Below are 62,289 nucleotides of genomic sequence, written 5' to 3'. Positions count from 1 at the left end.
AGAAATAGCTACAAAGTATCAATAATGTAACGATAATATTATAAAAAGTGTCAATAAAGTAACAGTAATAATGAAAGCTTCAATGGAGTACCAGTAATATTTAAATAGCGTCGATAAAAATAACAGTAATAGTGGAAAACATATCAATAAAGTACTATTGGAGGTAAAAGGTATCAAAAAAGTATCAATGAAGTACTCGTGATAGAGAAAATGCATCAATGAAGTTCCAGTAATAGAGGAAAAAGCATCAGTAAAGTACCAATAGTAGTTAAAAAGTATAAATGAAGTACCAGTAATAATAAAAAAAGTATCAATAAAGTACCATTAATAGTAAAAAGTATCTCAAACAGTATCAATGGAGTACCAGTAATAGTTAAACAGTATGAATCTGAGGTATATGTGTGGAAAAGAAAAGCAGTGGACTGCTGTAGGTCTTTGTTTTGAGAGCTTGTGGTTTGCGTAATGATCCTCCACCTCCTCCAACCCGGTGTTGTGAAAACAGCTTCTGCTGCGACCTCTGGGGATCCTCGGGCTTCGTCTCCGGGTTGTAATTATTTTCTGAAACACTCTTCAGCTGGAGACTCGGACAGAGAAACAACGTGCTCACAAGATGCTTGTGTGCGTCTGACATGTTTTTCTCACGGTCGACGAGGATGTGCGACATCTGGAAGTGCTCAGGAGGCGGCAGACACCACCTCCTCCTCCTCCTCCTCCTCCTCCTCCTCCTCCTCCTCCTCCTCCTTGTTCTTCTTCTCAAGGCACAAACATCAAAAAGGAGGTGAGGCAGTGTTTTGAGGTGGAGGAGGTGGATGTGGCTTTAAGGAGCCACTTTTATCTTCTGGTTTCTGTTTGTTCCGTCCTGTAATACACAGAAACATGTACTGACCTGGTCTGGAGGCGAGCCGGAGTCAAGACCACCTGACCTGAGACCGAGTCAAGACCAGGACCAGAGAATTCCAAGACGAGAGCATCCCGAGACCAGGACAAGACCAAGACTTCAAGGGGCTGAGACCAAGTTGAAACAAAGACCAGAGCATCCCAAGAACCACCTAGACCAGGACCAGAGAATCAGAAGACCATAACAAGACTAAGACTTTTGGGGACCAAGAGCAAGTCTAGACCAGGACCAGAGAATCAGAAGACCATAACAAGACTAAGACTTTGGGGGACCAAGAGCAAGTCTAGACCAGGACCAGAGAATCAGAGGACCATAACAAGACTAAGACTTTGGGGGACCAAGAGCAAGTCTAGACCAGGACCAGAGAATCAGAGGACCATAACAAGACTAAGACTTTAAGGGACCAAGAGCAAGTCTAGACCAGGACCAGAGAATCAGAGGACCATAACAAGACTAAGACTTTAAGGGACCAAGAGCAAGTCTAGACCAGGACCAGAGAATCAGAAGACCATAACAAGACTAAGACTTTGGGGGACCAAGAGCAAGTCTAGACCAGGACCAGAGAATCAGAGGACCATAACAAGACTAAGACTTTGGGGGACCAAGAGCAAGTCTAGACCAGGACCAGAGAATCAGAGGACCATAACAAGACTAAGACTTTAAGGGACCAAGAGCAAGTCTAGACCAGGACCAGAGAATCAGAGGACCATAACAAGACTAAGACTTTAAGGGACCAAGAGCAAGTCTAGACCAGGACCAGAGAATCAGAGGACCATAACAAGACTAAGACTTTGGGGGACCAAGAGCAAGTCTAGACCAGGACCAGAGAATCAGAGGACCATAACAAGACTAAGACTTTGGGGGACCAAGAGCAAGTCTAGACCAGGACCAGAGAATCAGAGGACCATAACAAGACTAAGACTTTGGGGGACCAAGAGCAAGTCTAGACCAGGACCAGAGAATCAGAGGACCATAACAAGACTAAGACTTTAAGGGACCAAGAGCAAGTCTAGACCAGGACCAGAGAATCAGAAGACCATAACAAGACTAAGACTTTGGGGGACCAAGAGCAAGTCTAGACCAGGACCAGAGAATCAGAGGACCATAACAAGACTAAGACTTTAAGGGACCAAGAACAAGTCTAGACCAAGACCAGAGAATCAGAAGACCATAACAAGACGGAATCAAGACCAGGACCAGAGCATCCCAAGACGAAGTTAAGATATTAATGGCCCGAGTCCTCAAAATCCATCAAACTCTGGTCTTGAGTACTACAACACCAGACACAGGCCAAAGCGTATCCGTCGTGTAGTTCCACCACTGGCCACAAGTTGGTGTCATGAGTCGTTCCGCCTCCAGACAAAGCAGCAGCAGATTGAAAAAGGCCGGACGCAGGACGAGGGGTCAAGTTTTTCGACCTCCAATACCACAGATCCACTGTGACGAGCGAGAAGCCTAAATATCCACGTACACAAGCCGTCGACAGTCCGAACCCACCGAGAAGAAAATGCCAGAAGTTATGAAATCTTTCACACCGACGCCTCCTCCCCCGCTGCTCGGAGACTTTCCCACCGGGCGAAATCTCAATGAAAGGGCAGAGACGGGACCCCTGCGGCTCGGCTCTTTTATTTAGGGTTAAGGTGTGTCGTCGCGTCCTGGGATTTTAAGTCTATTTAGTAATTAAAAAAAAAAAAAAAAGAAGTTTGCCTTTTAATCAACTTTAGGGCAAATAATGAGGTATTTCAACATTTCAAGATAAAGTATTTTCCATTGTGCCATTTCGACATGTTTAAAATCCGAAACATTTCCATATGCCTCTCACGACGTCTCACTTTGTGTTTCATAAAACAGTCTGGAAGTTTGGAATACTGGAACAGGAATAAATCAGATGTTTCACCCTCCCACGCGTTGAAAATCCCTGCCGTCAATTGTTTTTTCAGTAAAAAATAAAAGCAGCTGTTGGGCACATGTAGATTCGATTTCTAGTCATTTTTTGGAGGCATTTTTGGTTAAATTGTGTGCAAAGTTTTAATTTTTTTATATCACAAATTAAAGCAATGTGCAAATCCTTAAGTTTATTTCTTCCAAAATAAAATTTCTGAACGCACATGTGATCCAGATTGGACCGTAGTGAAGTAAAACAAACAAAAAAAAAAAAGTTTACAAATTGCTCCTGCATGAGTCAGTTTGGCTTTGGGTATAACGTTGCGCAAACATGAATCAGAATCGTGCACGCGACTCATGTTCTCCCTCTGAGGTTACAGTTTTGACGCACGGACGGATGACGCGGAGGCGCTCGCGCGCAGATCTTCGGGTCATTTACTAACTGTGCATCCACGTGATGTTTGCTGAAGATCGCTTGTTTTATTACGGGGGTGGGTGGGTGGGGGGGGGTTCACAGAGGAGAGGGCCCCACCTCCACGGAGCGTTTACAGCCTCCTCCCTCTTCGCTCCTTTGTCATCCTCCTCCTGCGCGCTCCAAACTCCTCTCTGGGAGATATCAAGCCTCCCAAGTCTCTGCGCCGACTTTCGCAGGATTTCTCCTCGCGCTCAATGGGACCGGGTGACTGAGACGAGCCCGTCGCGTCTGTGGAAGCCGCAGCCATGGTCTGTGGCGCGTTTGGACTTTTACGCATGGCGCTGCTGTGGGTCCCAGCATTGGCGCAACACGGTGAGTGGATTTTTTTTCTGAATGAACACTGAATCGATCTCGTTTTGCATTGCTTGCCACCTTTAGTTACCACATATGACCAACCCTAAAAGGAGTCTCGTGCGTCCTGCGCCTCATTCGCACTCGTATATTCCCAATTATTATCCAAAAGGGTAAAAAAACAAACTACTTAAAGCTCCAGAGCTGAACTGAATTAGATTCTGGAAAAGAAACATACCAGCTGGTTTCATTACAGAATATCACACACTTTTTTAATATAACCCACTGATCATGATGTTTTCTATTTTTCTCGCCAATTGAAGTCACTTTTACAATAAAAATGCAGCAAAGCGAGCAGATAGACAACAGTAGAGAAGAAAAATCCTCTTTCAGGTCAGAGATGGAGGCTTTCTGTGGCTCCAGGAAAGAAAATGAAAGAAAAACAAATAAACAAGCAAAAAAAAAAAAAAAAAAAGAAAGATATAGAGCTAATCCACACGGTGCAGACATGATGGGGGCAGAAGGCACGGATCACACACTTTCAGCTCCTCTGAGATCATGCAGGAATGTATAGTTAGTGAGAGAGAGAGAGAGAGAGAGAGAGAGAGAGAGCACAGACTACAGGAAAAGTTCCTTCTTTGGAGGGTGTCATCCCAGATAGACGACAGTATTTTTTTCCCCAGATAGACGATTCCCATTTAGACGACTTAGTTTAAAGTCGCAGCCGGGTTAAGTTAAAAAAAAGCATGTATGTTAAGTGACAATTCTATTGCTAACATTTCAGAGACGAGGATAGATATTTAATGTTTGTTACTACACAAAAAAACGAACAGTTTCTATACAACACAATTCAAACATTACTAATTAGACCTTACACTTTCTAACAAACTCAGTCCATACTCCACGTTATCAACAATCAAGACAGCCCATAATACACTCCCCTCACCTCAGCCGTGTTCGCACCACCTCTCCCCAAATTAATCTCCCCTCCTGAGAAACTGGAGAATTCCCTGCACATCTGGGCTACTGAGGAGGGCCCCCGTCCCAGTGGGACCTCCACCCATCCCCCTCCCCGGAGGCCGCATCATTAGCTCACCCGCCTCCCCGCCCCCCTCCCTCGTCCTCCCGCGCCTCCTCTCTGGCTCTGTAAACTCATTAAGACGCCGACGGCAAGAGTCTCAACCGGCGGCCCGAGTCTCGCCGATTGTTCCTGCCGCCTGACACCCGGGTTTGTTTGGACGACCTGTGACCTTGAGTGTTGTCAGACGAGGCGCGCTCGCAGACGGGCGACAGTGTAAAAAAAAACCATTTGGTTTGCAGCCACCTGTCAACACAAAAAAACCTGCCTGGAAGACGGTGTTTAGGGCTGGGGAATCGCCAGGCAGCAACTCGTCCTGTCAATGCCCGGCTTTCTTCTCAAAGACCCCGATTGTTTGTTCTGCCCGGCGGGACTCCACTCAGCCACCACCGCCGGACGCAAACAGGCGAGCCAACCGTTGTGTGTTCGAAAGGTCCTGACCCGTTTCTCTCCACAGGTGTAGAGTTGATGACGGGAAATACGGCTGCTCGCGCCGTTTGTCGGACGGTTTGGGCTTCCAGCTGGACTTCAGAGGCCCGTCACGCGCCGCTGGCCTGAGCGTACTGTCCTGGGGCGAGTTAAGAGGCTCCAAGGAATGTCTGCTATTCTTAGTGATTTGGACACCTAGTAGGGGTCCAACGGTCCGCCCTGCTGAGCACCTCGACACGCTCATCAGATCAGTCTGACGCCTTCTCGGCAACGCTCCGTCGCAGGTGTTTGGGAAGTATTTCCCGCAGATGTGGAGGTCTTTATTGCCCCTTCAAAGATCACAACTGAGATTTATGCTGGTTGGCTTTATTTACAGGTTTTGATCCACCTGCCCGATTCTTTTTTTTTTCTTCCAGTCTGTGCCTAGAGGGTCTGCCTCGTTGTCTCCACAGCTGCACAGAGTCAACTATTTTTTTTCTCTCGAAAATCTCCTTAATCTATCTTCTTCTTTTTTGGGTTTAACGGCAGTTTGTGTCCATAAAGTTGCACCACCGCCATCTGCTGGCTCCAGCTCGTCCATACCATTTCCCACCTTTCTCAAAGAAAGAAAGAAAAAGAACTCGACCGACGGGGTTTATTGCATGTGCCTCTCATGCCCATGACGCCATCATCATTTAGCATATTTAAATTTGTGTTCATGTGTAGCCGTTGGAGTGGCTCCCAGGACTTCATCGGCGTGACCCGTCCAATCGCAGACGAGATTCGCCAGCCTGTCACACATTCATATTAATGAACTGCCAGACAGAAACAGCCTTTCATTGCACATTCTCTTAATTAGAGACCTTACGGATCACAATAAATCCTTGCATTGTGAATATAATTATAGTAATGACAGAGTCAAAAATCTCCAAAATGCGGCTGGTTAATTTAGCTCCAGAAGAATTTAGAATTTAGAATTAAAAATGGGAAAAGCACATTCGTGCGTAAGGTTCGTTCACTTCTGGTCAACTTCTTCGTCTTCCAGTCAGTTCTCTGTAAAGCTCATTTTCAACCTACTGTTCCCAGTTAATGTTCATTCTTGTGGAGCTTTGCTTCCAAGTCAGGCTGAGGACAGAGCGATGGGACCGATTCCCACTACACCGCGAGCCGCTTTTGTTTTGTCTGCTCTTCCGAGTTCACGGCCAAACAGCGGGACTCCGATCTAAAGACAGTGATCTGCCGTTTTTCATTTCCTCTCCTTAAAGGAGGATTTGTTTTTCAAATTTCCAGGCAGAATAAAATGACCCAAAGCTGCAAAATTCAATCGCAACAGCATTCTAGTGTTTCTTAATCGGCAGCTTTTATGTTCCCGGCGATGAAAACGATGCGTTTTTTTAAACGTTGCGTAAACCAGGTCTGCGCTTGTCGTTCTGGCCCCTCAGCTCCAGAGTGTCACCCCGGAGGCCACCGGATTCTGCAGAACCCCTATCGCAGCATCGACTTCGACTCCACGGAGATCCAGAACAAGGCCATCCAGGACCTGATCTGCGACCACTCGCTGTCGCCGGGCTGGTACCGGTTCAGAATCAACAACAAGCCGGCGGAGATGCCCACTTCCTGCGTTGAGGTAGAACGTCAAAAGCGTGCCCAATTCCTCCCATTCTGATCGTTCTTAAAAAAAAACTAAAAAAAACGACATCAAACATCTTCCACGAGTGCAAACGGGCTAGAATCTGGGTTTAATGAGCAGCTTGGGTCCAGGTGCAGAGCGTAATCAACCCCTCGCTCCAAGGTAATGACTGTTTCTGTCGGCGTGCGTCCCCGCAGATGAACCGCTGCGGCACGCAGGCTCCGGTGTGGCTGTCGCTGAGGGACGCCTCCCTGCCGCGGCCCGGCGAGCTCCGCCAGCTCTCCGCCTGCGCCACCTGGCAGTTCTTCCACGGCAGCGCCAAAGACTGCTGCCTCTTCCGCATCCCCGTCACGGTGCGCCACTGCGGCGACTTCCTGGTGTACTACCTGCAGCCGACGCAGGGATGCATGGGCTATTGCGCCAGAGGTGACCGGAAACATCTACACTTCCTACACTTCCACGTTTTTTGACACCACAATTTATCATTAATATAGGATTCATGTTGAGATTGTAGCCATTATTATCATAATAAGGGCCAAATGATAAATATAAATTTCATGTTTCAGTTGCTCCAGATCTGGGACCCAGATTGTGTCCACCGGGGGAGGTGGAAGTGAACGGCCGGTGTAAAGGTATGAGACACTCACAGAAACCGCTCATGACACAAACCACAATGTTTGTTTTGCGACTGCGCACCTCCGTTTGCCTGCACGAGTCCCGACTCAACATGTAACCTGTTGAGGGGCGGTCCGGGGACGGAGACACCGTCTGCGCTGCCGCCGTGACGCCCAAACTTTTCCTTTGCAGTCGCCGTCCCGTCTCTGCCGTCCCGGCCGGTGATCGCCCCGGAGCTGATCGGCCACAGCGTCCACCTGAGGTGCTCCTTCATCCCGCCGCCGTGGAGCCAGCCGCTGGGCTTCCAGGTGGTTTGGGCCAGACACATCGGCCACAGCATGAAGGCCGAGATCCGGCAGGAATCCACGCTGAAGCCCTTCTCCGTGGCGGAGATGGATGGCGTCCACTTCAGGCTCGGGGAGAAGGTAATTCTTGCCAGACGGCGCCGAGAGTCGCACATGTGGAGGCTCTGACCCTCTCCAGCCGGCGGACATAAACCATGGATCACGCCGACCTCTCTTTGCCTCGGCGGAGAGGCAGTGTGCGCCGTATCCAGTCACGAGGAGACGAGTGGAGGGCGGGGAGGTAAATCAGTTGCAGGTTGGGAAAGCCTCGCGCCACATGTGTCCCATTTAAACCAATCACTCAGATCTTCACAGCGAGTTCCATGGGAAGTTGTTTCAAAAAACGGACAGACGCACAAATCCACAAGAAGGCTGCTTCTCATGTTTGGCAACTCTGAAGTCGCACAGTAGGTTCGGTGTTCTGAGTTGCAGAAAATGCATCCAGCGCGTGTGGACGCTTCAAACGCGGCAGAGATCCAGATTATGGGAATGTGGTGAGTGAACCTGACATGAGGAATTCCTCTCTGTGCACAAGATGAACGGTTCCTGGGCGGGACGGTTCGGTCTGCTTTTGTTTGAAAGGTGGACCAAGCACTGAGCTGTGCAAGGTTTGGTGTTATCTATTCCTTGCAGCTGCCGAGCGGTTGATGCATTTTATCCCGAGGGTTTGTTTTGTTTATCTTTACGCTTGGCGCAAATAAATCCAAATCCATCCTTATGCATTACTCTGGATTAACTTCACTGAACTTTCCGCCGGAGCTTCAATTTGTCACTATAGTAAGTTTTGCACTCTGTATTGGATTATCATAAATCGGTGTACGCTGATATTGATAGCAGAATCTGATACGGCGTCTGACACCTGAAATACTCGTGAAACGCCGACTCTCTGCGTGAGGTCGGTGTCATATTTTCACGACAGAAAGCTTACGTCTACGGGATCTCGGAATTTCGGGAGACGTTTCTTCTCACCAGGCGGAAATATCGAAGCAGGGGAATCCAGACGTGCGGAAGAAAACGACACCTGACGCTGAGCGGCGGCTCCCCGAGCATCCACAGCCTTGAAGGGGGATAATAACTGTTATGACTACCCCTCCCGACTGCGGCATGTCAACACCCCAAGCAGCTGGAGCGGGATGGCTCTAATTTCCTTGGAGGACTCGTCTTTTGTTGGGAAAACACCGAAGTTATAAGATCCATAGGGTGACGCTGTTTGAAAACCGAGCGGATGTCACTCGGCGCTGCCGTATTTGGGCACCGGGGGTCGAGTTTTGTCGAGTCTGGATCATGTCGGCTTTGTTCCTCGGGCCTGTGTTGATGTAGCAGCCGGGTGGCTTTAGATAGGAGGGGCTGCTAAATCTCCGACATCATCGCCTCTTTAAACGGTGTCGAAATGTCCGGCACGTATTGGCAGTAGCAGAAACAAGAGTCGCTGATAGCGACCTCGTTGATATCAAGCCTCAAAGCCATAAAAACACCCATAATGCAACAGCTATAGAAGGTTTTAGTGATATTTCACTGTATTAAATAGACATTCGCTTCACCACAACAAAGAAAATCACCAATGACATCAACGGGTTTCCTCCAGGACTCCGCCTCCATGCCACCCTGACACAGTGTTACCGAACAGGTCAGAATGACGACTTAAAGTACAGAGTGCCCTTTTTTTTTTCTTTTTTTTTACTTTCAGTATTCCTGCAGCGTGTCGACTTTCAGAGCCAACTTCACCCACAGCAGATCTACTCCGAAAGAAAGTGAAAGCTTCTACGCTGGACTGAGGGTCAGTAAGCATGATTTAGCGCCTTCCTGCTCCAAGACGCAGCAGCAGAAAACGACATTTTTCAAGAAAAAAAAACAAAAAAACTCAATCTTCTGATATTGCTTTGATTGTAGAAGTTTTACTTGTATTATGTGTCAAGTTTGGCAAAATGAGTTCAAAGAAATAGTTTTCCTTTTCCGTTTTGTCGCGTCATGTATTTGGTACTACTACTAACGTCGGACAGGTTATTTTTCTGGTTCATCTAGATACTTTGTCTTTCTTCAGTGTGATTTAAACTGTGAATTTGGAAGCAGTGGTCGTGTCATAATGGAACCAAATCACACGGAGCCGAACTCTCCTGGGTCAAACCGTTCCTCTCTCAGTTCTCTCTAGACTCGCTCCAGATAGCGGAGAACAGTGAGGAGCACGAGGTGACGGTCCACAGCACGGTGCCAATCCCCTGCTTCAGCTCCGACCTCGGACATCAGTGTGGCGTCCCGCTGGTGCTGGGCGTCCACGACCCAGGTCAGTCCCCCCCCCCCCCCCCCCCGGGGACAAGCGCCGGTCCGCTCACTGTCTGAGGATAACGCAAATTAGATGTCACATTAAGCCGTTTGGCAGACAGGAACCTCCACAGATGACCAAACATGAAACGCTTCAGGCCAATATGCTCTGATCAACAGTTCCGCCGTCGGTTTTAACAGGACCGCTGAGCCCAAACGATTCAAGGGTTAAAGTTGTCTTTTTCCGACGTCCACAGACGGTGTAGGACACGAGGCCTCGAACGTGGCGCTGTCCGTCTGCCAGGTGGAGCTGCGGCCCAGCGCCTGCGCCGGCCGCAGCTGCGGTCGGGCCAAGTTTTACGTCACCGCCGTGACCGATTTCACGCGAGACGGGAACCGACCGAGCCTGATCAGCGCCGTTCCCGGACCCGGCGCACCACGACTCTGGAGGAGCTACATCCCAATGTCTCTCAAAGTGAGTGGAGGGAGGGTGACGTTGGCGGATTGTCGGGGATGTGGAGAGTTTCCAGTGTTCAGGACACTGGCCAGCATGGGGCTTTCATTTCTTTGGCAAGTCATTCTTGAAGGGCTTATTGGGTTTTTTTAGTTATCCGTTTGGAATCTAGGAGGATTCGGTGCGTCTTAACAATCCAAAAACGGATTCAGGAAGGTTTTAAGATGTTTGAGAACTTGTCATTGAGCTCTTTAAAGAAGCTTAAGCAGATTCACTGATTTTTATTTTTGGACCCTTTCCATGTCAAAAGCTAAACGGAGCGTAGCGGCGGCGTGGCACAATAACCTAAGTATTACTTTAATTAGAGGGTATTAAAATGATGGCTCCAATTACAGGTTTCTCGGTCATACTGTTGACATGTACACACGGTTCTCCATAAAACTCGAGGGCTGCTTGGAGTTTAGGGCCAAAAGCGGAGCTGTGCGATGTTTGAAAAGCCCCTCGTGAAGTGGCCATCGGTGATTACATTACGTAAGGCATGAAGTCATGCTTCCAGACAGCGTGTCTCCGAGGGGCTCGGCTGCAGACATCTTTTCCCATCTGTGTTTAGTGCAAACATCAAAGCCCAAGGTCAAAGGGTCAGTGGGTGGAGCTCCATTAATCCTTGCCCTTCCGACCTCTGCCCTCAGGTCACAGTCCAGGATGTCCCCACCTCAATCTGCTACTCTCTGACTGACCCACACATCATTACGCTTGACGGCAGGTACTTTGCCTCCTCATCAGTTGTCAGCGGTCGCTGCAATTCCCAATCTATCGTTTACTTTGAATGGTCTTTCTGTTTTTTTTCCCACAAGGCGTTACGAGAACCATCAGACGGGCACTTTTGTCCTCTACCGGAGCCTCGTCAGAGAGTTTGAGGTCCACTCTCGCCAGTGGGACTGCGGCAGCCGACACTACTCCGTTGCCTGCAACTGCGGCGTGGCGGCGCGAGAAGGGAACGACGTGGCCATTTTTGACATGTGCAACGGCCGGCCGCAGGAAAGCCGCCCTCAGCTCACCCTGAAGAGGCTCGGTGGCAGCGAGGGCAGCCGGGTTCGCGTGCTGGAGTCCCACCAGGGGAAGAAGGTCACCGTAGGTATCCGAACATTTCCACTCTGGTGGATATTTGTTTGGAAAAATGTTTTTTTAAAAATCATTATTTGCTGTATAAACAGATAGAGGGCGATGAGTTAATGGTAACCAGCTGCTGGATGTGACTCTCCTCTTGTAGTTGATCTTTCCCTCCGGGGCCTTTGTTAGGGCCGATGTTGGCGACTGGGGGATGAGCCTCTCGGTTCGGGCACCCAGCGTTGACTACAGCAACACTCGAGGCCTTTGCGGCACCTTTGACCGCAACGGCAACAATGACTTCCAAAGTTCTGATGGAGACGACCTGCGTCACTTTATAGAGGAATGGAGGTGGGAGCAATTTAAAGCATCAGGAAGTTTTTGCGTGAAACTGATCTTTAAAGTATTTAAAAAGTGTCTGTGACTCTTGTTTGTTTAGGATAGCTCCTGGTGAGAGTTTATTCGACAAAACGCCTCCTGGGGCCACGCAGGAGGTAAGGAGGCCGTTCTGCCAGTGCCAGAAAGGATACAGCTCTTCTCCACATGCTGGCAGAGAGATGAGGACCTTGTACGATCCTTCCGCTCATGCCGACTGTGTATCGTATGATAACGTGGATTACACATCTGTCTTCCCCTCCATGGACACGACAGTGGAATACATCAAGAGCCCAGAGAGACCGGAAAGCATTCTCGATCTGTCGACATTCGGCAGTCGCCCCCTGGAGAGGAGACACCTTTGGTTCCACGGTGACACCGACACAGACGGCGATCTCGAACTGGCCGCTGAGTTCAGAGAGGATCTTCTGCTCTCCGTGCACAGGCCGAAGAGACAGGCGCCATTAGAGTTCCAGCCCGTCTTCATGACGCAGAGCCTCAGCCAAGCCGACCTGGAGAGCTTCGCCTATTTTTTCCCCGAGGATCACTTGGCCGAGGCTCGAACGGAAGCGCAGCCCCGGTGGCCCACGCCCAGCGGCCTGACCTCAGCCAAAGCCCTAGAGGTATGCCAGATGGCGTTGGCCAACTCCACAGTCGGCGCCGTGTGCCGAGGCCTGCTGGGACGCCGCCTGGATGAGGCGGTGGACCTCTGCATCCTGGACCTGCAACTCAAGGACGACCTGGGCTGGGAGGAGGCGTTGCTGCCGTACCTGGAGAACGAGTGCGAGAGGAGGCTCCTGGAGAATCGGACCCAGAGGGCCCTGGAGGTGGGCAGTCCGCCAGGATCGTCCGGAGAGGTGGTGATGGCTCTACGCTGCCCCAACTTTTGCAACGGGAATGGCGAGTGCACGGAGTGGGGCTGCCAGTGCTACCAAGGCTACAGCTTCCATGATTGTAGCCTGACCATCAGTGAGTACCGGCAGAGTGTTGGAACTGATCCTAGGATGTTTTGCTGAGTACTTTGAGATCAGGTTGCACTGTGGGTATACACAGTATCTGTTTTGATGAATTGCACTTCTTTGGACATCTCTGCGCTAAAAGGCCAGCCGGTGGAGATAACGGATCTGGAGAACAGCGGACTGTGTGACATCCGAACCGTCGACTGTCGCAACGTGAGGGTCTTCGGCCTCGGTTTCATCGACTCTCCAGACCTGAGCTGCCACGCCACCAGACTGAAGGTGAAGATGAAGCAGAGCCTTTAAAAAAAAAGTGTCCTTCCATTTTCCGTGTCCTGACTCCCTGTGAACTCCTTCCAACAGTACATGAACAAGGTTTGGGTTCCAGGGGAAAAGCAGAGAACAAAAGCCACCTTCCTCAGCTCCAGAGTTCTCGACTGCGCCGTCCCGTCCCTGAGCAACGCCGCCATCAGCACCGAAGACTTCATCATGGATGACACGCCGTACGCACGCTGGGAGATTAAGGCGAGCCTTCCTTTTCAGTCCGCAAGCTCCTACTATTAGAGAACCTTCAAAGAGCTGCCGACTCATTTACCGTACCTCCAGGTGACCAATGACGGCTCCCAGTACAGCCAGGCCAAGGTGCTGACGATCTACGACGGCGTGTGTCAGGTCTGCGAGGCGTCCCGATCAGGACCCTGTAAGTTAAAGGTAACTCTCAGGCACAGAGGACACCGGACATATTCAGAAAACAAATAAAAAGATTAGACATGGGGAGTATAAACGACATTAAGAGACGAGTAAAAAGTTATTCTGAAGGCCGAAGAGAACAGGTGGGTTTTAAGACGAATGACAAAACCAGAGACAATTTCCCTAACCTACAAGAGGTCGTGTCGTTACTGGAAATGCTTTTTATGGGACGGGTAAACGGCCCTCAGACACCAGGATGTTACCCTGCCAAAGCTGAAGCAAACTGAATTAACTGGAGTGAGAGAGGGAGCAGATGTTTCATACCTGCCGTCTTCTGGGGAAAGGTTCCCCAACAGTAAAAAATGTTGAGCAAATACAACAAAATATTGCTGTCTTACCTTTTTTCTTTCTTTTTTTTTTCCCCGCCGTCTGCCAGGAGCAAACCTGCAGCATCGACGGCATGTGTTTTGCAGCCGGAGCCTCCAATCCCAGCAGCCCCTGCCTCCTCTGTGACCCCGACACGTCCAGATTCACCTGGTCCGTGAACCAAGGTACCCGGCAAGTCTCGGGATATTTTCTGGCAAATGCATTCAAGCACCGTCTGGAGGTGGATGTAGTCAGAGCTGGTTTTTCTCACTAATGACGGAGGGTGGTGGTGGTGGTGGGGGTGGGGGGGTTTATCTGAGCACAGTCTCTCTCCGCTCGCCGTCCAACTGTGGTCCGGTTTGTCTCCGTCAGTAGATCAAAGCGGCGGAGGTTTGAGTTTCCCAGCGTGTCTTGACCTGTCGCTTAACCACTCGGAGAGAGAAGGGGGGTGGGGGGTGGGGGGGACACGGTTGATTAACACAGGGAACAACCTGGAAACAGCAAAACCTTTTAAGACTCCTCAAAAACTAAATAGTCACTTTATACCAATATTTTATCGTAAAGGCTTGTTTAAAAATTATTTCGTTCCATATCAAAACATACATAATATACAGATACCTACAAAATACATAAATCTATATTATTTAAAAAAAATACATTTACATAAAATAATCTACATCCAAGCATATTCACACTATTTGACACCGACACTTTGATTCATACATTCATTACCTTGTTTGTTTTCCCCCGCGCACACACACACACCACTTGTGTACTTTAATTTTTATTATTATAATTAACATTGTGCGCTTTAGATTTGTATTACTTTATTATTACTCAAATTATTTTAATGTGGAGCACATTATATTGTGTATATTTGACCAATAAAGGACTTGACCTATATATACTTATAGACACACACACACACACACATCTGGTTCAACATGTGCGAAAAAGGGTAAGAAGAAGAATTTAATCCGACTCCAATATTCAATAATCACAGTTTATAATCGCGCTTGAGTCGCCACCGCACGTCTCAACTCACGGCAATGGTTCATGTGTGTTGGCTGCTGGCGAAATGATCTCATCCCGCCGAGCAGCTTAATCAGATTAGGCGTCCTCACGCGGACTCCCACACTGGTGAGCGCGACGCTAAGCAGGTGTTTCCTGGCGTTAGCGTCACATTCCTCCGGAGACCCCCTCCGCGTGTGTCGGTGATGACTTTCCCATGCGAGGAGCTCATTTCAGGACAGGAAGTTTCTGTCATCGTGCTCTTCGGCGCTTTTCTGTTTTGCAGTCAACGAGCCGCCGGCGTTCCACCGGCCGCCGGGCGACTTGCGGACGTTCGCCGGGGAGAATTTTGTTTTCCAGTTTGCGGCGTCGGACCCCGAGGGCTCGGCGCTCCTCTTTCAGCTGGAGGAGGGCCCGCCCGGGGCCGCCCTCTCCCCCGCCGGCCTCCTCATCTGGAGAGTCCCTACCGAGGAAGAGGAGGAGGAGGAGGAGGAGGAGGAGGAGGAGGAGGAGGAGGGGAGCCGGCGTCACGGACAGCGGTGGTTCGGCTTCACGCTGTCCGACGAGTGCAACGCTCAGAGCAGCGTCACTGTGGAGGTACATCAACACCACATCGTCTCATACTCAGAATGAAAAACTTTAAAGTTTGAATATAAATGTGATTACTTCAGTATTTTACCGGTTCGGCCCACTCAAGATGAAGAAGGACGAGTTTGTACACCCCTGATCTATACATGATCATGACCACGACGCTTTTCCACAGAATCACAGCCGTCGTCATGGTTACTAAGTACGTTTTTTTTCCTCACGCAGATCGACGTGGTGCCTTGCGGCTGTCAGAACGGAGGAACCTGCGTGACGGACGTCCACTTCCCCGCCGGCAGTGGGAAGTACCTGTGCGTGTGTCCCGAGGGGACGCGGGGGGAACTCTGCGACGAGGACGTGGACTTGTGCCTGTCGGCGCCGTGCGCCGCCGGCGAGTGCGTCGGCACGGCCGGCGGCTACAGATGCGAGTGTCCCGCAGGGCTGAGAGGTGAGAGTGGAGAATGAAGCGTCTTTACTGAAATACAACTTTTAAGATTATACTGAATATATGCGTTCATTTATTAGTCTGTTTATGTGATGAAGCCAGACACGCATGCATGCAGAGAACAATACGTGCTGGACACTAACAATGGGAGAACACGGACTCTAGTGGACAGTTGGATTGTTATTACGATGACCGTCAAAATAAAAGTACCAAGTCCAAGAGAATGTGGACTGGGAGTCATGACATTGTTCTGATTGTCCTTCTACTGAGCGTGTGCAAGAACTACTCTTTTACTATAACCATGGTATCAATACGGAGTACCAGCGTTTCAGAAAGGGTGCTCCCCCCCCCCCCCCATTCCACACATTTTCAAAAAGTTGCACCTCCCCTCCGTTTCTACAGAAACAAAGTCTAAACATTTTCAAAAAGTTGCGTTTCCCCGCGTTCCATGGAGACGGAGTCTAAGCATTTTCAAAAAGTTGCATTTTCACCCATTTCCACTGAGACATAGTCTAAGCAATTCCAAAAAATTTGCATTTTCCTCTCGTTTCCACACTTTTTCAAAAAGTTTATTTTCCCCCCAGTTTCCACGGAGATGGAGTCTGTGCATTTTCAAAAAGTTGCATTTCCCCACATTCCATGGAGACGGAGTCTAAGCATTTTCAAAAAGTCGCATTTTCACCCATTTCTACAGAGACATAGTCTAAGCAATTCCAAAAAGTTGCATTTTCAGTGTCTCCAAGCACCAATGTCTTGTGAGCGGAGTATGTTTATACGAGTGTATAATATATAGTAAAAGAGAGTCATGACAAGTCCGTAGAACTTTGGTTTCCATCCTTTCATTTCTCTTAAGAACTTCCTTCTCTGGTTTTCTCTGGCAGGCCTGACGTGCCTGGAAGACGTCGACGAATGTGAGGCAAAGCCCTGCTTTCCGGGAGTCCAGTGCTTCAACGGCTACGGCTCCTACGGCTGCGGCCCGTGCCCCCGGGGCATGCTGGGAAATGGGACGTCTTGTACAGGTAAAGTGCGGATTATCCTCCTCCCCTCTTGCTGAAATCTGGCGTCCAGTCGGGAGGCCCGACGGCCAAATAACATAAAAATCCAATCGTTTCATCATGTGAGAAGAATGAAAACCTTTGCTCACCGAACAGATTGTGGACATTATCTAGTAAACGTCTGTCCCACTGCGAGTTTGACGGGTTTTACAAGGTCACAGGAGGTTGTTTCAATAAGGAAATCCAGTGATTGGGCAGATTTATATGGGAACTGTACAGGATTTCGTCACCTGGATCCCGTTAACAGGACTGAGGTTATCACATCGCAGCCGCTCTGCAGAGAAAAACCTCCTCATCGTATGTTAGAGGGCGGTTCCAACGTTATCCGGGATTATTCGCTCATTGCCAAGATACTTAGATCCTACGCTGGTGTTCCAGGTGAAATTCATTCGTTTGCCTTGCAGGGAAGGGATAGGATTCGGTTCTCTACTGATTCTTACAAAGGGACACGTTTCCTCTTTATATTTATCAAGTAAGGTCCAATCTGCTGAGGAAGGTACTTCAAGCAAGTCTTCAGATTGTTCAAGGGTACTCTTCTTTCCTCCATCCTCTCGGTTCCCCTGGTTCTCGATTGGCCACTGTTGTGTTTAAAAGGGCAACGATCCAGGATCTTTGTTTCTTAGTTGTGCCTCAGTAGGTCACAAGTCTGATTGGTCGGTTACTTTTTGAACAAACTCTTTCCGAAGACTGGCTCGGTTGGCAGAGCGGTCGTCTCCCAATCACAAGGTTGCCGTTTAGATTCCCCACCTCCACCTGACCGACTGACAAAGTTTGCTTTGGGCAAGTCACCGAACACCAAACTGCTCCCGCTGGACGGCCAGAGCGTCTTGCGTGGCAGCTGCCTCCATCGTTTAAGGAATTCACCCAATGGGATTATCAAAGTACGATCTGTTTAGTCAGTCAGATTAAAGTCGAAGAGGCAACCCAACAAATGATCTGTCTTCTGTCGCGTAGCGGTCGTCGAGCCGGCTGTCGTCGCGACCACATCCGCTGCCCGTCCCACCGTCGACAAGGCACCAGATGTTCCACAAACAAAGGCAGACGTCTCACAGAGGACATCGGGTACGACATACCCGCAGATTAAGACCGCTCTCTGGAGAGAGACTCCGGGACAGGCGGGAAGTAGCACGGTGAGGACACCGGCGGCGTCCCAAACGAAGACCGAGCAATCAGGGAGAACTCACCCGGGAAGCAGGAGCTCCTCCAGGACTGTGTCGGACGGAGGGAAGACGTTCACGGACCCCGGAGACAGACCTGGAGCTCCTGGGGAAACCCAACCTTCAGACAGAGCGACTCCAGGTAGGGCCGAGTCCGACTGGCATTTCCTGTGTGATTCTATTGAACCCAAAATGTCTGTGGACGTTTTCCAGGATCGGCTCGTTCCCCCATCATCAACGTCTCGGCGACCTGCGCGAGCCGGCCCTGCTTCCCCGGCGTCCAGTGCATCAACCGGAGGCTGCCACACGTCGGGTACGTGTGCGGACGCTGCCCACCGGGGCTGTACGGCAACGGTCGAGTCTGTATGAAGAACTACAAGGAAGGTAATCCGGGACATTTCGATTGGTTTCTCCTCGTATTCCCCTCAGTCTGGACTTCTCGCGTCAAGACGACGACAAAAAGACACAAAATAATTTTTTTCAAATTTGTAAACTATGTAAATTGGACATTATCTCTCACATCCTGGAAGTAGACCACGGATCCTGGAGGTGGTTTGGATTCTAAAGACGAAGTTAAATGGAGAAAAAAAAGATAAATCCTAAATCAAACAACAAAAATAAATGATGACAGAAAGACACAAAATTATGAGAAAGCAACGCAAACTGATCAGAAAATAAAAAACTGATGAGAAAACGACACAAAGTGACAAGAAAATGACAAAATAATGACACAAAATGAGAAAAATGACACAAAATGTTCACAAAAAGACCGAATGGAAACAAAGAAAGACAACAATGAAACAAAATAACGGGAAGATACAAACTGACACAAAATATCCAGAGAAAGACAAACGGTTGGGAAAATCACACAAAATAACGACGGAGAAAGAAATCGATTGAACACAGAATGACAGAAAGACAAGCCGGGGACAAAAGATACCCCCCCGATGTTTTTACGTCTGTCCCGATTGAAAAGGAATGTTGTTTACTGGCGCTGATAAATCAGCAGCTGTGGCGATGGGCCCGCCTGCGTCCAGTAACCACCTTCTTGTTTTGGGGCCGGAGGCTCGACGGAGGACGGCCTCTCATGCTCCTTCTCATAACTCAAGAGGACGCGGTTTTCCCTCCGACGGAAATCCCTTTGCTGGGGATTGTGTTTGGACGAGGAGAACAAGACTTGCGTCACTCTCTTCTCTTGGATTTAGTTGATTTAGATCCAGATGTCAGCGTACCTTTTTTTTTTTTACATACTCATTAGTGAATAAAACCAGACCTGCTTGGTCATTCATCAGATTTACTACCCGGATGATTGAGATTATTTTCCATGTTTAAGCTTATTTCCGACTGTTCATGGAGTGTCAGTTGTTTTTCTGGCCTCCGACTGGTTTTGGCCGGATTGTCTTGGATCCTGTTTAGTTTCCGTCTGTTTTTGACCTCAGCATCAGCTTTTATCGTGCGTTTACTCCTGGTATTTGGTGCAAGTTACAAAACATTAACAACGAGAGGAGCGCGGACCTTCTAGTGGACAGACGACCCAAGTTGGATTGTTATTACGGTGACTGTCAAAATAAAAGCACCAAGTTCCAGAATATGGACTGGGAGTCGTGACACTGTGGAGGAAACGTTGTTCTGATTGTTCACAAAGGCACAATTTCCCCCGTTTCTACGGAGACAGTGTTTTCAAAAAGTTGCATTTATCCCATGTTTCCATGAAAATGGGGAGTTATCAAAAAGTGGCATTTTCATCCGTTTTCATAAAGATGGACTGTTTTCAAAAAGTTCCGTTTTCCCTAGTTTTACAAAAGTTGTGTTTATCCCATAATTCCATGAAAATGGGGTGTTCCGAATAAAGTGGCATTTTCATCCGTTTCCACGGAGATGGATTGTTTTCCAAAAAGTTGCATATTCATTCATTTCCATTAAGACGGATTGTTTTCAAAAAGTTAAGTTTTCACCTGTTTTCGTGGAGATGGAGTGCTTTCAAAAAGTTGGATTTTCCGTCGTTAACGCGGACACAGAGGCTGAGCATCCCCCCCCTCGTTTCCATGGAAACTGAGTCGGAGCATTTTTAAAAACGTACCACCATGGGAGCCATTTTCAAAAAGTTGCGTTTTCAATGCCTCCGAGCACCGTTGTGTAAACGGACGCCCAAAACTCAAAGGAAGTTTAGCATTTTCACCCTTTTTAAATTTCTACATTTTCAGGTATTATCTTGTAATTAATACCAAAGATCATTTGAAGATGATTCCAGACGGCGCCGCTGATGTCACCGCCCATCTTTCCGCAGCAACCAATCACCTCCCTCAGCAGCAGACACTCGGCAAACCCAGTCGGACCCCACAGGGAAGCAAAGTCTCCCAGCTGCACCTCCCGAACCGGCCGAGCAGGCACAGCTTCAAACACCTGTCCTCGTCCTCGTCCGTCATCAGAGCTCAGCCGGAGAACGTCCCGCCGCGGCAGGCAGCCGTTTACGGGAGGGCAGGCGGGACGGGGCGGAGGGAGGCGGTCACGGTGAGTTTTTATTGCGTTTACAGCGACGCGCCATGAAAGAAGGTACGTCAAAAGACTGTCCCGACGTTCTTCCAGATGTCTCGTCAGTCGGGAGTCTCGTCTCCGAGGGCGACCCCCGCGGCTCCTCGGCCCTCCTCGCAGTCCGGCAGGGTAACGCAGGCCGGACAGACGACCCAGCCCCGGCTTCACCACCTGACCTCCTCCCAGGCCGGGCCCCGGACCCCGCCCCGGCCCGCCCTCCCCCTCACTGCCTCCCTCAGCGCTCTGTCCTACTCCCTGGCCGAGTCGGAATTCTCCGCGGACGGCGATGAAGACGATCCCGGACCGGAAATGCCACGGACGGCTCCGGTGGCGACGCTGACGCCCACGAGCAAGACGGCCTCCGTCCAGGCGAGGCTCCAGAGCGGCGCCACGGCCGACAGACGGCCGAGGACCTGCGCCGACCGGCCGTGTTTCCCTGGGGTCCAGTGTGGACCGACGGCGGACGCAGGGTTTCGCTGTGGGAGGTGTCCTGTGGGATACGTCGGCGACGGACGAGCCTGCCAAGGTAAGACCGTCAAGCCGTGCGGAGGCGTTACACCAACCAGATGGACGCCGGACTAACGTACATACGGTGGGTTTTTTTTGTCTTCAAGCCGTTTGCAGGCACACGTGCGGGAGGAATATGGAGTGTGCCGCGCCAAACACATGTCGCTGCAAGCCGGGGTACACCGGATCCAACTGCGAGACAGGTCCGAGACGCTGGCGTCCCTCCGTTCATTCATTAATCGGAGTAGTCCAGGGTTCAGCCTGCAGTGATGAGAAAACGTCTGGTTATGAGATTGTTCCCAAAAGCGCAAACTACCCAGACCGTCATGATAACCAACACAGACTGTCCCATGGCAGAAAGACGAAACGACGACAAAAACAGAAAGACGACAAATGATGAGAAAATTACGGGAAAAAACAGAATGAGAATAGAAAGACAGTGATGAGAAAATGATGAAATGAAACACAAATGACAAATCGACCTAAAATTATGACCAAAAGACAAAATGACGACAAAAACATAATTATGACAAACAGAAGGACAGCGATGAGAACATGACAAAATGATGACAAATAGATACAAAATGAGAAAAAAAAATTACATTTTGACAAATCGACAAAAGGATGACAGAAAGACACAAAATGAGAAGAAAATGACACAAAATGACAACATTTTGACTAATGGACACAAACTGATGGTAAAAAGACACAATTCTGACAAATCGACAAAAGGATGAGAAAATGACACAATGTAGACAGAAAGACAAAATGAGAAGTATCCTTACGTTTGATTTTCGTCCATGTGCTCCTCAGCGCTGTGTTCCCCGCGGTGCGTGAACGGGGGGGTTTGCGTCGCTCCGGAGGTGTGCCAGTGTCCCGGGGGTTTCCACGGCGAGACGTGTCAGGAAGGTATCGCCCGCGTCCAGCTCCCGCCGCACATCCGACCGCGGGTCCGTTTGCCAGGCGTCACTCACGTGTCACTCGTTGCAGCCCTGTGCAGAACCCGGTGTGAGAACGGCGGAACCTGCGTGGGACCGCAGACCTGCTCCTGTCCGTATGGGTTCGTTGGCCCTCGCTGCGAGACCAGTCAGTCCCCGTCCTCGACCCGTCCTCACTTCTTGATTCGACCTTCCCCGGGCTCGCTGTTGATTGTTTGTCGTTGGTCACAGTGGTGTGCAGCCGTCACTGCCACAACGGAGGTCGGTGTGCGTCTCCGGACGAGTGCGCGTGTCCTGCGGGCTGGACGGGGCCGTCCTGCCAGACCGGTGAGTTTGGAGAAAGGAGACGTGTTGAGGGGGATTTCCCTGACGTGAGCTGATGGAGACTCTCCCGCTCTTCCAGCTCTCTGCTCTCCCGTCTGTCTGAACGGAGGCGTGTGCGTCCGGCCCGACGCCTGCGAGTGTCCCCACGGGTTCTACGGCGCTCAGTGTCAGAACGGTAAACTGTCCTCTCATGAACCCAAAGGTCTGTGGACGCGTTGGACCAACATCCGTCCTCATGCGGTTTATGTCCTTTTCTTGATGTTTTCCCCGCAGCCGTCTGCAGCCCCCCCTGTAAGAACGGCGGCGTGTGCATGAGGGACAGCGTGTGCTCGTGTCTGCAGGGATACACCGGGTGGCGCTGTGAGAGAAGTCAGTGTCTCGTCTTCCTGCTTCTTCCCCGTTGCCGCTCCTCCGTCACTCTGCCGCCCTCCTCTTCCTCCCCAGGCGTGTGCGAGCCCGGGTGCGTGAACGGCGGCCGGTGCGTCGGCCCGGACGTGTGCGACTGTCCGTCCGGTTGGCGGGGGACAAGATGCGACAAACGTGAGCAAAAAGACGGTGGAGGCATTCAGAGTTACGGACTCGCCGTCTCCGTGGTGACGTGGTTTTGTCTCCTTCCCCTCAGCGAGCTGTCTGCAGAAGTGCCTGAACGGAGGAGAGTGTGTCGGTCCAAACACCTGCCACTGCAGCCCGGGGTGGCAAGGCACGCTCTGCCAGAACCGTGAGCAACGACACACTGCCGGATTATAGAGCATCTGACTCCCATTAACATCCAGATTATAGAGGCTCTTTCTCTCACATCCAGATTATAGAGCATCTTCCTCCCATTATATCCAGATTAAAAGGCATCTTCCTTCCACATCCAGATTATAGAGCATCTCCCGCCAATAACTTCCAGATTATAGAGCATCTCTCGCCAATAACTTCCAGATTATAGAGCATCTCCCTCCTCTAACATCCAGATTATAAAGCATCTTCCTCCTCTGACATCCAGATTACAGAGCATCTTCCTCCTCTGACATCCAGATTACAGAGCATCTTCCTCCTCTGACTTCCAGGATATAGAGCATCTTGCTCCTCTAACATCCAGATTAGAGAGCATCTTTCTCCTCTAACATCCACATTATAGAGCACCTTTCTTTAATAGCAGACAGATTATAGAGCATCTTCCTCATCTAACATCCGGATTATAGAGCATCTTCCTCCTCTAACATCCAGATTATAGAGCGTCTTCCTCTCACTACCCTGACAGTTTTCCAGAGTGATGACACTGACCTCTGACCGTTTCGTCTCGCAGCTCTGTGTGAACCGAAGTGTCTGTACGGCAGCCGCTGCATCCAGCCGAGCGTCTGCGCCTGCAGGAGCGGCTACTCGGGGTCGCTCTGCTCCAAACGGGTAAGACGAGCGGAGCCGCGCGCCCCTCCCCTTGCAAACTGGAAACACGTGAAAATGCGCGGACTCGGCGGCGGCCGATCAAAGCGGCGCGCGGCTCTGTGCAGCCTCACCCCGCGTCCGCAGAGCCGGAATGTCTCAGAAGAAACTATAAAATCAGTATTGCAGCAGAGCCGCGGACGAGTCGCTCGTAAAACATCCAACATCCGTCAACACGCGGATCCATTACTGACCAGAGCCCATGTGTGGAGGAAGCTCTGTGAAGCCGCCACAAAGAAACTCAAAAACAACCCCGAAGAGGTGTTAAACACACACAAAGTAGGAATTTAAACTTTTAAACATTCAAAAAGTATGAGAACGGAGATTAAACAACCACAAACAAACAAAAAAACACTTCAAAAACACGAAAGAACCGCAAAATGATCAAATGAAGACAAACCAATCCCAAAGACATGGTGAAAACACACAAAAAGAAAGAAAAAGACAGTAAATTATCCAATAAAGCAACTTTTAAAAACACAAAATGAACATAAACCGTAAGAGAAAAAGATCTATAAAAATGATCCATGGGGCCCGAAATGAAAGAGAGGAAATAAAACAAACATGTCGGATTTGACAGAACATTAAGTCAAAAGAAGGAATCAGACCCATAAAACAACCAAGATGAGTCATAGAAATTCTTAAAAACACATAAAAAGGTGTGGAAAAATAACTGCATTTCTAAAAAAAATTGAAATAAAAAAAGGATAGAAAGGAACACAAAGATGTGTGAATAAAAACAACTTGGAAAACACATTATTTAAAAAAATGGATAGAAAGAAAGAAGAATACCAGTGAGACAAAAGAATGCCTCAAAAAGACACAAACACCAAAATAAAATACGAAAATAATGATTAAAATGAGGCTAAAACAACCTCAAAGAGACACAAATACAAACCATCAAAAATCATAAACATTAAAAAAATGTCACGAATTAAATAAGATAAGAGGAATAATAGTGTCAAAGTAAATAAAAACAATGAAACAGAAGAGAAATCAAGGAACCACAAAGGAACTCAAAACAAACAAACATGGACGAAATGACTCGAATCAGAAAATGATAGAACTCAAACATAAAAGTAAAAAAAAAAAAAAAAAGAAAGAAGAAGAGACATGAAAGAAAGAGAAGAATAAGAAGGGTTGAAAAGATCAAAGAGGGATGACGACTGACCGGCTGCTTCTGTGCTTCAAGCTTCCCGCCGCCGGACGCTGACGCCGCGCCACGCCGGAGGAGGAAGGCGAGGAAGACGAGGAGCCGCGGTTCCACAGGCTCAATCTGCAATATTTTTGAACCAAAAGTCCTGGATTATTTTTTTTGGATCGTTCAGTCGCCTATTTATTTATTTGGTTGTTTCATATTGTCGCGTGTCGCCCGCTGTATATAGGAACGTGTCACTGCGTCACGGCGTAATCTCATTTTCCTCCGCTTCCCGGAGCTTTTGTAAGAAAATAAAAGTCCTCAGAGGAACGTTTCGCCTCCTTTTTTTCTTCCTACAAATTCACCGGCTCAATTTCAAACTCAAAGATTTAAAAGAAAAGAAAAAAAAGGAAAACACAAAAAAATGTGATGGAGAAAAAGACAAATAAACAAAACGATGAACAATTTCCACGGAGATACACAAAATGAAGGGGAAGAAGGGGGGGAAAAAGGACAGGAAATGAAAAGAAAAAACAAAATGGAGAAAAAAAATAAAGAAAAAAAAGGAACAAACGAGAGAAAAATGTTGAAAAGACAAAAGGACAAAGGAAGAAAAAAGAAACGAGATTAACACAAACACGACGAGACAAACACACAGCGATGACAAAAAGACATAAAATGGACAAAAGAGCACGGGCATAATTAAAACAACAAAATAAAACAAAGATAAAGAAAAAGACAGAAAGTTAGTGATTAGTCAGTAAAGTTGTGAGGAAAAGAATTAAAAAGGGGAGGGGGTGGGGGTCACGACCATCCGCGGGGGGGGGAAATGAGGATTAAGAGATTAATAAGGCCTCCTGGGCTCGACACCAATTAGGATTCCAGTGCTGCAGCAGACTGAGCCAAACATTTCCGTATGCGTTTCTGCTTCCAACGTGACCTCTGACCTCCAGGGGGAGTTTGCTGCGGATCTGCCGCCCTCTAGTGGTCAAAACACGACAAGTTCCTCGTGGAAGCGCGTCAACAAGTGAAGCTTTTTTTTTTCATGGAGAAAAAAAAATCCTCCAAAGGAATGTCGTGTTAGGAATATTTCTGATTGTTGTGTTGGATTCAGAAGGAAAGTGACGGCTTGTGACGCTTTAAAGTGACGCGCACGAGGCAAAGAGAGTGCAAAGATATTTTTATCCACCCCCCCAAAGATGGCACTGAGGAAGAGGAGGAGGAGGAGGAGGAGGAGGAGGAGGAGGAGGAGGGGACATGTTCATCACGGTGGGCAAAGACAGGACGAGGCGGGCACACCTGGACTGTTCACTCACACACACACACACACACACACGCACACACACGCACACACACACGCGCACACACACACACACACACACACACACACACACACACACACACACACACACACACACACACACACACACACACACACACACACACACACAGCAGCTGTTGTTGTTTGATCCTGAGGCACAAACGTGTGCATCAAGTTCATGTTAAACTTCCTCTTCCTCCATCTTCATCAATACGAGACAAAATGTGTCCAAAACAGAACGTGATAAAATACACAGCGAATATGAAATTATGTCAAACAAAGTATTGTGGCATGATATCAAAAGAGACTTAAAGTTACATGTCTCACTTTCTAAAATCAAAGAAATCAAATTATTAAATTAGAGACAAATTTTTTTTTATTAAATTGTCAAAATTATATAAAATTATTAAAGAGAAAATAACCAATTTTGGTCAAATTCCCATAAAAACACAAAATATCCACACGAAGATAAAAAAAAAGAATAAAACCTTCACAGTTTTAAAGAAATTGATCCGGTGGTGTCAAATTAAGAAAAGCAAAGGTGAAAGTAGTCAAAGGGACTATTCAGGTAAAGGAAATGATCGGAAAAGTCTGATTTTGGCCCGTGGAAGAGATAAATGTCATGTTTTTGGCCCTTGGAGATGAGTGATGTTATGTTTCATACCATTTTTTTTTTGGGGGGGGGGGGGGTGGGCATTGGGAGGAGAGAAATCAAACTGTTTGGCCCTTGAAGACATCAATGTCATGTTTTATGTCAGTTTCTGGCCCTCAGAGGGGGGAAATGTTTTTGGCCCCTGACGGAGCCTCAGATCGGTGGAGCCTAATTTAAACCGGTATCCTCCGCACCACAACAGGTGCCCCTCCACCCTCCTCCCCTCCGTTAGGCTCCACCTGTCTTCCCTTCTCCGCGGCGCACTGGCGACCCAGAAAGCAGCCCGTCATTCATTAGAAATGGTATGCCGATTCGCCGGGGGGCCGCGCGGCGCAAACCCACCCTTCGGTCACCGGATCGGCGGCAGCTGCTCGCCTCCTCGGTGCTATTTTCACCCTCAGGATAAAGTGCTCCGTGCAGCCGCGCGGGCCGCGGCAGCCCTCCCTCGCAGCTCCAGTCAGAACCCGAGCAGAGCCAGGATGAAGTCCACCGGCAGCGGAGCGCAGCGCGCAAACCCGACGCGTCCGCGTCCGACCTGGACGAACCTGGACAGCGGCAAGCGGACAGCTCCACCCGGCCGGGCTGCAGCCCTCGCGCAGAGACCCGGGGGACGAGGAGGAGGAGGAGGAGGAGGAGGAAGAGGAGGATGAGGTGGCGGTGGTGTCCCCGCCGGCGGAGGAGGAGGCGGAGGCCGAGCAGCGACGGCAGGGTACGCCGCGTCTCTCCGGCGTGAGCAAGCAGCGAGGCAGGCGGCAAACGCTCGGGAGCGCGCGACCGGACGCACAGCGTCAACACGGCCTTCACGGCGCTCCGCACGCTCATTCCCCACCGAGCCCGCCGACAGGAAGCTCTCCAAGATCGAGACGCTGCGGCCTGGCCTCCAGCTACATCTCGCACCTGGCCAACGTGCTGCTGCTGGGGGGAGCAGTGCCCGGACGGACAGCCGTGCCTCCGCTACCAGGGCATCCTGCACGGCCCCCGGCCGCCATCAGCGCCTCCTCCCTGCGCCCCAATCTGCACTTTTCTGGCCTCGGCAACCAGAGGAAACCTGGTGAGTACCCGGCTTTGACCTCACAAAGTCCGCAAAACAGGCCCCCCCAAAAAGTCCCGCCGTTAGAGTGCCGCGCTCTTTTACGCACGAGGCGGACGGATCGAGTTCTTCCCACCCCCTCCCCCTGCAAGGCGGCGTGACCTTCCTGTCACGGCGGAGGCAGACGAGGCACCTGTGCACTGTGCAATCCTCCCCCGTGATGGAAATAGAACCTACAGGTGCCGGGTTTGCGCCGTGACTTGTGCACCTGTTTTGTCCCGTTGCGCATTCCAGGACTCGAAATACGCGCAGAAAGTTTCAGGTTCGTGGACACAGTAGCAATGGCTGAAGGTTAGAAAAGCACATATTTAATTAATATTAGGCAGGTGCCATAACTAAAGGTTTGAAAGGGGCACATGTTTTGTTAGAATGAGATGATTGTTTTACAGTGTGTGAGAAGTTTGGATCATAGAAACGGGCAGAGTATCAAAAAACAAAAAGTGGTGTCACCTTCACGTTTGAGCGCATTCAGGATCAATATCACGTGAAAACCATCAAACTCAGAGGCGTAATGCCAAACGAAATTCAGTTAAGACGTCTGCAACAGCAACATTTAAATTAGATTATGCTCTTAAAAAAAAAAAAAATCTGCATTTTGGTGAAAAATCGGACGCGAAAAATGTCGTTGTGGGTGCATTCACTGCCTGTGGTAAAACCCAGCATTTCTTTCCCCCCCCCCCCCCCACCACAGATCAGAGATGGAGGGAAACACTTCTCAGCTGCCCTGTGAAATCCTTCGGACACCCCCCCCCCCCTGATGTTTACATGTCGGGAAGACGCACTTTTGCGTTCATGCGCCGGTGAAGCTGGTTGTGTTTTGGTTTTCGAGCTGTAACCTGAGCCGATGTGTGAAGTTGCACCTGACGTGGGGCTATTTCAGTCCCAGGCATATAAACTACCCCCCCCACCCCCCCCCCCCCCCCCCCCCCCACTGCCTCCTAAAAAGAAAAAGACGCCTTGTCTCCCCCACCCCGCAGTGCTTTGAAGGGGAAATCTTTGCAGTGTGGTGAAATGTTTACTTTTGCATTGATGCACTTTAAAAAAAGAAAAAAAAAAAAAAAAAGAATCCTGGATATCTGAACACCACAAGAAGCTGCACACTACCTCAGACCTGAAATATGAAATATACCTCTAAATCTAAAGAGTAACGAGTACTTGAATACTTACAGCTTTGCACATCGAATTACAGAGAATGTATTTTTGTACAATAAAAAATTACAACAGATTACTGTGGGTTGGTTTGTTGTTTTTTAAAAAATTAATCAAAGACAATCTGAATCATTTCATAATCTTTATTCCATAAATAAAGTCAATCGGTTTATATCAGATTAAAGAAAGTAGAAACCAGTAATTCAGCTGGCGAGGCATCTTACGAGGGGGGGGGCGTGTCTTCTGACTGACCAGAGCGGCCGAGAGGGGCAGTACAGCTTTACCCCAAAAAAAAACTCCAGAGAAGACGACGGCAGCCAAATAGAAAGAAAAAAATATATATAAGAAATCCTGGTTCAGGTCGTCCAGATCACATGGAATGTTTTTGTTTTGTTTGTTTTTTTTAATCCAGATTACAGAAGGCATTACAACAAGAATACCAAAAAAAAAAAAAAAGTAGAGAGGGAGAATTGATTTTTCCTGCTTCCACGGGGTGACGGACCGAGCCCTTTGTCCTGCGCTGGAGTGGTGGAAGGCGTTTCCGGGGAGAAATGAGTAACAGGAGGTAGAAGAAAGAGGAGGGCGAACGCTCTACTGCTCCTGCTGCTTACTTGGAAAAACTAAAAGAAAGAGAAAAAAAAAAAAGAGCCTGTTGCGATGGATGGAGGTCTTAATCCGCCTCCTCTTCCTCCGATTCGGACTCTGCGGAGATTAAATCAGATTACTGAGCGATCCCGCCACCTGCTGGGAATTGAACACGGGTGTCGGTTCCGTACCTTCCTCGGCGTTCTTCAGCCACTCCACGAACTTCTTCATCTGCTCGAGGAAGACGCTCTTCCCCTTGGCGACGTGGGCTTCGGTGTACCACTTGAGTATGGCCTCCTCGCTCAGGACGTCGGCTGCGGCGGCGAGCGGGGAGGAAGAGGAGCGTCACAACGATTCAGTCAAACACAGGAGAGGCGGCGGCGGGTTTCGAACACGCACCTTTGTAGAGCAGCACCACGATCTTCTGGAAGGCCTTCATGAAGTGGATGTTGTCGTAGCAGTACTCCTGGATCTTCAGCAGCAGGCTGAGCTCAGACAGGCCCTGTGAGGTGAAGGCCTTCAGCAGTGGGCTGTATTGCTGCGGGGGGGGGGGAACGACACACGGAGGGTTACCCATCGGAATGGAACCGCCCCCACATTCAGGCCCCGTTTCCACCACGTCAAAACGCAAACGGCGCCACAGTTTGGAAAACTAAACAAACTTTAAATAACCAACAGCGACTACTTTTTAATCAATCTATTGTTTGAAAAGTGACATTTTAAGAAAACCAACTTCACTTTCCCACATTCAAAGCGTTTGCTGAAAGTTTTTACATTGAACTAATGCACTTTATTATTATTATCTGTTGCATTTCATCTTTATAAACTTGTTTACAGTATTCTGCATTTTATCATGTTCACTACTGCACTTTTAAATGTGTTGAATCCGGTCACCGAGTGATAAATGGTTTAATTACCACTGTTGCACTGCGAATATTACTACTGAATACTCCTGTATGTCCATGTGTGTAAATAAACAGTCTATTCTCTATGTGTGCAAATATCCTCGCCCATCTTTATTAATCCCACATGATGAAATTCAGTCGATACTTAAAGTCTGAATTTATCTTGGAGGAAAAAAAAAAAAAAAACCTCAACTGGTTTTCTTCTGGTTAAATTAAATAAAATTGACATTAAGGTCCATCCGGAGCAAAGAGGACAAGCAAGTAATTAAGTGAATAAATAAAAAAGTGCCCCTCTCCTTCCGTTTCCGCGGCAACGAACAGTTTTCACAACTTCTCTGTAGAGGAAAAACGGCCACGGAGCCAGAGTGAAGCCACAAAGCAAAAGGTTCCGTTTCCACGGCAACGCCGGACCCGGCTCACCTTCAAGAGTTTGATGGCTTGTTCGGTCACCAGCTCCTCCTTCTTGTTCCACTCCACGGAGCTCATGACGCTGGTCCAGATGATGCCGATCATGGTCTGCTCAGAGATGTTGGACTTCTTCATCTCCTCCCGGACGAAGGCAATGATCTGCAGCGAGGAGGAGAGTTAAACCTCCGATGGTCTACGAGACGGGGGGGGGGGGGGGGGGGGGGGGGGGGGGGGGTGAGAAGGTGTGAACGGCCCACCTCCTTCTGGGGGTCACCGTGGGACATCTGCTCCTGGAGCTCCTTCTGCAGCTCCTTGCGGGCGCCGATGGATTGCTGGTTGCGGGCGAAGTCGGACAGCTCCTTCAGCCCAGCGTCGGTGAAGTACTTAGAAAAATGCTCGCAGCTCCGCTTGTTGGCAGGAAAGAGCTCCTGTGAAGTCGACAATGGACGAGTCAAGACCAGCCCCGCTGACCGCCTCGCCGAGAGAAACCCGGCACACTCACCATCAGGCGGTTGTCCATGCCCACTTTACGGAGACTGCCGGCGACCGAGTTGATGTCCTTCTCATTGATCCAGGACTTGAACAGCTTGACAGCGAAGGCTGCGGACACTCCTGCACACACGGAACAACAATCAACAACCACGAGAGAAACGCATGGCGGCGTTAGTTTATTTGTGTATGGTCAACTTCTTCATTGTTCCCATGAAGGACCTGCCTCAAGTTGTTCACTTGATTTTCTCAGAAACTTTGAGATTAGTCTAAACCAGGATGGTCAAGTACATTCCAGCTCATCTCATCATTTAAACTTTTTCCTTCTTGCGGCACAGAAAATATATTTTCTTACAATTACTACAGAAAATTACTGCAATCTAAAGCCAATGTTATTTACATTTTCCGGTGCAAAATACAGTGAAATTTCCAAAAAAACATCTACAGCTGCTGCATTATAGATGTTTATATTTGATCGGTGCCTCTTTGTGGGCCAGTTTTGACCTTTATGTTTGACACCCTAATCTTGAGTATGGAGGGAAAAAAAACTGGAACTTTGTATGTTAACGTGGGGAGGAAGTGGCCAAAAGTCATCTGAAATGTAAAAACTTAAGTCTATTCCTGAATGACTCTTAAAAAAAAAAAGAAAAAAAAAAAGGAGCCATTAGTGTTTGCAGTTCATTCTGCACCATGAAAAAAAGCACCAACACCTGACGTATAGTCTTCACAGACATTTGCTCACCCTCCTTGACGAGGTTCTCGTTGTACAGGCTGTTCAGGATGGAGGCCGATATGTTGCCGTTGGCCAGCAGGATGCCGGTCAGCATGGCGAGCTTGTTGCGCTCCGACTCGGTGAAACCCTTGAGAAACAGCAGCAGCTACGGAGGAGGGGAAAGACAAACGCAGGCGCAACTGTGGGAATCTGCACCGTCAAACAACACACAACCAACCGGTCGGGCAAGATGGGATTTCAGTTGACAAATCACTCACCTTCTTGATCTCCTCTTCGAACCCTTTCTCCAGGTACTTGTAGCGCCTGATCAGCTTGTTAAAAACCTGTTGAGGGGGGTAAACAAAAACAGATTGAAGACGTCTGAACATGCCAGAGGACTTAAAAGCACCAGCGGGACGTTGAGCGTTCACCTGAGCATATGCTTGCATCGTCTCTAGGTCTTCTTGTGCCGTGAAGAGGCAGAACTCGGTGCGGGTCATGTCGTCAGACAGAGTCCCGCCTGGGGCTGCAGGACGGACCACAAAATCATTACAAAAATAAATAGGGACTTACAAACTCAAGTAGCGGTTGCGTTGAGATTCCACCAACTCACCCAGCATGCCGCCGGCCACCAGGATGTCAAAGAGTGTCTCTGCATAGCGGCGGTAGTCGAGCTTGGCGCCAGAGGCATCAAGAAACTTGGCGACCGCTTCCAAGTCAGAGCCAGTTTGATTCAAGCCTTGTACGATACTTTCTTGAAACTGAGTAGGGTCAAATTTCTCCTTTTCATCTGCGGGGAGGAAGACACACTTGCTGGGACTCAGAAGGAAGCGACACCCGCCACAACACAAGATGTGGTCAACTCACCTCTTTTCCTCGTTTTGAAACGCTGGCCCGTAAGCGTTGGCTTCTGCTGCTTTTGATTATTCATAAAAGACACCCTGAAAATAGAGAAGAGAACCTGTTTACTCAAGCTGCACGGACCTTACATAAACACAAAGTGGATCGTGTAATTACAGAGCCATTTGTTGTAACCGGAGAGCTCTGCGTCACCGTTCACACCGAGAAATCGCTCTCTCGGAACTGCGTGGCGGCGCCGACACCTGCTTCTGCTTAAATCCTGACATTGGAATAGGAACCTGCAGTACTTTACAGACCTGATCGGCTCCAACTGAGCTGTGGTTTTAATGTGAAACTGTTAATTCGTCACCAAGTTGCACACAAACACCAGGCGGGACATCAGAAATAAGCCGCTTCCTACTACAGGCGTGTACTTTTATCAGTTTATAGACTAGGGTGGCTGTCGCGTCCACAAAGTAGTTTCACAATGAGGTGTGGCAAGACCTGACCATTTCTAACATGTTGATCCATATTAACAAAATGTGCATGGCTCAATCAGTGGGCTGTGGCTTCTTCAAGTGCACACCAGTAGTGTGCTGTAGTGAAATCCAAGGTGTGTTGTAGTGAAATGGGATTTGGAATCAGTGACCGAATACCGGGGAGTAGCTCAACAGCACAAACACAAACAAAAGGCAACACGATTTGTTTCAATCGTGTTGAAAATCGCCAAGACTCCGGTTTGATTTAATCATCGATCACATTAAACGAGTTATTTCCCGCACACTGGAGGATATCTTTACTTCTCAGGCTGGTTGTTGGAAGCAGGTCAGCCTATGGGCTCCAGCCGGCTAACAGTGGATTAGCTCCGGCTAACTCCGGGCCTCACCATGCGCCGGGCCCGCCTGCAGGCGCCCCGGTCTGGATTAAGGGCTAAATCCAGCCATTAACCATTTCAGAGACAACACCCGGAGGTAATCTGGCATTACGTGGAAATGTCACCTCAGAACTCGGCGTTCACGCCGAGGCGAGCCGTGTGAAGTCGGGCAGCGTCCATGAAGCTAATGCTAACTTAGCCGGCCAAACTGGAGAAAACCAGAATTCGCCCTCAAGCGGCGCCAGTAAAAGCTTCAACTCCGCGTTAAAAGCGGCATTTTTCGGCTTTTGGACCGTGCGTGACGGGAAGACGGCGCGCGAGAAGACACGGGGCGCGAAAGCGTGATACTCACCGAAAATAATGCAGATAAAAAACGGTAGTGAACCAGCAAGAATTGAAGCGAGCGTCGAATGCGAGGGTGGCCCAAACAAAAAGACCTTCCCGACGCAGGCTCCGCCCACCGATACGCAGGCTCCCGTCAACGCGCAGGCGCAGGGTACGGTCACCGCGCAGGCGCAGTCTGCATTAAGAGCGACGCAGGGTCCGGTCACCGCTTTACGCACGAGTAATATATCACATTTTGTCAGATACATATTGTATTTTGCATTGTGTGTGTTTCTGGTTTGTTTTGTTTTTTCAGGGGAAAACAATGATACAAATGAAAACAAAACAGAAAAGAAATTGCTCATTTGTCTTTCCTTTTGTACTGTTTTCTTGCCACTTCATGTTTAATTACCTATGTTTTTAGATTTTATTATGAAAACATTGACTATTGATTGTCCAGTCTCTGCATACAAAGGAGGATATGTCATGATATAGGTCGATATTCTTCAAAAGATCTACCAGCCAGAGTAAAGATTTGATCCTTTTTTGTTTGTTTTTTTAAGGTTATCAGTCCAGTCCTGAGAGGGTGAGAGATCAATGATCTCTTCTGCCAAGTTTGGTCTAACATTGACGAAAAAGTTTCAAGAACTATTACCTATGTCGTCCAAAGTATGGACGATAAATATGTTGACAGACATTTCTAATAGATCACATGCATCGATGCATTAATGTTGTTTATGCTTTGTTAATATTGAAAATTAACATTTGTTCTTAAAAAAACAACAAAAAACAACCTTTGAGGTATACTTTCCTGTATGTACCACTAGAGGGAGCTCTCGCACCACAGAATGAATGTAATTTATTACATTATCATTACAGTTAACGATAATAAACATAAGTATTCATGCATTGCTATAAATTATTAAGCCTGTATAGATGAGTTTGAAAGGGCATCTTAAATGACATGTGTGAGATGCTGAAGTAGAACCACCTCCCTCTTCCTCTTTCTCCTCCTCCTCCTCCTCCTCCCCCTCCTCCTCCTCCTCCAGCAGCAGCAATGTTTCACTCTCCTACTTTCATCCCTTTCTGGTCACATCTCAGCAGACTCGCAGGGGAATCAGAGCCGGTGAGTTTGAATTCAACCCATTCATCTTTTATGTCAGATCTCATGTTAGAATTATTAATGTAGTTCAAATAATTAAACAGGATTAAATCTGAGAAAAAAAGCTTTAATATATAACTTACTATATTACAAGTATTAGGTTGAATTAAACACTTCCCTGGAATGTGTTTGCGGTTTACATTTCTAGTTTACATACATCATCACTGTATGGATTTCATAGTTTTGTGAGAATAGTCTGTCTTTGGTCTACGCATTCAGTGTCAGTCAAACGTGTGCACTTTGGTATGTCGGCACTGTTTTGGATTATTTTCCACTCCTACTGCATCTCAGTAAACAGCAGCTGGACTGCGGTGATTTGGTTCAAATCAAATCCAGAAAAACTAATCTACTTGTGAATATAGGAGAAGAAATATCCCATGTGGGGTTCCTCAAGGCTCGGTCCTCGGGCCACTTTTATTGAACATTTACATGCTTTTTGCCCAGACTATGAAATACTGCGACATTGATTACTATTTCTATGTGAATGCTAACTGGAAGTGGCCCGGGGACAGAACCTTGAGGTGTCCCATGAGTGATGTTTTTTTCACTTGCATTCCCCCAAATGAGCATTTACATGCTTTTTTGCTCAGATTATGAAATACTGTCGCTTTCTTTACTATTTCGGTGCAAAATACAGAATGCTATGCTAATTTCATTAAGTGGACGTGGCAGAAAATGTATTTTCATTCACTGCAGACGAGACAGAATTATTTGCTTCAGGCCTGAAAAGGGAAAATTACTGACTCAGATAGGAATTTTAACATCCAAATACAAACAAATCATTTAATGTCTGTTTTAATTAATTCACTCGTGTCTTTGTATTTGTAAATCACATTGTGTGTGAATGGTGTTGCACATTTAAACCTGTCTCATGGTAAATGTGGTCGATAAACAGGAAGAGAAGTGACCATATATGGCTAAAAGTAAGTGCAGTATTTTATGAGGTACTTCAGCTGTAAGCTTGTAAAACTCCTACAGACTCAGTAAACCAGCCGGGGATGAACTCAGGCTTTGACCTCAAAACTGCATTCTCTCGTACATTTTTCACCCACTTTCAGGAAAAATGTGAGTCCAGATCACCGAGCGAGATAGTGAACTTTCAACACAATCATTAAACCGGCATTGTCGGGGCAGATTTAAAAAAAAAAAAAAAAAACACCCTCCTCCAGATTCTTTCAGCCTTTACGTGGCTTTCAGGAGCCATTGTGGCTAATCCCGGGCAGCGCCTCCAAAATCTGGGCGCAGAATGAAGCGTTTCACTCGGCGCCATACAGTAGGACCAGAGAGTCCTCAGACGTCCACAACTCGACTTCTATCGCAGGTCGCGGTCTTTCCCCCCATCTTTTCTTTGTGCCAGTTTCTCACAGTGCTGAAAGGACATGCAAATCTGGAGTGGATGCTTCAATTAATCTGATGCAGGGGTTGACACACTCGGGGGGGGTTTGAGGGGGTCTGAGGGGGCATCGGGATCGAGTTCGAGCTGGAATTTGATTAATAAAAGTGTCCAATGGTCAGGGACTTTTTTTTTTTTTTTTTTAATCCTCGGAGGTACTTTTCAAAGATAATACTGGTGTCTGTGGTGTTTAATTACTCACCGGGCAACTACGTTGATTATTTAATATTTCCCCCTTTCTTTCCTTTATTCCCTTTTTTAGGTAGACCGATAATTATTGAATATTTCCGCTTTTTTCTTTTCTTTTCTCTAAAATTTTATTCTTTCTTTTCCCATTTTTTCTCCTCTTTTGTTCCTTTTGTAAATAGATCAATGATTTTAGAATATTTCCTCTTTTTTTTTTCTTCCTTTTTCTAGTTTTTTTTTTCCTTCTTCTCTTGTTCTTCCTTTCTTTTAAAAATAAAAATGACATGACGGATAAACACGCCACAACCTTCAGATACCTATTTTCCCCATCAGTCCGTCCAAATGTCTTCCAATCCACTTTTTAAGCCCCCGGAAATGTTGTTTTAGTGAATCAACTCGCCGATGACCATAGAATTCTCATAGGGATGAAAAGGACGGCTGCACTGCCACGACAAAAGGAAACTGACCCGTCCTGATTATCTTTCATATTCACCGTGAGCACACTGGATCTCTGCTTTACTGGGGCGTGCATAACGCAAAGAAAACAAGCATTTAGAGGCGCACTAACCCCCCCCCCCCCCCCTCCGCCAACCCCACCCGGGGGGCGGCGGTAACATGAAGGAGTGTCAGCAGCAGCTGAACTCGGGAGACGATCCCGCACAAACCCGAGGCAGAACCAGGTCATCTGGTGTGTAATTCACTGAGTGACGTCCGGGGGAATGCAGGAGGAGGATCTGGTGAAGAGCAGCTGAGAGTGTGAGGAGTGGTTTTTTTAGTTCCTTTGCCTTGCCGGTAGGGATCCTCTGACATTTTAATTAATGAAGGCAAACACACAGCATGAAGCAGCAGACACATGAAGCTTCTTTATCCTCCCCCCCCCCCCCTTCCTCTCCTGGCATCACCACCCAGTGGATGAAGACGCCCGGGGTTCGGAGATGGAGGCCTGGCCGACGCTGGCCTGGATCCTGCTGCTGACCGCTGAGCGGCCGGGGACGGTCCAACCGCGGGACTTCACCGTGAAGGACATCGTCCTGCTGCACCCTTCAAGTACAAATCCGTGACGTTTGTGAAGGCGTGAGGTGGAGGACGTTGTTGTTGTTGTTGTTGTTGTTGTTGTTTAGACTTGTGACGTGTTCCAACCGATTCGTTTCAAACAGCAGGAGCAGGACCACTCGTACAACAACTCGGGACAGTTTACAATCGGGGCGTCAAACATGAGGCCCGTCGGCTCGATCCGGCCAGGCCCCCCAAGAAAACTGTCACAATTTGAATTATCGTTTTATTCTTAAAGGAGACATATCATGCTTTTAAATCCTTCCTTTTTACATATAAATCATACAGTTGTGGTCTATACAACGCGAAACTGCAATGCTTGGGTCTGAATTCCTCATTATTATAGCTCCACAGGCCCCTTTTCAACCCCTTTTCTGATGCGCTTCTGAGAGCAACTCGTTTTGGGGCGGTCTCTTCAAATGCAAATGACACACTTCATACCCTGCCTCCTCTCCAGGTTGCAGAGGTGACACTCGGTTCAACGTCACCCTGTTCGGCCATCTTTGTAGTTTGATAGAACAGATACAATTATCTAGCGGCGCAGAAACTTTATATTCACACATTATTTACAAAATGTCAACAACGGAAGATTTGTCCATCCAGCCATACATGTTGGAGCCAGAGTCGGACCCGGCGGAGCGAGATGAAAATGACGATGATGCACCTGAAGAACAACGTCTTCATATGGATGTAACGCAATGGTGTGTTACTATATTTACACTAACTTCTCCATCCATGCCCACTACTACAATACTGCCTGTATTACAACGACTATTTAACACAGAAGTTACATTATAATCTAAAACGAGCACACAGCGCTAACATATGAAGACGGTGCAACTGCTAATGCTAACAAAACAATGACAGGGACGTCTTATCATCACACTTTTTAGCGTTATATACAGCTTACCGAAGTGCTCTGTTCGTCGTCTCCATAGATAGAAGGAACTGACCGCTCAATCAGACCAAGTCTTTCGGCAAATCCTTCTTTATACTGGCGGAGGTTGTTGAAGCAGTCGTCCTTAAAGTGATTCGCGCACACAAAAATGACCTTACCCACAGATGTGGGTACATTTCTGTGAAAAATAAAACTCAACCAGGCACTTCGAAAAGGTTCTGATGCTGGGAGACGGTGTAACGAAGCTTGTGGGTTACTACATCCAACAACCGAACATTTCGACTTATCCTCTCGTAACTTCGGTTGGACTACAAAATCGCAGCGAGAAACAAAAATGGCGGATTGCTCGAAATGTCGATGTCCTAATTTGGCAGTTCCGCTGAGAATACTGTGACGTCATTGTTCAAAAAACGTAATAGAGAATAGAAAAATCGAAACCGATCGCAAAATATGACCAAAACAGAATATAAAGATATCAACGGAGCACCTGAAGAGACTACTTTGAACTTTTCTGTACTTCTAAACACTCTAAATATACAACAAAATGCATTTAAGGGCTAAAAAAGTGGATTTAGCATGATATGTCCCCTTTAACACATTTCTTGAGACCTGAGCTGAGATATCAAGGATGCTGCCATGAAAGATCGCAAACTCGTAAACAACACCCACAATGCAACAGCTACAACATCTTTTGGGACATTTTTACTGGATTTGCCTCAATAAATTTGGCTTTATTTTGAGATTAAATTATTTTTTGGCGATAAACCCTAATCCTACTTCATGAAAATATAGATATTTTTACTTTAATGTTATTATGGCACTATTTGCCTTGTCCGAGCCACTCCAGATGATATGTGGCCCCTGAACCAAATTGTGACATAAATAGAAGAATATGACTAGAACTGTTTTGACGCCATTTTTATAGGATACGTTCGTTAATAAATGGCACATTTACGACAAAATAAATACTATAAAAATGCCCAGCTTATTGTGTCTGCGCTCCCAATGGAGGCTTGATCTCCTTTGACTCTCCTCCTTGAGGTGCCTCTCCCATCCGCTCGACGTGGGACATTTTCCCCGCAGTATTTTGTGGATTTATTCGGAAACAGTTTGGCGAATTCTGAAGGCAAGCACAAGAATGATTGATGGGAAGGACACAAAATGAGCCTAGTCTTTAAAATAACATTAAAAAAAAAACTCATAAAAGAACATAAAATATACTAACTACACATTAACGACCATAAGAAAACGATATAATTCCATATACAGGCTTGAGAAAGTACAAAAACCCGGATAATTTCATCATTTATAAAGAAACCTAATGATACTCGGATACACGAGGCCTCTGAACTGTTTGACCCCCCCCCCCCGATCTCTTTTTGAGGATCTGAAAGAGTTTCGCTTTTCTCCACCGTAGCCACGCCTCACCCCGGAGCCTTCAAGTGTTTCACCTGCCAGGACGCCCCCGACAACTACGACTGCAACCGCTGGGCCCCCGACCTGTACTGCCCGCAGAGTACGCTCCCCCCCCATCCCTCTCCCACTTTCCCCTCCACCCCTCCGCGCCTCCGCCCTCACCGGTTCACCTGTCTTGCAGGCGCGAGGTACTGCTCGGCGCTCCACACGATGGACGACGGCGGGGCCAGCGTGTCGGTGACCAAGCGGTGCGCCACGCCGCACGACTGCCGCCACACCGGCTGCGCCGTGATCGCGGGCGGCGGCTATAAGGCGTGCTCGTCCTGCTGCGAGGGGAACATCTGCAACCTGCCGGTGCCCAGGAACGAGAGCGCTGCCGTTTTCTCCCCCGCGGCTCCTCGGGCGGGGTCGGCCTCCGGGCTCCGGGCTGCCACGCTCCCCTCCCTCGTCTTCATATCGGCCATCTTCACCGCCGTTTGAAGGAAACTCTTAATTTAAAATGATGAAATACTTTCTATTTTTTCCCCAAGTGTTTGTTGAATAATGGAATTTTTGTGGTTGTTCATTTCTTAGTCTATATTTCCATGTCTCTCTTAAATATACATATTTTGTGTCTTTCTCATCAATAATGTCTCTTTGTTGGGTTTGTCTCTGTTTTGTATTATTTAAAAAGGTCAATTTTGCTCCATTCTGGTCATTTTAATTGTCTTATTTCTTCCCATTTTCTCCAAAATGTGATGTCTGTTAATTAAAAGTGTTTGTCCACTTAAGATAGTTGTATTTAAGTCACATTTTAGCTCAGGAGCCACATATAGCTCAACATCATCTCAAGTGGGTTGGATTGGTCAAATAGTGGCATAATAACCTTCAACTTTTTCTTAGAGAGTATACTTGATTAAAACGTCTACATTTTCCTAAAAAACAAACGATCTTGACCAAAAACAACTAAAGTCTCAACGTGAAGCCAAGTTTAATGACGCAAAATACAGTGAAATATCAAAAACCTTCAGCATAGCTGTTGCATTATGGGCGTTTTTACAAAAAGACCCAAAAATAAATCGATGTTTTCTTTGAATTTTAGTTGCAATTTGCTTGGTTTGGCCAGATTGGAGCCGGTTTTGGCCGGTAAGCCTTATGATGGATTTATGTGAACTGCCGCCACCTTCAGGAAATCCAGTGTCACTGCAGGCTGACAAAAAAAAACACGCCACTTTTATTTCTGCTCCACAAGAACATGATCTTTTGTTCTCCACTTTGTGAGAGACTAGAGAATAAAAACACACTTTCTCTCTCTCTCTCTCTCTCTCACACACACACACACACGCACACACACTACTGTACATATTGGTTAGAGATGTGCTGGACCCCCGGACGACCCCGGGGGGAGGGGGGAGCACAAGCCAGCCAGAGCACATGTGAAAAGGTCCGTTTCATAAATAAACACGTCTCCCCGGATGTAGTACAGGATATTTGAGGTAGGTCTGCACGACGATCTGCACTCCTCGGTGCGCCACAACCTACTTTCAAAACCATAAATAGAAGGGTTTCCCAATCGGCCGCTCTATTCCTCCTCGCCGCGTGCGTTTGAGAGTCCTTGTAGCCGGGCCACGGCGGCGCTGTGGGGCGGCGCGTTGGTGAAGACGGTCCCCACGAACTGAGGCGTCCCCTTCGGGATGTGGCGGATCACCGTGCAGGAGCCCGACGCCTCGATGTGGAAGCCCAGGTCCTGCAGGGGCTCGCCGGTCCTCAGCGAGATCTGGCTCGGAGACGCGAAAAACTGCGGCGAGAAACGAAGGTCGTGAATCCTCAAGCTGTGTTTTGTACCATTAAAATTGGCTTTACGTCGACGTTGCTGTTTTAAACCATTGAGGTTTATTTTTAAAGGTTACTATGGGAATTTATTACCGGTCCAACATGAGGCTGAACTAAAACGTGTTTGGCAGCTATATAAGATATAAACACTAAATTTAAGAAGAAAACTAGTGAAAGCATCTGTCCATGCAGCAAGCGCATTTTGCTGGATAATAATACTGTAAAATTAAGGAAACAACCTTTTTTAAGCAAGCCAAATATAAGATTTGAAATCTTGGTAAGCGCCAAATAATTTGCAGCGTGTACTGTCCCTGCCCCTAGTGGACACATCAGGAATAACAGCTCAGGTTTTATTTGTAATGTGTTTACACTTTTCATTACATTTCTTCTTCCTGCGCGAGTTGTCTGTTTACTCAAGTCTTTAAAGTTGAATTTACTCAATTACGAAAAAAACTCACAGCTGCTCCCGTCGCCGGGTCGATGAAGTCCGCCCAGTAACCGGCCGTCCACAGAGCGAAACACATCTCCTTCGCGCCGCTGACAAACTGCACGTGGGGGGGGGGGGGGAAACGGTGGTCAGTCGCTGTGTGGAGATCGACGTTTAAAAAGGGGAACTAGAAGCAGGGACCGACTTTCTGGAGCAGCTGGTTCGTCCCCTCGTCCTCCTGCTGACTCTGAGTGACCGTCACCACTGTGATGGAGGAGGTCGGCGCGGACGGGAACAGCTCCTCCAGATCTGACGCCAACGCACACTTTATTACAACCAGCCCTTACGGACTCATTCGAGACGCGAGAGGCTGGGAAATACCTTTCTTTAGCAGCTCGGGACAAGAAGAGACGGAGCAATCCGCTTCCGTCTGGCTGAAGTACTGCTCCGCTTTGTGGACCCGGGTGGACATGGGACCAAGTTTACCCTGATGACACAAAGAGAGGAGAATATAAACTTCAGAGAAATGTGGGATTTTACTCTCTCATGCAGCAAAACGAACCAAAACACACGAATGGTAAAACTCGAAATCAGATTGATCTTCTCCAAACGACAAAAGTACCTGATCTTTCCCATTCCTACTAGATCGGGGGTGGTCAAGCACCATTTTAGTTCACTCCAAAATAAAAAATGAAACAAAATAAACAAAAAAACTAACAAAAAACACGAGACTTATTACTCCAAAAAGGCAAAAAATGACAATAAAGAGACTTAATATCACTCTAAAATGTAAAAGAAATGACAATAATAGACTTTATATAAGTTCAAAAACACAAAAAACAACAATAGAGAATATCACTTTAAAAACAATACGAACTGACAAGAAATCTAAAATCACTCCAAAATATCAAAAAATGACAAGAAACTTAATATCACTCTAAGAAGACGAAAAACTACAATAAAGAGACTTAACATCACTCCGAAATGTCAAAACAAAACAATAAGAGACTCAATATCAGTCCAAAATGCCACAAAAAACGACAATTAAGAGACTTAATATCACTTTAAAGTGTCAAAAAACTACAATATACTATATATATATATATATATATATATATATATCAGTCCAAAATGTCAAAAACTAAGAAAGAGGCAGAGGAATCCCTCCTGAGTAACTAAAAAACAAAACTCGTGATAAGAAACAGGCTCTTGTGCTCGGTGGCAGGTTGCGATGATCCAGCGAGTAAGAACTTATTTCAAGTTGCCCCATTTGACTCGTCCCACCTGAAACTCGTTGACGAACTGCGTCAGAATGAACTGGTGTCTCTCGGCGCCGCTCGGCGCCGTCAGCACGTCGGGCACCGTCCTGTGGACCGGCGCCTTCTTCCGCTCCTCCACGCCTTCCAGGTGGCAGTCGAACCCGACGTTACCCGGCAGCTGGAAGCGGCGGTCCTGCGGTCCGAACGGTCCCATGCTCTCGTCCGGCCACACGGTGCGAGGACCTGGGGGGGGACACGATGACGCTCATCGCACTGTCGACACACACCGAGAGCCTTGCCACGGGCGAACGAGCTCTCACCTGAGTCTGCGTGTGACACCGATACATACGGCTCGTCTGAACTCGCCGCAGAGAAAGTTCTGGTTCTCCCGACCCGGAGACAAGATAGAGCTTGACGTCCAGCGGTCGGACTGAGGACCAACCGGCCTCGACTGCACAGCACCTAAGAGAGAGAGACAGTTATGACTTCCATGAAATCTTTCTGTATGTTTTAGTTGGAAATCTAATCTTTTATCAACAATGGTTTATATATAAACCCACTAAATTATCCAGCGATCAAGTATACACAGTTATTTAGAAATAAACACACACACATAGAAATTCAACATGTCTGAAAAAAGCAAGTAAAATATCAACTTCTAGGAGACATATTGATCGATTGCATGATATTAAGCGAAACCAGAAGCAGAAATCACACTATACAGAAGAGGAACAGACAGCAAAGTTCAATTAAAGTTCATTTTTATGGGTTTTAGCTGAACTTCAGATGCAGTTATGTCGCTTACAGTGCTGGACATGGTCTCCTTCCTCTTCAACAGCTCCTCTTCCTCCTTGATTAGTTGTATTCTGATGATAAACAAAGAAATATTACAAAAAGAAGTCATAAGTTGAAGCAGCATAACATGCAAACAGTTAGCATCGTGAGCTTAGCAACACAGAGGTTAAACATGATGCAACAGCAGCGTGGTTTACAACTTGAACCGAACCGGGTCGAAACTCATGTGTGTGGTTCGTTTCACCGCCAGGAATATTTGAGGGAACTTGCTTTGAATTTAATCTCATTAAACAGGTTTTATATACACAAAAGCTAACGTTAGCCGCTAACGTTAGCTGGGTCAGCTGATCTCTCACGTTCCCCTTCTCACTCTTTTAAAAACACCTTCCGCCCTTTGACATCAACTGAAACAAAACCGCGGAAAAGAAGAGCTGAAAAGCCTCTCGTATTATCCCCCCAAAACACGCAGGACTAGGCTTAATAAAGGGACAAGAGGAGGAAAAGAACACGTTGTTCTTACCTAAAGAAACACAAACAAGCGGCGGGAGGCGACGAGGGACAAACTAGACTGCTTCGCGGTTTTTTCCATCACATGTTTGAAGAGCGCCTCTCCTGGACCGTTAGAGTATTGCAGGTTTTCAGATAATTTACCAGTAAGTTTTGATTGAAAACGTAATTAATCACCTGAGAAAGTAAGTTTTCATTCATATACAAGTGAAGTCATAGGGATATTCTTTTAAGAAGAGAAAAATGAGTAGTGATTAATAAATGCGTCTATAATATGTCTTCACATAGGAGAAACATATTGCCCGTTTTAGATGTTGCAAATGTGAAAAGGATGTAAGAGGCGCTATGGAGCCATTTTGCCACACACGTGGGGAATGACCATAACATTTAAAATGGTTCACTACTTCTGACACGTGTGTACATTTTCACAAAGATTTGAGCAAGTTTAGGCAGCAGTTTGCACAGTAGATGAAAGCATAAATAATGATAATAACCTCTTGAATACCACTAGAGTCTCGCCTAGCTCTGCTCGGACCCGAATAAGCCTTTTCTCACACCAATTTGGAGATTTTATCTTTTTATAAAGGACTAGACTTAAAAGTTCCTGGATTGTAATTCCAAATATAACCACAAGGTGGCAACAGATGATCAGTTAAAACAGCCACTGGGTCTTTAAAACGTGATGTTTCTGCAACAGTATAATGTGAATTTCTAAAACGTTTTGGGAGTTTCCTGTTTTGTTTTGTTTTTTGCCTTTGTTTTCGTTGACTGGATGAGCTCTATGACGCTTTGTGGCACCATCATTTCAATTTGGCTGATTAGAAATATGAAGATATATCATAACTATTATGCAAGCATATATGAGTTCTGTTGTGGATCAAAGAGTCCTGCACTGTGCCAAATGAAATGGATGAAAAGACTCATGTCCTCAGCAGAATCCTGCCTCTCCGTATCGATGGAAGTTTGAAAACTGGAATTTTGTCTTTTTTTTTTCTTTCTTTCTTTTAAAAATCACGAGTGTAATTTACTGTCAGATGTAGCGACAGGACAAGGGCAGGGCTTTGCTGGCGTGGACTCGTCCCGTTAGCTGACTTGGACAGGCTGATTGACACTTTCTCTGAGCTGCCAGGATGTGCAGAGGAGGGGGGGGTGAGGGAGGGTGGGGGGGTGAGGGGGGGGGGGGGGGGGTGAGGGGGGGGGGGGGGTGGGGTGTTACCCTGGGACCAGCATGCTTCACTCCAGTGTGTGTCGATGAGGCATGTGGAACTGTGCAGAACTTGGCTGTCAGTGAGGCTCCCACTGGATCATTCGTAACAGCATCCAACCGAGATGAAGGGCCTGTGGGACGGAGGGACGGACGGATGGGACAGACAGACAGACAGGCTACCTGAGGCGCTCCACACCGTTCTATGCAGGTGAAGATTATTAAATGTAAATCATAATGAGATGATATTGCAGAGACAACAAAGCTGCAGCTCACTTCGCCGACTCACCCGTCCACCGCTTTTAAAGTCCATCAATGTAACAGGAAAATCATCGATCATCAGTTTCAAAAAATACGGCATCTCGGGATTGCTTGTGTTGGAATACAGAGACGTCCAACGAGAGGAAATGTCGAAACTCTCACAGTCAGAGACGGTAACTGTATTCCGAAGTGACAAGAAGAGAAGCGAAAAATCAATAGATGAATAAGAACAAGCAAATACAGAGGTACAATATTACTTCAAAGGGGGGAAAAATTCAACCGAGAGACACAAATTACTCCAAAGGAGACAATAATATATACAGGAAATTAACACAAGACATAAAATATGACAATTATACACCTCAAAACAATATTCACTGCAAAGGTAGGGGAAAAAAAGACAATATAAACAGAAAGTTACAGAGAAGCCAAAAATGACACTAACTAATAACTAACAACTATATATTAACCTTAAACCGCACAGAGACATGTAAAGAGTACTGGTAAATAAACCAAGAAAAGACTCAAAATATCCAAAAGAAGTTCGACAATTACGACAAATAAACATAAAAAGGACTTGGAGATGGAAAAGAAGCTGTAAATTGGCATAATATATATTTTAAAAAAATGCAGAAAAGAGTGGCAAGAAATACAAATGTCAACAAAAGTGGCATGAGATGATCACATACTGAAGGAACGGGACGCAAAATAATCAAAGGTACTCACTAAAGTAGCGGAAAAGGGTAATACTAACATTAGTAGATGTGTTCCCAGTGTGTGTTTCCAGTGTGTGTTCCCAGTGTGTGTTTCCAGTGTGTGTTTCCAGTGTGTGTTCCGGATCGAGGCCTCCTGGTGATTTGCTGTGTTGTCAGGCCTCGCCAGATCCCGCCTGGAATCAGCACTTTCCCTTTCGCCATTTCATCCTCTGTCAAAGAACATATTCCCACGTCTCGCATGGGGAGCCGCGCGCCTGCGTCAGCACACTGTTAAAGTGCAGAGCGGCGGCCATTAAAGGTGAGCTCCCATCCTCCCGCCAGCATCCTGCCTGTCTGTTGTGGGTTTTCCAAAGCAACTCGCTGTGTGGATTCACACTCGCTAATAGAGTTTCAGGATCTAGTTTAAGCTGCGTGACTTCTTTTTTAAAAAAAAAAAAAAAACTGTTTATCGGTCCGGAAATGTGCGCAGTCAGCATTTTGACGTCAAATTTCTGAGGAGGAGGAGGAAGAGGAAGAACTTTATGCATTTTTGTTTCGGCAGGAATGCAGAAAATGATGTAGTTAGCGTGTAGGGCCACTAGTGGGTGCTGTTGGTTTGCTCTTTGCAATGAAATAGAGAGAATTCGAGAGTCTGGACCAGAGACGAACAAAGCTCACGACAATGAAACGAAGCTGAACAGTAAAAAGTTGCTTTCAAAGTGTCGTCAGTTTAAAGTGGTTTAACTTTTTAGCGTGGGAGGCGAGACACTTTGTCCTTTTCGCCTCTGAATGTGAGCAAATTTGAGATGAAATGTAGCTTTTTCAAAAAAGTTCAACCTTGGGAGCAGTTCTGAAAAAGTCCAGTTTTTCTCCCGTTTCCATGGAGACAGAGACAGAACATTTTCAAAAAGTTCTGTTTACTCCCGTTTCCATGGAGACAGAGACAGAGACAGAACATTTTCAAAAAGTTCTGTTTACTCCCGTTTTCCATGGAGAGTCAAAAAACATTTTCAAAAAAGTTGAAGCACGAAGAAGCACCGACGTCGTGCAGACGAACACCCAAAATACAATGAAAGTTTTACGTTTCCACTTGAAATCATCGGGTCCTCAGGCAGCTGAATCCCCCCCCCCCACCCACCACCACCACCATCACCCCGCCGCCCCCCCAGAGCCTCGCTCCTGCTTTCCATACACAGATTCTTCCTGATTGGTTACCATTCTAGCAGGAGAAGACAATTATCTCTGCCGCCCTCATCTTTATTCCAGAGAGCTCAATGGTTTGTGACTTCTCCGTCAAGGGCATCAAGTGTCCCTGTTGTCACTGCGGCTCTTCGACGGTACCGTCAATGTTCCTATCTGCATCTCTGCGGGGGGTGGGGGTGTGGGGGTGTGTGTGTGGGGGGGGGGGGGGGGGGTGTTGGGGGGGGTTGTTCTATAAAATGACGGGACTATAAAGGGTCTTACCCCAATTAACCGATCGCTCTTGATGCGGTTGATCTTTTAAACATTAACCTGTGTTTTCCTGCTCCCTTCATCGACATGATGCTGTGAACGCGGCGATGCAAAATGCATGAGCATACATAATCATAAGAATACGGAGTACAGACACGGCTCATTAGTGATCCTGGAGAGCGACAGTTCACTCGGGAAATAAGTGAGTGGTTCAGCATTACTGACGATACTCTGAGCTTTTTGGAGTAAAAGCTTGAGGAAGTACTATTGCAGGGATCTCAAATAGTCAGAGCATCGAAGCACCCCGATATTGTGAGACCCTTAGTGGCCATAATGTTTACTGCAGCAGAATTGTTGGAAGGAGATGACGTCCAGTGAAACCCCACCTTTCTGAAAATGCGGCGATTCCGTCTCCGTGGAAACGGGGAGGAAACGGAACTTTTTGAAAACGCTCGGACTCTGTCTCCGTGGAAACAGGGGAAGCCGCAATGATTGAAAACATTCGGTCAAACAACTTTTTGAAAACGCTCTGACTCCGTCACTGTGGAAAGCCAATTGTCCTGAAAATGTTCTGACAACGGGGGGGCGACACAACTTTTTGAAAATGCTCTAAAAGCTGGTCTCCATGGAAACAGGGGAAAACGCCATTGTTGAAAGAGACTTGAGCTGAGGTAATGATGCAATCAAACGGGATTATGTTATTTAGTTGTATCAACCCTTTACATTCCGACTGAAGGTCATATTTTCCTACTACACCGTAACAATGGTGAAGTGATTATCTTCAGCGTGGGATGAAACAAAACCACCATCATTGTTATGCTCGGTGGAAAAAGTCTGATTAATTCAGATATCTCCTCTTAATATGACCATACATGGACAAAACTAATGAGAAACGGTGTTAAAGGGTCTTTATTGTTTCTATGACAATGCCGAGCCTCCAAGCTTCCTGTTGATAAGGGTTCAGCGCGCTCGCTAAAAGGTGAGGATGACCTTTACTACCCATATCTGTGAAGCAGCCAGTTACTGGAGCTGATCCAATACTTTTACCCCTGATCTGCCTCTTCCCCGGGAGCGGGGGGGGGGGGGGGGGGGTTTCGAGAAAACCTGAAACCGACTGAGGTGACAGGACAGGTCGGGGGAAAAAGAAGAATATTACTGTAGGTGCTCACACCTGATTCTCATTTGTCCAAGTCTGGTCCAGAACCGCTGTGAGCGCTGTCAGTGCTGCTGAACTGTGCAATTAGGCCTTTTTCCCCAGTCGTGAGCCTCGGGGCTGCATCCACTAATGAGGTAGCTGTGGGTATGCATGTGTGTGTGTGTGTGTGTGTGTGTTGCACACTCGGCGCATGAAATTATGTATATGTATGGAGGGCCTTGGGTGTGCAGCTGCAGCACCAACTGATGCTCGACTGGTTGACTGGAGGTAATTTGAGGTGTGCGCTGGTACCTCCTGCTTACCCCCCCCCCCTTCGCTCACTTTCACTTTGCTCGTCCTACCTGGGAACGGCTCCGCCGCGCCGAAAAACCCGCCATTAAAAATTCAGGTGAGCGGTAATTACGAGGAAGATAATTACTACGCAGTTTGCATACGAGAACATGTGGCGCCTGATCATTTAGACCCTTTTTTTTTTTTTTTTTACATACCTCTATGTGTTATGAATGCAGGTCTGGCATGCGTGATATGCACATCGCTGTTCCTCGTCGAGTCACAGCTATAAAAAAAAAAACATAATCACACATCTATTTCGGAGCAGCCCGGTAAGAGATGAGAGAACTTTGAGAGGCTGCATGTTTCCAGTGTGAGGCAACGCTTTTCTGCCTCGGTCTGGCAGCGCACAGAGACTTGGAGGCTCAGTTTTTACCACATGAAGGAGTTTGTGGGGGGGGAAAAAAAATGAATAAAAGAAAACAACTAAGAGGTCCAACTTTTTTTTTACTTGCGTTTGAGACAATAATGGGAAAAAGTCCTCGAATCTACATGTATTCGTTGGACCAAATTTTAGCCAGTGCGAGATCACGGTGACCCTGAACTCTGACCCCGGTTCCTTAATCAGTTCACGATTGAGTCAACCTGAATATTTTTGGCAAATTTTGAACGGATTATTGAAGGATGTTCCGAAATAATCCATTCGGGTGACAAAAGGGACAAATGTGAGGTCAATGGGATGTTGCCCCCATCCATCCATCTGTCTTCTGTCCTGTTTAATTCACAAAGGGTCACGGTGTTCCAACGTCGAGGTAATCCCCCACTAATCAAGCCCTCCAGAGGGTTCTAGAGGTCCTCTTAATCCACCTGGGTTCACGATGTTCTGACGTCTAGCCAATCTCTGGTCAACCAAGACCTCCAAAGGGTTCTAGACTTCTTCATTTCTGCCGAATCCCTATGGGGTCACGATGTTCTGACATTGAGCAAATCTTTGACCAATCAAGACCTTCAGAGGGTTCTGGATGTCTTCTTTCCTGCTTTATCCGCATAGGGTCACAATGTTCTAACGTCTAGCCAATCCCCCACCAACCAAAACCTCTAGATTGTTCTAGATGTCTTCATTCCGGCTTAATCCACATGAGGTCATAGTGTTCTGAATTCTAGCCAATCCCCGACCAACTAAGACCTTCAGAGGATTCTAGACTACTTTATTTCCCGCTTAATCCACACAGGGTCAAGGTGTTCAGACGTCTAGCCAATCCGTCTCCAACCATGACCGCCAGAAGCTTCTGGACCCAGAGTAGAACTCTCATAGGAGGCAAAAAATGGGACATCCAACTGATTTGTTTGACCCTCTTTGGGGGCGATCCAGCTCAAGTTCCGTACAGCGACCGTCTTTTCCGCGTACTCTTGTCTGAAACCGAACCGCTCAGCGAAAGGAGAACATCATCCACAACAAGTAGGGACACCACAGTGTCGACATACTTTAACATCCACCGTGAAGAAGTCTGAAGACCTTCCTGAGACGCTGTACGACAATGAGACGCGGCGCCTTCGACCTGCAGCGATAGGAGTCAAGAGCTACGTTAACACTCACACTGTAAAATCAACACTGCCGAGGCTCAACACGCGTCATCTTCCTGTATCTTTGCCTCTTAGCCAGGCGACACTCCGACATTACCCGCTGACATTTGTCTCGCCCCAATCAAATGTTTGCGTAACTTAACCCGACGGTCCCCGCGGACGTGGCGTCTGCAGAAGTGCGTGCGACTGGTTTTTTTCCCCCCACCCGGCGACCGGAAGGCAAAGGAGGGGTGACATTTCTGAAGGCATGTAAAACCTTGCCACTGTCTCACTGCACTGTCTGTTTGGATTACAGTGGCAGCATGTGCAGCTGAAAGAGGGTAAAAATATCCCACCGCTGTCACGTCTGATGTACAGAACACGAAGGGGGTGGGGGGAGACAACTTCAGTTCGGCGAAGGGGCGTACGAGTACCAGCTTATGTTCAGCTGTCTATGTATTTTCCTGCTCTTTAAAGCTCGAATTTAATCCGCAATTTGACAGTTGAAGAGCAGAGGAACTACGATTTGAGCTGCAGCAGCACAGCTCTGGATTAAAACGCCGAGCAGGCCACTTCACCCAAAGCACAAGAATTCAAGTATTTCTCATATTCTTTGTCCGATCGGGCGGTTTCAGGGAACAAGGGGGACGGGAACGACTTGCTAAATGTGTGGTACGCCCGGCGTCCAGTTTCTCCAAATACCTCGGGGGGCGGGCTGACACTACGGCCTCTTGATGCCCCCGCTAACCTGCGCTTTCAGTTCCCATCGGAAACGGCAGAAGATCATAGCGCTTGTCAGATGTCGGAGGGTTGGCGGCTCGGGCCCCCGAAGAGGCGCCGATCCCCCGAGTCTAACGGGGCGCGATAGAAGCGATGGGATCTCACGCGCCGCGCCCCAAAGGTAAAGCCTTAGCCGAGCGAACTGATCGAGAAATTCTCAAGACAATACCATGGCGCGGACTTGACGGGGCTTCCCGGGCAACACGTCGACGGGCGCCGAGGCTTAATGTGTATCGACGTGTTCATGTCAGCCGTCTCGTCGGCTTCGTCACGCGCTCGCAATCACCTACACAAACCTCACGGGGCTTTAGAGACAACAGCGAACCCACACAATCCATAGGAGGGTGGGGGGGGGGGGGGGGGGGGGGGATGTCAGAGTTCCAACAAAGAGCCACTTTTCATCAATTATTCCACCGTGTGGCAAAATAGTCCCGCAGGCCCCTCTGCTCGCTGCGCGTAATATATCTGTGACACACATGTACGGGCGCACCAAAACAATTAAAAAGCGCCGCTCGCCTCTGGAAGCGGGAGGAGGGATGATGATGGCGGACAACTGGAGGTGTTCCAGTGAGCTGCGCGCTCCTCCGGGCTGCGTTCAGTCTTCATGCTTGGATTACGATACCACACCGGGGGGACAGAGCACCTTTCAGGAGTAAAGGTCAAAAGGCCTGCGGGGAGCAAACAGTTTGCCTTTTCAGGTCAGATAACAAGCGTAAAGGCATAGAAACTTGATATTACCAGAACGGAGTGACAATAAATACCTTTTAATTACGTCGACCGCAGTTTTTTTTTGTGGGTTGCATTTCTGAGTATGATTGTTCCTCCTGGGTTTCCTCCATGTACTCCTGTGTCCTGCATTACTTCAGTCTAAAATGTTTCGATCAGAAGTGCTGGTTTTATGCAAAAATGTCTCCTTCTAAGTAATAAACACTGGATAGATATTTTCTTTCCTTGTGAAAACGTTTCCAGAGTGTTTGTCGGTCGTATCGTATCTAATTTTATAAAATGAAAAAAAAGAGGTGTTTAATTAATTCAATATTCTTATATGTGGTGCTGCCGTTATATAAAGATCTTATGGTATCATATCGTACCTCATTGCCTTGTACCAAACCGTATCGTACCGCGTATCCTAAGTTATTGTACCACATCGTATCATACTCCATCGCACTGTACTGCATTGCATTGTACCACATCATATCCTAACTTATCGTACCTCATCTTATCATATAACATTGTATCATATAACATTGTATCATACCACATTGTATCATATAACATTGTATCATACCACATTGTATCATATAACATTGTATCATACCACATTGTATCATATAACATTGTATCATATAACATTGTATCATATAACATTGTATCATACCACATTGTATCATATAACATTGTATCATACCACATTGTATCATACCACATTGTATCATACCACATTGTATCATACCACATTGTATCATATAACATTGTATCATACCACATTGTATCATATAACATTGTATCATACCACATTGTAGTCTAACCTATCGTTTTACAATGTATCGCAATCACATCATACCACAATGTATTGTAACTTATCGCACCGCACTGCATTGTACCACATTGTATTGCAACTCGTCATACTCACTGCACCACATTGTATCATATCGCATGCCATCGTACTGCAGCTTATCTTATTGTACCATATCGTGTCTTATCGCAACCGTATTGCATCCTATCGTACCGTGTTGTACAGCGTCTTATCGTATCTTATCAGATTATATCGTACCATATCTAAATTAAATACAACAGATCAAATTGTCAGAACGTCATGCAGTGGAGTGTCTCAAAGAATCTAATTCCTGTTTCTATCCGTTGCCAGGTTCGCCAGGGAGACCATATAAGGAAATCTCTTGTGGCGAAGCGGGAAAACCTGAAGGATTTCTGACTTCCTTTCAGTATCTTGTGAATTGCATGAAAAAATGTGGGAAAGGCTGCAATCACGTGACATCCTGCGCCGGAGCATAAACATATCATTAGGAATAATCACACGGGGTTGTTTGGCACCGTTTTCCAGGAGCGTGTGAGGTATGCCAGACAAGGTGAGAGCGCTGACCTCTCTGAATCAGGCCAGGGGGTGGATGGTGGATGGAGGGGTGGGTTGAGGGAGGGGGGGAGGGGTTTGACCTAATTGACTAGATCTGGTCACGTTACCGTCAGGGAGCCCAAAGCCGTGAGGTGTGACAGGTGTGGGTGGTGGGGGGGGAGGCGGTGTATTAAAATCAGTGTTTCACCAATCTGTAGTCTGACACCCCCCCCTCCCCCTCGGGGGGCCCCAGAGATTACCACATGGCCACATTAGATATGCACGTGTCAGAAAAATAGCTCAGAAAAAGACGTTTTTTTTGAAATCCGGGAAACCTCTCGGTTGTAATCTGGAATTTGTGAACGCAGCTTAAAAGGCTCATGAATCATCCCCTTTAATTAATTTAATTTCAAATCCACCCAAAAAAAGCCAATATAATATGGTGGATAGCCTGACCTTTGACCTTAACCGACAGGCTTTCTTTGTTTCGAAATGTATTTCACTTAATGAAAAAAAAAAAAAAAAAAAAATCGGATTTCGTTGGAGAAGTGCATCGACTTGTCGCTTTTTTTTTTTTTTTTTTTTGCATTTGTGTTCGTACTGAGGCCACGTTCCACCATTGTACAGAGATATCACGCCGCGGCTGCTCCTCTGCCCATGAATATGAAAAGAAGACGCGGAGTATCTTTTGTGGTATTGATCCACCGCGCGTCTCAAAAGGTCAAAATAATCCATCTGCACCAGGAGCCACGCTGAGAGAGACTAAATGAATCAGAGACTAGGCGCATCGGGGGTATTTGTGCGGCGGGACAGAGACATTTCTCTGTTTTCAAATCGCGGATAGAATAGATTATGAATAGATTAATTAACCCCAAAAAAAGCACTAAATCCAGACAGGAACGGTAAATAAAGCTCGAAACAACCCGTCCTCACTTCTCCCTCTGGATTAAAGCCATCGATTCACCGAGTGCATCTCGAGGTCAGAAATTGGCTGTTTGCCCAGTCGATAGCCACCTTAGTGCCGTCTATCTGCCAATCAATAGCTACCTGTTTTAATCTTTCCACAGCTTCCTACCAGCATGGAACTCCAACTTCCAGCTGCCTTCCATGTCGTCCTCATAACGGAGAGCAAATTAGTCCGGATCTCGCGGGGAACACGTTCAGAGTCGATACTTTGAGAGGCGTTCATAACCTCCTTCCTGTTCTGGGGGGAAATGGGAGATTTCTTCCAGGTCGAAGAGCTGAAACGAACATCGCAACCAGACACGAGAAAACTCAAGGACCAAAATACAATAGACCGACTACTGCCGAAAACTCAAGGACCAAAAGACAATAGACCGACGAACGACTGAGTTACACCCGTTCTACTCAATTTCCACGGAGACGGTCTTGGAGTGTTTTCAAAAAGTTGCATTTCCCCCCCTGTTTCCATGAAGATGGCGATTTTTTTATTTTTTTTTTTAAATCAAGTTCCGTTTTCCCCTTTTCCACTTGGACAATTTTATTTTATTTTTTTTAAAGTTGTGTTTTGCCCCTGTTTCTACAGAGACGGAGTTGGAGAATTTTTGTTGCGTTCTCCCCCCTTTTAAATAGAGATGGAGTGCTTTTAACAAGATGCAGTATCCCTCCCCCTTTTCCATAGAGACAGAGGGTTTTTTTTGGGGGGGGCAATTTTAAATGGTTTGAGCTATTTTAGTTGTTTTAGTCTTTTTAATGTGGTTTGAGATATTTTGATGATCTAAATTAGCAGAATTTCAGCTTTATCGGAACAAGAGAATGGATTTATATTCGAACCTTGAGGCAACCACAGGTTAGGAACCGTTGCCATAGAGATAACGTTCTGACGCCTAACTGTTCCTCCCAGAGCCTGAAGATTTACGGCGAGGTCTCATCGCCGTAGTGACTGTAGCGGCGAGGGTGGAGGGGACCAAACACAATAAGAGGCAGTGACAGATCGAATCCACACACTCCTTCTACACACTCAAAGTGCACCGGCAAAAACTCGCGGCGGGAATAAATGGGCTTTGACAGCACATTACGAAGCCTCTCGGCCGCGACGGTGAAGGACACGCAGAGAGACACTTTCACATCCAGGCCAAACGCAGCGGCCCGTGTTTTCAGCAATAAAACCGTCTTTACTGTCGGTTTAAAGTGATGAACTGTTGTGGAAAGAGAATTAGAGGAAGAGAATTCCATCAGTTAAAAAAATAAAATAAAATAAATGTTTTTATTGACTTTTTGGACGAGCTTTTCCCTTCATTTGTCTCCCGACATTGTTCCCGTCAGAATATGTGCAACCACTAGATGGCGACATAAATCCTTCAGTTTGGCCTCACCTCATTCTCATGGCATTAACTAAACCTAATTGGTGCCAAAAAGATTTTGAGTTTAGTTTATTTATTTTTTTTTTTTAATATATATATATATATATATATAAATACTCTCAAAATGGCCAAAGAAATTTTTTATTTTTATTTTTTTAAAGTGACGCAAGTTCATGCGCTACCATCCTGTCATACTTTCTGCAACCAGTAGAGGTCCTGGTAATCACAAGTAACTGGGAGATGAGAGAAATGCATCTTTCTGCATCATTCTAGACACAAATAGATTGTTTATCGTAATTTTGCCACTCCAGCCACAACTTTCAAAACTGGCAACAAACGATAAAAAAAATTGTCCTGTTTAGCGTCATTTTATCGTTGTGAACATTGTTTATCTCTATTCCAGACTTGAAAACCAGCAAGAGAAAGACACTGCTTGTTTGTCAACTGGGAAGTTGGACCTCCCAACTGGGAACTATCCGGTTCCAAGCTGCAAGAAGGAAACGTCAATCCAAATCTTTCATTTCGGTTTTGCAGCGTATTTTATGTGTCAAAGACGACAAGGCTTTTGTACGCGTTTAAAAGCCATTTTAGGCCCCGTTTACGAGACATACGAAAACTTTTCTTGCATTTTGGGGATCCACTTACACAACAATGGCGATCAGAACCACTGGAAATGCAACTTTTCGAAAACAGCTTCCAAGGTGGGACTTTTTGAAAAGGTTCCGACTCCAAGGAAACGGAGAAAATGGGGGGGGGGGACGCAACTTTTTAAGATAGCTCTGAATTCGTCTTTGTGGAAGTTGGCAAAACACAACTTTTTGAAAATGCTCCGATTCCGTCTCCACGGAAACAGGGTAAAACGCAACTTCTCTTAAAAGACTATTAGTGCGCATGCTCAGTACAGTCGATCAGAACAACGTTGTCATGACTCCCAGTCCATGTTCTCCTTGGACGTGGCACTTTTATTTTGACAGTCACCGTAAATAACAATCCAACTTGGTCGTCTGTCCACTGGAATGTCCTTGTCCTCTCATCGTTCTCCCAGGTCGAGCAGAATGGATGCGGAATCTCTGCAATTATCTTCTGCCCCGATTGTCGGCGGCTCTAAACCGGCCAAACATTCACCGCTCGCCGAGAAGGAAGGGAGCCCCCCCCCCCTCCCTTTTTCTATCGGTCAGCAGAAGACGAGGGCCAAGGACAGGTGGGACCTCGGAGGGACTCTGTTAAAAGCCGACGGCCTCTGGGAAAACAAGCCGCGTGGCGAGCGCGCGAGCGAGAAATGAAAGAAAGCTATCAGGAGGAGCAGCCGGATCGCTTGTGACAAGGCCGTGATGGGATTGAGCGCCGAAAGCGCCGCCGTCAGCACTTCTGCGCCCGCCTGCAGGCGATGGGCAAATAACGCGAGCGCACTCGGCGGGCTCGATGCACTTGTGGCGCGGCGATTCCCGCCAGAGTGCCTTCCTTTGTCGTCTGGCGGTAGCAACAAGAGGCGGCGCCGCCCTCCCCCGGCAGATAAAACCTCCATTTTTTTTTTTTTTTCCCTTCTTTCATGTTTTTTCGCTGAGCGGGAGAAAAAAAAAAGAAAACAGATATGAAATAGCTCCGATTCACTCGACAGATGGGGGTGAAGTGGCTTTTTTTTTTGTCCCGTCCCCCCTCCGCCCCTCCTCCACCTGCCGAGCCCCGCTCAATTACCCAGCAGCGCCGCCGTGACCTTGCGAGCGATAGTGACGACCCCTCCGTCCTGCTGAGCTCTCCTGTTTTTCAATTTTCTCCCCTTCACGTCCGATTGACGCCCGACCCCATGATAAACCCCACGATAAAGTCACGGGAATGCCTCGTCCCACCATTGTACACGTCGTTTCCCTTCACATTTTGAGGAATAATTCAGTTTTCGTTGAATTATTTCGTCAAATGACACAAGTTCCAAACTGAACTCATTTAAATTGGATATATAACAACTAAGGATGTCCCGATCCGATCGGTAGATATCGGATCGGGGGGCCGGTATTGGTGATTTGTGAGTGATCGGGGATCGGCAAATCCAGCCGATCACCCCGCCGATCTAAAAAAAAAAAAAAAAAAAAACTTGGTCCGCAACGTCACCTAATAACCACAACAATCAGGGTCGAGCTGCAGAAGCTAGAAGCAGGCGGAGCGGGGCCATAGACCTATAAAACTAGAGTTATAATAGTGGTTTATGTGTTTACGTGCAGAAGTCTACTTCTAAATTTCTATGTGGTCTGTCTTCTTCTGCGTTTTTATTGTGTTTGGTGAGTCACAGCGCCCCTAGAGGCCTGGCATGTGTACTACATGCCCTGAAGCCTCGTGTTGAGGTGTGGACGGTGTTTTGGGAGAAGGCCAGGGAGGAAAAATTTTCGTTTTTTTCGATCTAAAGAGAAAAACTAAAGAGAAAGAGAAGAGTTTTGATTCAATAAGTGAGTTTTGCAATCATTTCTAGCTAAACGAAGCTTCTGCCAATAGTGCTTTTAGCTTCAGACATCTTAGTCGCTCCAAAAATAGACTATTGAGTATATTTGCAATGGCAATGTGAGTATCGGATCGGGAAAGTATCGGTATCGGCCGATACTCAATTCTGAAAGATCGGATCGGTATCGGGGGCAAAAAAGTGTGATCGGGACGTCCCTAATAACAACCAATAATATCATTATTTAGGCCATTTTAAATGTAACAACGCCACGAATATACAAATCTTAGGAGCTTTAAATGTAATAAAGCCAACAAATATAACCAGTTTGGCTGTTTTCAATGTAACAAAGGCACTAATGTAATAACTTTAGGTATTTTGAATGGAATAAAGCCAATAGTATAATCATTTTGGCCGTTTTGGCTCATGTTTTCACCAAACATCTATCGATTTAGACTTTAAACAGTTCAGAGGAACTCTGTTCAGAAGCAATTTAAAATAAAATAAAATCTCCAGGATTCCCCTTTTTTATTGCTCGGTTGAGGGGGTCAAGTGCGGCGTCCACCAATAAAACCGCGCTCCTTCACCAACATCCACAGAGGGGCGTTTCTGAATACGTTGTTGTGGTGTTGTTGTGATATCCAACTAACGCGTTTTGTTTATAATCGCTCGCTAAATGAGTTTTCCCAGCCGGGTCGCTCTAATGATGTGAGGCGCTCTTCATTACCGCCACATCCTCCTCACATTACTGCTCCCCAAACAGCTCCAGGCTGCGGCGGCATTATGGCTTGATGAAGGGTGGCACGCACGCACGCACGCACGCACACACACACGCACACGCACACACACACGCACACGCACACGCACACGCACACGCACACACACACACACACACACACGCACACACACACACACACCTGACTCATGAAGGGCAGAGAGATGAGCTGCTCAGGCTGTCTAATGAAGATCGGCCCATATTTAACACGTCACGCCCGTGCGTGTCACTCTGGCACTAAAGCGTTGTGACGCCTGATGCACGAGTCTCGATCTGCAGGCCGGCAGCGCGGCACTGACACTAACTCACTGTCCCTGCACAGGACGAGCATGCGCCACGGAGCTGCATGCACCTAATCTGAGTAAACGTCTGTGGGAAGTCTACGCATTATATTTTTAGTGCTATTTTTGTTCTCGTTACCGTTTTTATATGCTTATTTATTGTTTTGTTTTTCTTTTACAGGCTGCTGTATTGAAATTTCCCATCTAACCTAGTCTAATCTGATCTAATCTGATCTAATTTAATCTAATCTAAATCTGTAATCTATGCAAAATCTACTCAAGATCTGTACAAATTCAACATAAAATCAGAAAAAAAAAAAACTGGACAAAATCAGCACAAGATCTGTGCAAGATTTGCACAAAGTGTGCGTAAGATTTGCACAAAGTCTGCTTAATATGTGCACAACTTCTGCTTAAGATTTACACAAAGTGTGCGTAAGATTTGTACAAAGTGTGCGTAAGATTTGCACATAGTCTGCGTAAGATGTGCACAAGGTCTGCGTAAGATGTGCACAAGCATCTGCGTAAGATGTGCACAAGCATCTGCGTAAGATTTGCACAAAGTCTGCGTAAGATGTGCACAAAGTCTGCGTAAGATGTGCACAACGTCTGCGTAAGATGTGCACAAAGTCTGCGTAAGATGTGCACAACGTCTGCGTAAGATGTGCACAACGTCTGCGTAAGATGTGCACAACGTCTGTGTAAGATGTGCACAACGTCTGTGTAAGATGTGCACAACGTCTGCGTAAGATGTGCACAACGTCTGCATCAAATCTGTGCAAACTCTGCACCAAATTGGCAAAAAATCTGCACAAGATTGGGTCAAAATCAGCACAAGATCTGCACAAAATCTGCGCATGATCTGCACAAAATTAGCACAAAATCCCTGCAAGATCGTCGCAACATCTGCACAAAACTGATACAAAATCAGCACAAAGCCGTCACCAAACTGGCACAAGATCGGCACAAAATGCGCGAAATCTTTACAAAATCTTGACAAAATCGGCGCAAGATCTTAAAAAAAACTGAAATAAAAATCTGTGCACAATCTGCACAGCATCCACAGAAGATCTTGAAACGGAATCAATGCAAATTTAAAGCGACAGTATCGGTATAAAGGCGAGCTCACGGAATTCCACGGGAAACTTGAAAGAACAGTCGTTTAGAGAAGTCTTATCAACATTTCACAGAGTCTGCATGAACATCGGCTCACTGCGATATCATTTTCGGCTTCCTTGGCGGTTGGCGGGCGGGGGGGGGCCGGGCGGGGGGGGGGATACCGTTCATTTAATCGGCCACATTTTGCCTCAAAGAGGCGGGAAACAAGGGAGAAACGGAGAGCACAACTCGCGCTCCATTAAATCAGCAGGAAGCCACAAAGCAAATCGACGCAACGGCTCCTGATCCGCCGACGCACTTGTCGAAAAAAAAATCTAGTCAATTATCGAAAGTGAGTTTGCGGAAGGGGAGGGGGGGGGGGGGTGGTTGGGGGGACGTTTCTGTGTGCTAATATTCGCCGAGCTCGAAAGGCGTCTCTGCTTGGCGGCGCCGGCTGAGCCTCACAGGAAGTGACAGCGGGCCGCGGCGGCCTTCCCGCGCCGCCGTGACACTCTGTCCGCTCACATCAGCGACACGGTCCCGACCCGCCGCCGCCGCCCCGCCTTCAAACCACCTGCTCCAGGGGCCAAAATGAAGCCGCCCGGGCAACACCTGCCCCCCGCCGCCGCCCGCCGCCGCACAGCCACTGTTTTTATGGGTCACAGCGTGACGGCCGCTCATTGTTATGACGGCTGCTTACAGGAAAGGAGGAGGAGATTGGGTA

At 47.2% G+C, this 62,289-nt stretch overlaps 4 protein-coding genes across 4 annotated transcripts; 2 read left to right on the top strand and 2 right to left on the bottom strand.

The window, feature by feature from the left end:
- The first annotated feature begins 3,471 nt into the window (after positions 1-3,471).
- LOC308127653 (von Willebrand factor D and EGF domain-containing protein) lies at positions 3,472-25,278 on the top strand. The gene is made up of 32 exons (XM_080492811.1): positions 3,472-3,569; positions 6,477-6,661; positions 6,862-7,090; positions 7,231-7,296; positions 7,472-7,704; positions 9,311-9,400; positions 9,763-9,904; positions 10,140-10,357; positions 11,026-11,099; positions 11,191-11,467; positions 11,607-11,794; positions 11,883-12,787; positions 12,920-13,056; positions 13,138-13,299; positions 13,381-13,485; positions 13,901-14,015; positions 15,128-15,438; positions 15,655-15,874; positions 16,753-16,890; positions 17,881-18,225; positions 18,297-18,467; positions 20,371-20,594; positions 20,670-21,141; positions 21,230-21,325; positions 21,936-22,031; positions 22,113-22,208; positions 22,292-22,387; positions 22,464-22,559; positions 22,658-22,924; positions 23,007-23,102; positions 23,679-23,776; positions 25,005-25,278. Exons 1-32 carry the CDS (start codon positions 3,503-3,505, stop codon positions 25,023-25,025), a joined length of 6,036 nt encoding a protein of 2,011 aa, XP_080348937.1. The 5' UTR covers positions 3,472-3,502; the 3' UTR covers positions 25,026-25,278.
- A 4,011-nt stretch (positions 25,279-29,289) lies between these two features.
- LOC308127645 (eIF5-mimic protein 2-A) lies at positions 29,290-34,454 on the bottom strand. Its single transcript, XM_080492799.1, has 12 exons — positions 34,328-34,454; positions 33,129-33,202; positions 32,875-33,051; positions 32,693-32,787; positions 32,540-32,605; positions 32,292-32,427; positions 31,563-31,672; positions 31,318-31,488; positions 31,073-31,219; positions 30,147-30,285; positions 29,939-30,061; positions 29,290-29,864 (listed from the first exon to the last, which is right to left on the bottom strand). The coding sequence occupies exons 2-12, from the start codon at positions 33,190-33,192 to the stop codon at positions 29,833-29,835; spliced, it is 1,260 nt and encodes a 419-aa protein (XP_080348925.1). The 5' UTR covers positions 33,193-33,202; positions 34,328-34,454; the 3' UTR covers positions 29,290-29,832.
- A 932-nt stretch (positions 34,455-35,386) lies between these two features.
- On the top strand, positions 35,387-41,175 carry LOC308127652 (ly6/PLAUR domain-containing protein 6-like). Its single transcript, XM_080492810.1, has 4 exons — positions 35,387-35,425; positions 37,950-38,087; positions 40,409-40,507; positions 40,589-41,175. Exons 2-4 carry the CDS (start codon positions 37,976-37,978, stop codon positions 40,885-40,887), a joined length of 510 nt encoding a protein of 169 aa, XP_080348936.1. The 5' UTR covers positions 35,387-35,425; positions 37,950-37,975; the 3' UTR covers positions 40,888-41,175.
- Positions 41,176-41,360: 185 nt separating this feature from the next.
- On the bottom strand, positions 41,361-45,298 carry mmadhca (metabolism of cobalamin associated Da). The gene is made up of 8 exons (XM_080492802.1): positions 45,221-45,298; positions 44,711-44,771; positions 44,226-44,367; positions 43,931-44,148; positions 43,028-43,133; positions 42,852-42,955; positions 42,678-42,764; positions 41,361-42,184 (listed from the first exon to the last, which is right to left on the bottom strand). The coding sequence occupies exons 2-8, from the start codon at positions 44,720-44,722 to the stop codon at positions 41,969-41,971; spliced, it is 885 nt and encodes a 294-aa protein (XP_080348928.1). The 5' UTR covers positions 44,723-44,771; positions 45,221-45,298; the 3' UTR covers positions 41,361-41,968.
- Positions 45,299-62,289: the final 16,991 nt, after the last annotated feature.

Source organism: Lipophrys pholis (genome assembly GCF_963383615.2).
Source record: "Lipophrys pholis genome assembly, chromosome: 23".
Lineage (NCBI taxonomy): Eukaryota > Metazoa > Chordata > Actinopteri > Blenniiformes > Blenniidae > Lipophrys > Lipophrys pholis.
This window is presented reverse-complemented; position numbering and strand designations above follow the sequence as displayed.

Bases quoted from the DNA above. Each gene is read 5' to 3' on its own strand.
- LOC308127653 (XM_080492811.1), top strand. From the start codon at position 3,503: ATGGTCTGTGGCGCGTTTGGACTTTTACGCATGGCGCTGCTGTGGGTC. The intron at 10,358-11,025 runs GTGAGTGGAGGG...CTCTGCCCTCAG, and splicing joins ACATCCCAATGTCTCTCAAA to GTCACAGTCCAGGATGTCCC. The intron at 11,468-11,606 runs GTAGGTATCCGA...CTCCTCTTGTAG, and splicing joins ACCAGGGGAAGAAGGTCACC to TTGATCTTTCCCTCCGGGGC.
- LOC308127645 (XM_080492799.1), bottom strand. From the start codon at position 33,192: ATGAATAATCAAAAGCAGCAGAAGCCAACGCTTACGGGCCAGCGTTTC. The intron at 31,220-31,317 runs GTGGGCCGTTCA...TCCTCGCTGCAG, and splicing joins ACGGTGACCCCCAGAAGGAG to ATCATTGCCTTCGTCCGGGA. The intron at 30,062-30,146 runs GTGCGTGTTCGA...TCGCCGCCGCAG, and splicing joins CGTGGTGCTGCTCTACAAAG to CCGACGTCCTGAGCGAGGAG.
- LOC308127652 (XM_080492810.1), top strand. From the start codon at position 37,976: ATGGAGGCCTGGCCGACGCTGGCCTGGATCCTGCTGCTGACCGCTGAG. The intron at 38,088-40,408 runs GTACAAATCCGT...TCTCCACCGTAG, and splicing joins CGTCCTGCTGCACCCTTCAA to CCACGCCTCACCCCGGAGCC. The intron at 40,508-40,588 runs GTACGCTCCCCC...CCTGTCTTGCAG, and splicing joins CGACCTGTACTGCCCGCAGA to GCGCGAGGTACTGCTCGGCG.
- mmadhca (XM_080492802.1), bottom strand. The intron at 42,765-42,851 runs GTCGGTCCCTGC...CCCCACGTGCAG, and splicing joins CGAACCAGCTGCTCCAGAAA to TTTGTCAGCGGCGCGAAGGA. The intron at 42,185-42,677 runs GTGAGTTTTTTT...TTCTCGCCGCAG, and splicing joins ACCCGGCGACGGGAGCAGCT to TTTTTCGCGTCTCCGAGCCA.